Source organism: Pan paniscus, chromosome 12, assembly GCF_029289425.2.
Source record: "Pan paniscus chromosome 12, NHGRI_mPanPan1-v2.0_pri, whole genome shotgun sequence".
NCBI lineage: Eukaryota > Metazoa > Chordata > Mammalia > Primates > Hominidae > Pan > Pan paniscus.
This window is the reverse complement of record NC_073261.2, coordinates 75,053,900-75,125,988: the sequence shown is the minus strand read 5'-3', so window position 1 is coordinate 75,125,988 and position 72,089 is coordinate 75,053,900.

Below are 72,089 nucleotides of genomic sequence, written 5' to 3'. Positions count from 1 at the left end.
GCCCACCTAGAGGACTTCTCATTACCACTGTCTCTGAATGGAAATAGGGTAGCAGAAATACATGTTAGGATTACAGAGATGTGTCATGCTGACCTGGCAATGAATCAAGCATAGTATTTCCCCATCTCTTTTAGCTTACATCATCACTGTGTGATTTGATAGGGAAGCACCAGAGAAGCAGCAATGGGATTTGGGATATTTGCTTATGTAGCTTACTTCTAGCTTTGCTCATGCCTCCTTCTGGATGTTCCACTTCCATCTTAACAATGAATTGCTTCTGGACCTCCCTTTATGTATGATTTAACTCAAAATCGGTAGCTCTGGCTGCGTAGTTACTTGATACTTCATTACCAGGTACATTGTCTCTACCCAGGCCCAAATAGATGAAACATTTTTGCTAAATAACCCTAGAGTTCTACCTTGTGATTCTATTGTTTGCCCTTGCCATTAATTCTACATTGCACAGACTCTTCTAAAAAAATATGCTGGGACTACCACAGTGCATGCCCAAATGGCAGGGCTGCTTACATGAAACTACTGATAAGCCATTTCCTTCTTAGGATTCTAGTCAAAATTGGCAACTTTCCTTGCTTTCAATAAATGGGTTGGAGCAATATTCTCAAGTGTGAAATGTGCTACCTTCGTATATCTCGAAGAGTTCTAATATATAATTTCTTTTTACTGGTGGGAATTTTGAGTGCAATAATTTGTCTCTTACTATGAAGTAGATGTCTTAGAAGACCCTAGACTATAGGACTCCTAAAAACTTCACTGATATGACAGACCATCCTCAGGAGTTCATATGTCTTATCAAAATCTCCCATGTATTCACCACTTTTTGATCATCTGGTTTGGTTAACATGATGTGTTCAATATAGTATACCAATATGTCATTCTGTAAAATATCTAGATAATTCCAGTCCTTTTGAACGGCATTTGGAAGGAGTGCAGGAGCCTAAGAACAAGACTAGAAACATATATTCTTGCTTTTCTCATATAAATTTTAACTATTTATGGTACTTTTTTTGAGGGATATGGAAAAGAGTACCTTCACCAGATCAGCGGCAATATACCATGCACGTAAGGTTGTATTTCTATACTCTAGCAAAGATGTGTGGCATCAAGCCTGCAATTTGGCGTATTATGTGGGTGGGTTTGTATAGACTAATGTCATCCTCCATAATCCAACTTGTTCTTGTACAGGCCTGGTTGGTAAATTAAATAGGTATGTTATAGTAAATGCTACTTCCACATCCTTCCCACTGGGATGTTACATTGTTTCTTATTTAAAATCTTATTCTGAAATGGAGGACAGGTTTAAGGGGTTCCCTTTGATTTTGCCTATTAGAATAGTTCTTTCTCCATAGACCAAGGAACCAATGTAAATGTCTGGCCTATTCCCAAAGATGTTCATTTCAATTATACATTTATGTACCTTGAAAGTGACCACTGGACCTAGTAAACCCAGTGTGAGTTGGACCTCAGTTTAGACTCTTTTTTATTCCCTGTCTTCCATACTTTTCCATTCTAACAAGGTGTCTATGATAATGTCTTATATTCCCCGGTATTAATTGTCAACACAGACCCTCAGTCTGATGGTGTCAAAATATCTAGGTATCACCTTTCTCAAGTGCATGGGTATCTGAGTAAAAGTCTATATGACTCTTTGGAGAAGGGCAGAATTGTTTTATTACACATACATATTTGCCATATTTATGCAGGGCCCTTTCTCATGAATCATTGGCCTCCTCACCAGTTAATGGATCCTAAGTCTGAGAACTGGCTCAGATATGGAAACTGGGTAAGTGATCATGACTTTATTGGAGCAGCTGCCTTCAGCCTCCTGATGATCAATAATTGACTGATTCTGGTAATAGAGATGGATCGATAACCTTTTTAACTGCCCATCTAATATGCTCCTGGGAGTGCAGTGTTCCATTAAACATCTCTATAGTTCTCTACAAGTGGGGCACTTCTGACTTCCACTCTGACCTACTGCCTAATACAATAATTGCACCTATCTTGCTTCTGATTGTTAAGCACCATCAAGCAGCCTCTATTTTTTGAAATCCAATCATTGCCATTGTTACAAGGAACCTAAGTCTGTAGCCACATAATCTGCTTCAACTGTTACTTACAAAAGAGAGTCACCATTGAACTTAAAAATACCTATTCTTCATTTTATCAAACCATTCCTTACTGCTTTGGTAAATGCAGCACCTTCAGGGTCCTATGTCAACAAAGTTACTTAGTGAGATTTTTGACCATTATACGGTATATTTATTCTATTATTCACAATTCCTTGAGAATTTTGATTCCTTATCCATTTGTAACAACTTTCCTGGCGTTTGTATCTCAAGTCATTGATTTTCCTGAATGTGCAACAGGCAATATGGTAGTGTATTTGTGTCATCTCCTAGGGTCTTTTTTAGGATGTTAAATGCTCAGGTTAGTGCTACTATAGTAATATAATCTTTGAGATCAATTTCTACTCTTTCATCATTATTCAGCATCCTGAGGATCCAGTCCCATATGTACTCTACTGGCTCCTGCTGGTGCACGCAGGCTAGGTCCTGAAGATCCTTCAGCATATAGTGCCTTTCCTCCCATAGGAGGCTCTGTACTTATAAGTACTTCTTATCCTTCCTTAGAAGGCTCTGTTCGCACTGGCCTGGTGGTATGTGACTTGACCCTAGTTACTAGTCCATTAGTTGAAAGAGGAAGGAAGTGAGAGTAGATCTTAATGAAAGAAAGAGATGTATGTACTTCCAAGGCAGGCACTTCTGTATTAATTTTAAGCAAGTGAGAGATGTTCTAGCCTTTTACAAAGAGAAAGAACTACTTCTACAGCCCCCTAGTTTCTGGGGATTAATGACTTTCAAGGGTATTATCGCAGATATCCCCATTCTGAAGATCCCACTCTTCCCAATCTAGGCCCTAACCTTAGCATAGCAGACATGCCATGGTTGAGAATTAAATCTTTTTTGGAGCTCTGAAACTCTTATAATTATGTTCTAGGCTGGGCGCAGTGGCTCACGCCTGTAATCTCAGCACTTTGGTAGGCTGAGGCAGGTGGATCACCTGAGGTCAGGAGTTCGAGGCCAGTTTGGCCAACATGGCGAAACAGTGTCTCTACTAAAAAACCCAAAAAATTAGCCAGGCATGGTGGCGTGCACCTGTAATCCCACCTACTCAGGAGGCTGAGGCGGAAGAATTGCTTGAACCCTGGAGGCAGAGGTTGCAGTGAGCAGAAATCATATCATTGCACTCCAGCCTGGGCAACAAGAGCAAAACTCCATCTCAAAAATAAATAAATAAATAAATATGTTCTAGAACTAGTGTTCAGGTTTATTGACCTGCAGCTGCAGGAGAGAATGTTTTTTTAAAAGTTGAAATTAGCCCTCTGGCTTTCATGCTTAGCCTTGTATTAGAGATCAATTACCTGAAGCCTTTCAGTATTTTTTTCCAATCCATCAATGATTCCATACATCTATACCTATTATTTTCTTCCAAGCTCTCTAACAACTCTGATACTATACTTATGAGTACATTTCCATCACCTGATATCATCATAGTTCACTACTAATGAATTTTCTGACACTGCATCATAAATGCATGTGCAAGGCTATTAGTGTTTCACTTAACATCAGTGATAGCATCATCATCGCCAACCAGCCAGTGATCCAGACCCAAATGCCTATGCTTTCTAGAATAATTTCTGGTGCCAAGTACCATGGATTCAATTAACTGGAAAATATACTTAGAGACTCTGAAATTTGTGTGCAGAGGGCTTTTGGGGGAGTGAGCTCAGTAATAACATCACTGAGGCAGGCAGAGTGCAGGACTGGGTAGAAAAAGAAGTTGAACTGAGAAGTCATTGCAAAGGAGACCTCAACTAATTCCATGGAGAGTACTGGAGCTGGGATGGCCCTTTAGAGTCTTTCTGAATTCAAGCAAGAAGCAGGGCCTCAGAACCCATACCATAACCATCTGTTGCATGCAGAATACCTTTAGGGAGGAAAGCAACCTTCACTGAGTCAGCTTTATACAAATGTGCATTATTTCCATAGAGAAACACTGCTATGAGCTATCAGCAATTAACATTCTGAGTACTTGAAAGAATGAGTGTATGGGCCCTAAAGATCACTCTAGGTGGCCTCCAATAATGTCCACGGCTTTATTTGATAATAACATGAAATGATTTCCAATTTCATCCATGTCCCTACAAAGGACATGAACTCATCATTTTTTATGGCTGCATAGTATTCTATGGTGTATATGTGCCACATTTTCTTAATCCAGTCTATCATTTTTGGACATTTGGGTTGGTTCCAAGTCTTTGCTATTATGAATAGTGCCACAATAAACATACGTGTGCATGTGTCTTTATAGCAGCATGATTTATAGTCCTTTGGGTATATACCCAGTAATGGGATGGCTGGGTCAAATGGGATTTCTTGTTCTAGATCCCTGAGGAATCACCACACTGACTTCCACAATGGTCGAACTAGTTTACAGTCCCACCAACAGTGTAAAAATGTTCCTATTTCTCCACATCCTCTCCAGCATTAGGAGATATACCTAAAGCTAAATGACGAGTTAATGGGTGCAGCACACCAGCATGGCACATGTATACATATGCACATTGTGCACATGTACCCTAAAACTTAAAGTATAATAATAATAGTAATAATTTAAAAAATAAAACAAAAAAGAAAGAGAATGATACGAGGAAAGTTAACAGTTTCTGAAAAAGATGTTTAAGACTTGTCACTTCTGAAAAAATCTAGGAAAGAACAAGAGTGTGCTGAAATTTCTTGCTCATTCTGCTAATTGAAGGCATAGTACAGAATGGAACCTTGGCATAGGGGAAAGTGAAATCCTAGGGAATAGTTTGAGTATTACCATGAAATAGTATGCTTCAGTTCAAGGAGGAAGGTAACAGAAAAATCACTGAGAAGATAGTGGAGTTTCTTCTCATTAAGACAAGGATAAATTTGTCAGAGACATGTCATGAGAGAAAATAGCATAGGTGAATTTACGTAACAGCTAGAGTTGATCAATATTATCAATAATACAGTCTAGTTTGTTAAATGCATTTACAAACCAGGGACTGTATTCTTGGGATTGGAAAAATAAAACTCAGATCAAGATAAGTTATGTAATTGTAGTCACAGAGCAAGTAAGAGTTAATATGAAAATTATACTAATTTTGTTTGTACTATACTTCTTATTACAGACTGAAATATCCTGCAGTTTGAGTGTAAGATAGTAATTATGAAAAACAAGCATAAATGATGAAAGAGGCAAGAGATTGAGTCTGAGACCAGAGGCCCATGTCAAAATGAGTCATAAGAAGGAACAGGGTTGAACAGACTGAGGTTTTTAAACTTAATGGCCTCAGTGTTCCAAATGTGGCTGCAAATGGTGACAGGATGTCGGGATACACCATTGTTGACTTGAAGCTCTATGAAGAAACTTTGGAAAGATCTCTGAAATTGGAGTTTTTTTTAAGCTTAGTCTTTTATCACATGATCTTTGGATAATATTTCTGTTTATGAGCTGAAGTAAATTTAAACAGGAAACTTTACAATTTTCTTGGTGATTACACAGCAGTAATTTCAGGACTGTTTTCCTTAGGAATCCGGATGGTAATTACTAAAACTCCAAAGCTAATTATGTTGTTATGCTAGTGGGACTGTAGCTATGGATGAGAAGTCTTTTCCATTAGCAGGCTTGATTTGTAAGCATCGTAATTGTACTTTCACCCTAAACCATTCCACTCCTACTTCCCACCCCCTAGGAGTAAAGGGAAGCAATAATTCAATTGAGATGTCCCTTTGGAGAGGGAGATTTTGTTTAAAAAAATATTTAGTCAGAACAGAAAATAGTTTTTCTTTTTTAAAAAAACAGGCAATCAATCCATATATACATCATTTGATAAATGCTAAAAACACCCAGATGCTTTATTTAAAAATGGCAAACTGGGTTTCCAAAAGGATTGAGACCTCTTTAACAAGGCAGAGCTAAATAGACTATGAGTAAGTTCTATTAAGTAAATAATCAAAAATGGCATTGTTGTGAAGAGCTAATATCTGACACCTCATATGAGTAGGATGCTGTTTCTATAAGCTGTTAAGTGTGCAATGAGGTGAGCCTTCAAATATACAAGCATGTAAATATAGTTGGACAAGCAGCGTATCTAAGGCATCTCACATTGAAGCAAAGGCAGCTGTGTATTTCAACAATTGTAGTATTTTAACAATACTACATTTAGGTAAACAAAGCAAATTTGTTTAAAAAATAAATAGAATGTCACAAATGCAGATAAATAAGCATGTATTTAAATGGGCTATTAGGGTTTTTTCTTCTCCCCCAGTTGTTCTCTTCTAAAACAAGAAGGAGAAATTAAACACATCTAAGGCAGCCCTGTAACAAAGAATGTAAATGGCCAGATGTCAAGACATGCCAAATTAAAGCTGACACAGCAAAATCAGTTGTGCTACTTATCTTGTAACTTCACGGAAATAGGACACAGTCATATCTTTTGGAAAATGGGAAGCAGTTCTAATCTTGCCTCCAGGGCACACTTACTTTGTGACCTTGGGCAAGGTTACTGATATTGCACTGTTTCTTAGTTCTCACATTTAAAATAGGGAAAAATAGGTTTTAACACTGATAATAGGAAAAAAAGATAACACCATTTGTTATAGTTAGAAATATTTGCAGTCCAAAAATACTGAAAAAAAGAAAATAGGATTTGATTTGTAACATTTCTAAATCTGTGGTAATAGCACAGTCCCCAGTGGTAAAATTTTATAGGAAAATGGTACTGAGGTATACTTAAAATATGTCTATAACACATACATTTTGGTGAACAGTGCTAGGCTGGAGAAACCCTGAATTCTTTCTTTGCAGTGACTTTGAGCAGATGTTTGCTTTCAATCTTGCTTTTGTTGTTTACCAAACTTCTTGACTTTTCACAGAATATTTTACTTTTTAACATTTCATTTCCTAATCTCTCAGAATTTTAGTTGCTCTGCCTGTAAATTGCGAATAACAACACTAATCTCACAGACTTGTGAAGAATCAGACAAGATAACAAGAGTACTGAAGCTGTCCTCATAGGCTTAACAATGAATTCTGGACAGAACCATTTGCATTCCCATTGTTCCTATAGATAGGATTTCTGACTTTAGAATTATAAGGCTTCTGTTTAAGAACTAATTTGCATCCCCATTGTTCTTATAGATAGGATCTCTGATGTTAGAATCATAAGGCTTTTGTTTAAGCAGTGCTTAACACATTTTTAAGATACTGAATCCCAGCAGAATGGCTGACGCCAACCATTTCGAAGAACCCCCACAAAGGAACTGCATCAGAATGAGAACAGTTTCTTCATCTCCCTATCTGTATTAGTCCATTATCACACTGAAGATATACTCAAGACTGGGTAATTTATAAAGGAAAGAGGTTTAATTGACTCATAGGTCCACAGGACTAGGGAAATCTCCGGAAACTTACAATCATGGTGGAAGGGGAAGAGAACACATCCTACCTCACATGGTAGCAGGAGAAAAAGGTGCTGAGTAAAGTGGGAAAAGCCTCTTATAAAACCACCAAATCTTGTGAGAACTCACTCACTATTATGAGAACAGCAGCATGGGGGTAACTGCCCCATGATTCAATTACCTCCCACTGGGTCCCTCCCATGACAAAAAAGGATTATGGGAACTACAATTCAAGATGAGATTTGGGTGGGGACACAGCCAAACTATATCATTCCACCCCAGGCCCCTCCCAGATCTCATGTCCTCACATTTTAAAACACAATCATGCCCTTCCAACGGCATTAACCCAAAGGTCCAAGTTCAAAGTCTCATGTGAGACAAGGTAATTCCCTTCCACCTATAAGCCTATAAAATAAAAAACAAGTTAGTTACTTCCTAAATACAATGGAAGTACAGGCATTGGGTAAATACACCCATTCCAAATGGGAGAGATCGGCCAAAACGAAAGGGCTACAGGCTCCATGCATATCTGAAATCCGATGAGGCAGTAAGTAAATCTTAAAGCTCCAAAATAATCTCCTTTGACTCCACATCTCACCTCCAGGTTATGTTGAAGTAAGAGGTGGGCTCCTACAGCCGTGGGCAGCTCCACCCCTGTGGCTTTTCAGGGTGCAGCCCCGCTCCCAGCTGCTTTCACAGGTTGGCATTGAGTGTCTTTGGATTTTCCAGGCACACGGTGCAAGCTGTCAGTGAATCTACCATTCTGGGGTCTGGAGGACTGTGGCCCTCCTCACAGCTCCACCAGGCAGTGCCCCAGTGGGGACTCTGTGTGGGGGCTCCAATGCCATATTTCCCTTCTGCACTGTCCTAGCAGAGGTTTTCCATGAGAGCTCTGCCCGTGAAGCAAACTTCTGCCTGGACATTCCAGGCATTTTCATAAAACTCTGAAATCTAGGCAGAGGTTCTCAAACCTTAATTCTTGGCTTCTGTGCACCTGCAGGCTCAACATCACATGGAAGCTGCTAAGGTTTGGGGTTTGTATCCTTTAAGCCATGGCTAGGAGTGTACCTTGGCCCCTTTTAGCAATGGCTGGGGTGGGTGGACATAGGACAGTCCGTCCCTAGGCTGCACACAGCAGGGGGAGCCCTGGGCCCTGCCTACAAAACCATGTTTTCCTTCTAGGCCTCTGGGCCTGTGATGGAAGGGGCTGCCATGAAGGTCTCTGAAATGCCCTGGAGACATTTTCCCCATTATCTTTGTGATTAACATTCTGCTCCTTTTTACTTTTGCAAATTTCTGCATCAGGCTTGAATTTCTCCCAGGAAAATGGGCTTTCATTTTCTATTGCATCATCGGGCTGGAAATTTTCCAAACTTTTATGCTCTGCCTCCTCTTGAACACTTTCTTGTTTAGAAATTTCATCTGCCAGATACCCTAAATCATCTCTCTCAAGTTCAAAGTTCCACAGATCTCTAGGGCAAGGGCAAAATGCTGCCAGTCTCTTTGCATTGCAAGAGCAACCTTTCCTCCAGTTCCGAACAAGTTTCCTATCTCCATCTGAGACCACCTCAGCCTGGACTTTATTATCCATATCACTATCAGCATTTTGGTCAAAGCAATTCAACAAGTCTCTAGGAAGTTTTGAACTTTCCCACATCTTCCTGTCTTCTTCTGAGCCCTCCAAATTGTTCCAACCTCTGCCTGTTACCCAGTTCCAAATTTGCTTCCACATTTTTAGGTATCTTTACAGCAGCACTCCACTCTCCAGTACCAATTTATTGTGTTAGTCCATTCTCACACTGCTATGAAGAAATACCCAAGAATGGGTCACTTAAGAAGGAAAGAGGTTTAATTGACTCACAGTTCCACAGGGCTGGGGAGGCCTCAGGAAACCTACAATCTTGGCAGAAGGGAAAGCAAACACATCCTTCTTCACATGGCAACAGGAGAGAAAAGTGTCAAGCAAAGGGAGAAAATCCTCTTATAAAACCATTAGTTGTCATGAGAACTTACTCACTATCATGAGGACAACATGGAGTAGGGTAACCACCCCCATGATTCAGTTACCTCCCACTGCATCCCTCCTATGACATGTGGGGATTTGGTGGGGACACAGCCAAACCGTATCACTATCCCATGACTTCACCCTGCATTCTGATCAATCAATGATCTCCACACTTTGGCCCACTCCAAAACCCTTGTAATCTCTAGCCCCAAGCTCCTCTAGGAGACAGATTTGAGGTTTCCTCCCATCTCCTCATTCAGTGGCCCTACAATTAAACCTCTTTCTCTGCTGAAAACTGGTATCTAGGCATATTGACTTGCCATGCATGCTCACTGGGCAAGGCATCTATTGTGCTTACAGTACTTACCATATGCAGAACATTTTCTATAATTACCACATGCAATTCAATAGGAAAACTAAATATTATAGTAGTTCAAATCATTTCTTAAAATTCAAGGTAAACTGCAATCATCATTGTCCTAAATTTTTAATCTTTTATCCCCATCTATCAACCCTGAACAACAGACAGCAATATCCAGAACTAACCTGCATTAATATTGGTTGCTTCTGACTGTGTTTTTGCTTTTATGTTGCAAAATAAAATTGCTTCTGTAGTAGATAATCACCTCGAGTAGTCTTTATTAATATTATCAGTAAATTATTTTTATTTCAAAGTAACTTATTTTTGCACCTAGTAGGCTCCTAATAAAAATATGTCCATTACCTGATTAATTCATCCAAGCAAAATATGATCTGATCAGCTGTATTCCAAGTGCATTTATAGGGTATGAGAAAATCTGAATTTGAAGGATATTCACTAGGTGACATTTGACTTTGCAGCATTTATATGTCTTATTGATAAGGCACTGATGATTAGGGTTGCTTTATGACCTAGTTATATTTTAGAAAGAGATAACATTATTAAAAGAAAAGAAAAAAATGATCAAAGGTCAGGGTTTTGGGTGTGGGTGAACGTGGTAGATTAATTCTCAAGCAATTACCCTAATTCATTTCACACTTATTATACTGAAAATATATTGAATAAGTACTTTTAGAACATCCATGACATACTTCAGTATCCCTGAAGCTACAAATGGTGAAAAACTTTCAAATCACTCATGGTTTTGTTATTTAAGCTTTGTGAAACTCAAAGATTTATAAAAATGTCGTTAATGGATTTCTTTTCATCAGAATTACATGTCTAATATTGTATTCTAAATTACAGTTCTCCATTACAATGAGGTTTTAGCTCTAAGTGCTATTTCATAATTATGAGTTGTTTTTCATGAACTCCTATGTAAATTTTTTAAAATGACTAAGACAAATTTATTTTCCAGGAATTTGTATATATTTTTGTTAATTTCAATATACAGGAAACGTTTTAAAGAAAATTTTTATGTCAGTAGAAAAACGAAGAGAATTATGATTCAGGAACATTAGCAATCACTAAAAAAATTTTTTTTGGGCTTTACAGTAAGATATAACTCTCCTTTCTATTGATTTTTAAATTTTCATATAAAACAGAAAATGAAGAAATGCGTGGTTGAATTGTGAAGGGAGAAATCATAATTTTGGAATTCAGGATGGCTAATTAATGACTGGTTAGATATATGAAGGATTTCGAGGATATAAACACTAAACATGGGCTCTACTGATCTGTATTCAAGTTCACTAATTCTGCCATTTCACATCTGGTGAAATTTTCATTTGCTAATTGTCATTCTTAGCTCTAAGATGTCTATTTGGTTTTTAGTTTCCATTTATGTAGTGAGAGTCTATGCTTCTTTACTCACTATTTGGACATTTGTCTTTAATTCTTTGAACATATTTAAAATACCTGTTTTGATGCTTTTGCCTGCTTAATCTAACATCTGAGCCCACATGAAATCTGTTTCTATTGATTACATTTTGTTTCTTGGGTATGGATTGCATTTTTCTATTTCTTTGCCTTTCTAGTAGTTTTTGGTTAAAAATTAGAAATTGTAGATATTTTGCTGTAGCAACTCTATGTGGTAAAATTCTTACTGCTAACATTTGATTGTCTTGAAATAACTTACATTATGCAAGCTATGAAAAGGACATTGGGTATGAGGCTTGGAGCAGAACAAAAAACTTAAAATTAAGGAGGCAATAAATTAAGATCTAGGGAATTGGGTAAAATTGGACAACTGTGCTGCTTCTGAGAAATAATACAGCACAGTATTAAAGAGTGGAAACTATAGTAATGTAACTCTTCAAATTTCTGCTCCAGCATCTACAAGTCATGTCATCTAGGATTCCAAGCTTGATTTTTTTCATCCATAAAACCATGTAACACTTTTGAGCATATTTGAGTACTCAATACATCTTGGCTTTTTCTACCATTATTATTATTTTTGTTTCCATTAAAACACCACAGAAATACTAAGGGACAATTAAATGAGTAGATATTTTCAGTAAAATAAATATAAAATCATGGTTCTTGGATCAATTCATTATTGCAACTACCCAGATCAAAGGTTATTCATTAGAATCATGGACTGGAGGCTTTCTGGTTTGCTGGAAAGCCCCAAGTAGAGACTTTGTCCAGGGACTTACAGGCATGGACATTGATTTCTCTTTCCAGGTGAGAATGTGACCTTGTTGGTGCTGTGTTTGGCTCAGGAACTGGGCAAGCGTCAAATGAATAAATACTTATCTTTCTTTTAAAAATAATTATGGAAGCTTTGTGTTGCAAACCAATTTCTTCTTATATTTGTCAAGATCCTGACTTACTCTAGGTGTCATTGGCAGCCACTTCCCACCCATTAAGCACTGTGAGGATCAATGAACAATGCACCAAGAAGTGAAGCTTTTTATGGCCACTGGATTTTGTAATATTTGGTAGCTTACTCTGTGTGTGCTCTCTTCTCACTAACACAGAATCCATGTGGAAAAAAATGGACACTGTTGGTTTTTTTAGCTATCCAATGATAAAATTTATATCATTAAAAATATGTGAAATTCCTGCAGTCATGACCCACTTGGCAGTAATATAGTGTTCAGAGTAGGCTCTTTAGAGTCTGTAAATGTGTATCTCCAAATGTAAATGTTTATTTGTATAAATACATACCTGTGGGCTTATATGAATGTGGTCAAAACATTTCATTATTCTGCTTTCCAGAAAACACTAGGTGTTATTTCAGTTTTTAGATTTATCTCATAAAACTGTCAGTGCTTTTCATATCATTGGTAATTAACTCTACCTTCCTCTGATAAGCATTTAAGGCCACAATCATGATGATACATTTACTTATATAATTATACCTCAATATACAAATGGAAGAATGGTTCTAAATTTACTTAAGCAAATAATATAATTGGCTGCAAACACTATAAAGCAGAGTCAAACACCAAAATTAACAGATATGTGAGAATTGAAGGAAAGTTAATGGGCACACTTTTGTCAGAAATAAAACACAAACTCAAGATAGTATTTGTTAGTAAATGTGCTACTTCTGTGAGGGATGGTTGCCAGTTGGCAAATTTTACTCCTTTTGCATACAAAAGCAACTACTGTAAATTTTTCAAATTGTATAAAGTTATCAGGAAAGACAATTATTAAAAGATTAATGCTGATGTCATTGATGCTAAATGCAACATATATTTGAACAGTAGTAAGAATGAATGCTCATTGAAAGATTCAGACGTTACACATAATATTCACTATACATTTAAATATATCTGTGTATGTTTAGGTGTCTGTGTGTTTGTTTATGTAGACTCTAATGATAGCTTGGACACTAATTAATATAAAAATATAAAAACTGCTCTAATCCCTTCCTACTTCCCTCTCTACTTTAATCATTTAATGTCTTACCATATTCTGTTATCCATAATAAAATCCTTCCCTGAGTTCTGGAATCCATATAAAGTATGGTTACCAAAGATAAAGTGGACATCAAAGTTATTGATAAGAATAAAATTTGAATCACGTTCCCATCACTTATTATCTGAGTAACATCAAACTAGTTACTAAAACCCCCAAGCATCAGTTTTTTTTAATCAGTAAATTGGGATAAAAATACATGTTTATATATGTATAAAACATATATACATGTTTATATATGTATAAAACATATATACATGTTTATATATGTATAAAACATATATACATGTTTATATATGTATAAAACATATATACATGTTTATATATGTATAAACATATATACATGTTTATATATGTATAAAACATATATACATGTTTATATATGTATAAACATATATACATGTTTATATATGTATAAAACATATATACATGTTTATATATGTATAAGAATACATGTTTACATATGCATAAAATACATGTTTATATGTATTCTTAATACATATAAGATGGGAAATATATGGCAAGTCCATGGATCAATGCCTGGAACATATAAAGATTTCAATAACAGGTAGTTATTATGGTTGACGTTTATTAGTTCCAGAAAACATCACCTCAGTGCTAAATTATTCCTTACTTCAGGTTTTTGTTTTGTTTTCATCTGATTCATAAAACTTTTTAAATAAATTTTTTCATTATTTTTAAGAATAAACACACTAATAGGCTCACAAAACTCAATACGTCCTTTTTGGTTGAGTAAAGGCAAATAATTTTGACGATTGAAAGAATCATAGAAATGAGATCGACAGCATCCTGGCTAACATGGTGAAACGCCGTCTCTACTAAAAATACAAAAAATTAGCCGATCGTGGTGGCGGGCCCCTATAGTCCCAGCTAGTCGGAAGGCCGAGGCAGGAGAATGGTGTGAACCCGGGAGGCGGAGCTTGCAGTGAGCTGAGATTGTGCCACTGCACCCCAGCCTGCCTGGGCGACAGAGCGAGAGTCCGTCTCAAAAAAAAAAAAAAAAAAAAAAGAATCAGAGAAATGATCTATTTTTTTTCTCTCTTTTTCAGATGGTATGGGAGATTTTAGATTCAAGTGACTTGCTCAAAGGGACCTTTTTTGTGATAAACCATAACAGTAGATTCCAGGTTATCTGATCCTTGGACATTGCTATTTCTACTCTTATACATAACTTTATATTCTGTATAAACATATGAAATTATATATGTACATCTTTATTTTTATAGTTATAATTTAAGCGGCAAATGATGTTTTCTACAAATAAATCTGCCTCAAAGAAATTAAAACACACTTTCTATTTACTGTAAAAATTCAAAAGTATCTGTTTACTTCATATTAGACCTTTGAAAACTGTATCCAAGACAGGGAAGGAGCCGATTCCACCTGTAAGACAAATTCCTTTGCCATCATTACCCATCTACTGACTTCTCGCTCTATGGTTATGGAAGGTTGATCTTATTATGGGGAAGTGAGAAAATTGCCATCTGCTCAGTTTTTTTTTTTTTTTCAAGAAAAGGCACAACCCTTTCTTTTCTGTTTATGATGGTTTTAGCTATCATTAATTTTTACTGACTGTTTCTAAGTTTAAACACCTAATTCTGTACATATCAAGAAAGTAAGGCAACCACTATTTTAAAATATTATCTTAGAAGTTTTAAATGAGTAACACTAAAATTTTACACATTTAATATTAATTAATGGAAGATTTTTTTCTCCTGTGAAAAGAGTATACACTCAATACACAGACTGTTGAGTGTGTGTGATGTGTATATTTTCTCTACTCCAATAAGAGATTGCTATATTATCTTATTTATTTTTATCACAACTGGTCACTGGATCTACTTTTACAAACATACATTCATGCATAAATTTTGCTCATCACAGGAAATAAATGCAAAAGACAAATGGATTAAAAACAATTGAAAGCAATAATATAAAAATCTATTAGACCAATGGGACAATTGTTCTTTCTTAAGACTTTCCTTTCACATGCCCCCTTTTATCCCTAATTCCATGGTAAAAAGTGAGGACTGACCAAGAAATCATTAGAGTGGATTATGGTGTCAAGACCTAGAGTTGAACAGTCCTAGGTTCAAAGCACATCTTCATGCAAATATGAGTGCACCTAAGTAAGTCTCTTAAAAGTACTGAGCCTCAGTTTCTTGATCTGTAAAAGGAGTTAAATAATATATATTTCATAGAATTGTTGTGTGGGTCAATTAATTGATATATACTACTGAATACAATTTATAGGACACAGTATATTCTCAATAAATATTACTCTTATTTTCTTCTAAAATATATCATCACACCTTCCTTTATAATGTTATATTGCAGACTGAATAAGTTTTCAATTCCTTTAGCCTTCACCTATAAAATCAATTTATCATTTGATAATATTTTTTATGGTGAATATGTTCAAATGTGGGTTAGTGGGTTAAAAAGTCACATTGTAGATAGTCAATTGTAATTTTAATTAACTTATGTTAATATTGAATCCTATGTTAATGAATACTCTACACAGCTTGGAGCTTCCAAAATATTTTAGAATTCTAGTAAGAAAGTAACATGTATGGGCCAGGTGCGGTGGCTCACACCTGTAATCCCAGCACTTTGGGAGATCGAGGTGGGCGGATCACAAGGTCAAGAGATAGAGACCATCCTGGCCAACATGGTGAAACCCCATCTCTACTAAAAATACAAAAAAATACAAAAAAACAAAACAAAACAAATAGCTGAGCATTGTGGCATGCGCCTGTAGTCCCAGCTATTTGGGAGGCTGAGGCAGGAGAATCGCTTGAACCCAGGAGGCAGAGGTTGCATTGAGCCAAGATTGTGCCACTGCATCCCAGCCTGGGTGACAGAGTGAGACTCTGTCTCAAAAAAAAAAAAAAAAAAGTAGCATGTATGTGCACAAAAAGTAACAAGGGAAGCTATAAATCTAGAAGGACAGGTTTTGTATCTTGGTTTTAATAGATTCCTGGTGCCTGGTTCAGGGTTTGCCTTAAACTAAGTACTCAAAGATACCTGTTGAATATGTTATTTTAATCACAGAAGTGTGAATCATGATGCAGGATCTAGGAGTATAAATAAGGCAAAGGGGCAACTATTTCCAGGAGAAAAGCTAGAGAAATTTTCATAATAAAACTCATTCTAAAATCATAAATTTTAAGGAAGCAAAGTTTGAAGATTATCAACTCCAACCCACTAATTTTTGATGAGCTTTCCTTTTAGTATTAATATAATTTCAAATTAGAGAAAAGATTACAAGAATTTATGCTAACTCCCATATATTCCTTACCGAAATTACGTTTTGTCTCATTTGCTTTATCATTGTTGATAAGAATAATGTGAGAATAAGTTAGAGATATTGCACTTCTTTACATCATAGTTCATTTGTATCTCCTAAGAAGAGGAGTATTATCTATGTAACCATAATATTATTATCAAAAGTGGGAAATTTAACATTGAAGCAACTACTACCTGGTATATAGTCTGTGCCTAATTACATCAACAGTCTCAATAGTGGCTTTATAGCTGTTTCATTCCTACTCCTGGATCCAATCCAGAATCATACATTATATTTAAGTTATAATGTTTCTTCAGTTTTTTTTTAATTTAGAAAAGATCCATCTTTGTTTCTAAACCATATTTTTTTTTGCTTTTTAGAACTACAAGTTGGTTATATAAGTCGATAACCTTGATTTGGTTTTTCTCTGATGTTTCCTTGATAAAATTTAGGTTATCTATTTGGCTGGAACACCACAAAATGATATCTCCTCTCTGTGTTGTATCAGGAAGTACATGATGTCAGTTTATTCCAGTACTATCTATGTTAATTTTGATAATATCTTTGCCCTCAAGTTTTGGTATCCATTGATAATTTTTAAACCTCATTTCCATATTATTTTACTCTAAAGAATATAAGAACTTAAGCATGTTTACTTATTTATTTATTTCAGTATGGACTCCTGGGTTCTTATTTTATTGAATAAGCTATAGTTCTTTACTATTCTTATTTAATTTGATGCTCAAACTATTTTTATGTCTTTTTTATATGTTCCTATTATTCTTTGAGCATTTTTTTTTTCTGATTCAGCAAGACGTTCCAAGATAAATTACTTTATGTACCTCACCCCTGAAATCATCCTTTTATCTATTAGTGAAGAATGCCAAACCACTTATTTTTAAATGAATGATGAGAAGAGAAATATATGTGAAGGACCCTTTTTAACAAAAAATTATTAAAAATAATATCTTTCCAATTGTAAGTTTTATATATATATATACACACACACATACACACGTATATATGTATATCTTATATTCTTTCTTCTTTCAAGCACATTCCTTTGTCTGCTTTTTCTCTCCTTTCTGACCCCTATTCCAACTCCTGGATTATGGGAATAATAAGATTAAACCTTTACCAAAGATAAACAAACAAAGCTTTTGTTTTCCTCCTTGTACAAATCTCCAAGGGAAGAAATCTTTACATGCCTAGCTACCTGCTTAGCATTTTTATGTGTTTTAGAGGTGAGGGAGTAGAAAAATAATACACATAAATTAATGCACCAATAAACTATCTTGCCCCAGCTCTTTTTCTTCTATCAAGATATCATTTTTGCTCGCTGTTTTGATAAATATCCAACATATTGCTGCATATTTGTATGCGATTAGAAACATCAGATTCAGCAGGGGTCGACTCTGTGTAAAATTGCTTTCCTGCTGCTCTGAGTTCTTGTTGTGAAAAAAAGCCAGTGAGTAAATCAATTCATTCTAAGTATCTATGAATTTAAAATGTTCACCCTTTTCAGGAAATGGACTTGCACAATGAAAGAGGGTAATGCTTAACTTTAAGAAATGAAACTCTAATTGTGGATATCTGGGGAAACATTGTTTGGAGAAAGCTCAGGACTATTAGAGAAATAAAACCTTTTTTAAAAGATCAGAAGTCTCAACACATCCACCTATTTTTTAAGTAGGCCTGAGTCTCAAGGACTAAGTAGCATTTCCGAAATGGGAATTGTTTAATTAACACAATTTAGGACAGATAATTATGCTCTGCTGAGTTATAAAGACAGAAGATAGAGGTTTGTGGACAGGAATTCAACCCATCTGGAGGGTATTCCCAGAGCCAGTGCTGAATGATGAATGGGGATTCCCATTTGGACAATTTTTGCTTTCAGGTGGCAAAGTGAGTCTTCTCTTTGCACTAGGGGTTTAGAACCTGGAATTGTGGCAAAGCATGAAACTCCTTCTGTTCATGTGGAAACAGAGCTGGGAATTAACATTCATTATGTAATTTCCTCAGAGATGAAGTAGGCTCAATTATCTGCATGAAAGGTAGCTGTCTCTGGAAAAGCTAAAGATGTGATTTCTGCATTTCCTCACTTAATATGCACCAAGAAGTGGACATTGACCTTCGGAGAGTGGAGCTTTCATTTATTGGGTAATGAACCAATTTGCTGTCAAATTGTTTCATCAGATGCTATTAGTCACCTGGGATACAGTGGATAAGGATTTTAATTTTATTATTTTGAAGGGACAAGACTTTTGGGACTGAGCTTAATTTAGGAAGACACAGTAGAGTATGCATTTTCTGTAGATTTCTAAGAACGAATATTTTAATTATTTTGAGATGATGAGTTATAAAAGGTCTTGTGAGTTGATTTACTTTTTGTAAACCCTTTGGCTTGATAACAGGAGGTCAAATTCCAAATGATAATTTTACCTCTATGGCAGCTGGACTGTCAGAGAAACCTTGCAGTAGAAGCCTCTTCACAAAAAAAGAACAACTCACATCCATTGAACAACGCTTCAACTTAACCATTCAATTTTCTTTCCATTCAGGGTGCAGCTCAACTTAACTCATGGACAGCACCTTAGAGTCAGATACACTTACCTGAGTGGACTCAAAATTGGAGAAAATGTTGTTTCTACCTAAAAGAATTCCCTTGAGTCTGTATTCATCTAGACACAAGTTGATATTTCGTTCAAATGACAGTAAAAAAGTCATTATCTATTTCAATCTGAACGCCAGCTATTGCATCTAAATATATGGTATCCAAGGCATTTAAATTTCTCCACAGTAAGCAACATGCATTAGCTATGTGTTAGGATCTTACCTGAGAGTAAAACCTGTATTTTCTAATTCCATCAAAAATTAACTTGAAACTAATTAAGATAGAGTCATAGCCTGATTCTGTCTGCTGGATATTTTAATGTTTTCTTTATATCAAATTACAGCATCAGAGTGTTACAAACTCAAATCTTATTGGTTTAGATACCTTCCGAAGTATTCTCTTTGGCCTAATATCTATATAAATTTTAGTAGGACTGATACCAGAAAAGGTCTTATAAACATTTCTTCCACAATCCTACTATTCAAAATGTTGCCATTGTTGTTGGTAAAGATCTTCAAAATAAACTTTCATTATATTTAACATAAGAAAAAAGTTTTCAAAACTGTATTCTAATTAACTAAGATTAATTAGAAATCAGTAATATTGAAGTTTTCCATTTGTCTTCATTTTCAGAAGGCATGAGTAAAATAAATATTTAATCACTCATATTTTAATGTATCTTTTTTTCATTCATTTATATTTATTCAATTTTGGTATTGTATGTTGTTCTTGACTTTATCTTTTTAAAAAATTATATAATAAATTTTGGAGATATGTAGGAGGTGTGTATTTTATAAAAATATGTTAATCAAAATAATATTAAGGTAAAACTACCATAATCTTTATTAAAAGTGAATAGCAAACATACAACTTAAGTGTTTTTTAAGCAAGGGAAGATAGAGGGAATGGGTGGGAAGATTAATAAAATTTCTTAGTCTATTTTTAGCTTTCCTTCTTCCCTCCTGTATAAAATTTAGCTATTTACAAACCTAAAATATTGATCAAGGAATAACTTCCAAGATGTGCTTAGGATTTACTCTTCACAGTTGATTACCGTGTTTGTCTGATAGCTAATATGGAAGACTAACGTTGGTTATAATGTAATAGTCATGAGTTCAGTTCTGGAATGGATCATTTATATTTGCTTTATTCCACCACCTCAAGCAGGCCCTATACGTTTAGCTAATATTTTGCAAATGTGCAAGTCAGATATTAGGTAATAAAACAATTAAGTATTTAAATGTGCAGATCTAAAAAGTACTGGATATAAAACAATTATTTTAATGTGCAAATCTAAAAAAATACAAATAATATATTCTTATTTTAATGTAGTCAAAAATTTATGTCAGTGGTTAATTTTATCCAGAACTAGGATATCAATGTGTGGTAAAAATTAAAAATATAAGAGTAATGGAAAATATTTATCTGTCGTTGCTGATAATTGTTGGCTGACTGTAGAATCATATTCTTTCTGATAAGTAGTTAACAGGCTTAAAGCTACCATGTTAACATTGTAACACTACCTCTAAGTAGCATTCTTTCAGATAATCACCACTTATCCTTCCTCCACCGGAATTTATTGATTTTTACATATCTACCTTCCTAGATCATAGGATTAACAATATAGAATATTCAAAGTGTTAACCATTTAAATCTCTTGAAGGAGACTATCACTTTAATCTCAGCAACATAATTGTTATTAAATTTTTTCTTTAAGACACATTTGTCAAAGACTGCCTCAAGAGCTTAGGATCCATCCTTTGTTACAACTGTTATGTGGATCAAGTCAGACAATCGGATAAGAATGTAGTTAGACCAGATTTCTCTGAACACTGATAAGCATATCAATGTATAAAACTGTTTATACCAATTAAACCATTGGGCCAGGTTGAGAAAAATTATACACAAAAGTGTGAGAATAAAAGTTTTCCTGTATGAAAATTTATGACAAAGCAAATTATTCAGCTCCAAAAATATTTGGTTTAAATTTAAAAATTGATATTTAAATATTCAAGAATAAAATATTATAAAGAGTCTTCACAAGTGTTAGGTATTTTGTCAGCTTTGGTTTCATTTTCCAATTTTTAAAAATATTTAGGAAATTGTTTCTACCATCCCCAAATTCTAATTCTTATAGATTCATTAGTGTTGAACCAGATCTTTTTCATGCTTCAGTTCTTTGTATGTGCATTTTTTTCAGATACATTAAACAAAGAAAAAACTTAAATAAAATGTTTTCAACAGTTAGCATAAGGATAGTAATGAAACTGTAGCAGTCAGACAAAAGCAGACCTAGGTTTAAATCCTGTCAATACTAACTTTGAGACATGGATAATTCATTAGACATTAGGTCTTAGTTTTTTGTTTATCTCTAACATGGAGAGAATGGAATAAAATGTTATATGCTTAATATAAAAATTCAGTGAGATAGGGAAGGAATATTTGTTAGTTTTGTTCATTGCTCCATCACTACTGCTTATAATAGTTCATGACATTCACTAGGAATCTCAGTCTCTCTTTTGACTCCTATGACAGAATAATAGAATACCTGGGACTAAATAATGTGTAATACACAGAAATTTATTACTTATACTTCTGAAGGCTGGAAAGTCCGAGATTGAGGGACCAGCATCTGGTGAGTACCTTCAGGCTGCATCATCCCATAGCAGAAGGCAGAAATACAAGGGAGGGCAGGAGAGCAAGAGGCGGACAAACTCACCTTTTTATAAGGCCACCAATCTCATCCATAAATGGGAAGTCCTCATACCCTAAACACCTCTTAAATGCCACATGTCTTAATACTATTACATAGCAATTATATTTCAACATTAGTTTTGGATGGGATATTTAAACCACAGCTGTAGTAGGTATTCTTGATAGATAGGTAAACAGATAGACATAGAGAGATAGATAGAGATAGAGATACATAGATAGAGACATCCATCTTGCAGTCATGGCATACATTAAGCAGTTAATAGATATTAGTTTCTGCTTTCATTTAAGACATTATTCTCTTTACAGTGGAGTTGTTTAGTCTTATTTAGAAATAGTTGTTAATCACTGGAGAGAATAACTGCTAAACCTATAATGCTCTCAATCAGAAATAAAAGAAATCATGCATATACCTGATGCACAAAACACTTTGAAGTTTGACATAAAAACTCAAAGGAACACATATCTTACTGGGCATCTTTATAACCTATAGTCTTAGTTTCAGGAAGGATGGCATGTGCAGCTGCAGCAGGTAGGCTGGAGAGCAGGTAACTGACGTTGCTCTGCCACTAGGAGATGAGGTCACTCCTTTGGTGCTAAAAAAAAGAAAGATCTATGAACAAGCAATCAGATCATATTATTATTTTGTCTGTTTAGTCTTTCATTTATTCATTAAACAACCAAATAGTGATCATTTAGGATGTACTAGGTATGGGTTTACATATATAAATAAGATAAAAAAGATTCCTGCCCTTCAGAAGCTCACAGTTAGATGGTTGGACTTGTCTTTATTTACAAATCCCTTCAGAATTCATCTTAATTAATGCCTTTTCTCCTTCAAAACAATCTCTGATATTTATTTTAACTTGATTTAATCTTCATAAAAGTGTTGGGGTGGGGGAATAGAGCAAGTTCCGTTTGCTTAGTAACTCTTTTCTGTTGAGCATGTGTAAATTGTTGATGGAAATTAAATAGCCAAAACCTTTGAGTGAATCTAGCTTCTCAGAGTTGCTGAGTTTCTCTTGTAGTGGAAAATATCTCTACCATCAACTCATAAAGTGACACATTTTTATGAAACCTTCACCTTACCCACTGTATGGAAGAATTGACATTTCATTTAACATTAAATAATAAGTAATATTTAAAATGACGTGACTGAATGTACCTGCTAGAGATGGCAGCCAGCCAGAATATACATATTTTTTTTAATCATTCACTCTGAGAACTTAGTAAAAGGGAAAAAATAACTTCCTAAAAACAACATTTTTTATAGCCCATGGATAAAAAGTAATAGCTGGTTGTAATAATAATTAATACTCACAGAATTGGTATAATGAGGATCTTGCACATATGTAAAATATTACGGAAAGGGGAAATCCTGTATCTTTCCCCTGGTCCCTGAAATTGGCCAAATTATTTACACCACTTGGAAACCAAGGACATTTAAACGCTTGCTTGCTCTTTTAACGTGACACAAGAATGTTTGAAATGCTACCCCTAAACTGAAAGATACACAGTGTTCCACGTCCTTAACTTTTACTGTGGAAGCTTCTCAGTCCTGGCAAGGCTTTGCTTCATGTTTTAATCATTTCAATCAATTCAGTATTAAAGTGGTGGGCTTTTTGTTTTTGTTGTTTTAATCAATTTGTTCTGTACAGTTTACAACTAAAATTAATTCAGTATTCAGTTGGGATTCATTTTCAATTCAATTTCTTGACCAAATTGCATTTTTACATTAAATTACATTCTACGGATCTAAGTTGAGGGTGATTATAATGATTAATAAGGCCATGTAACTTCATAAATTACCATAATTGGCCACAGTGATTGGTAAGGTAAATCCCATTATAAAGGTTCTAATTTGAGAAATTGGAAATAGGTGGGTGGGTGAGGGCTTTTACACTCCCTTATCAGTGGTTTCTGGAAATAGCCATTAACCTAGAGGGACTACTATTTGTTCACTTGTAAACTTGTTTCACTTAGCGCAACTCAGCTGTTTTTTTAATGAATGAGTGACTATACCAATTTTCAAGTGCTGATTAAGATAGCAAGATAATAATAATAACCATATAAAACATATTTCCTAATAGAAAATATATTTTTTCTGCTCAAATCTGAGTATTTTAGAGAAGAACAAAAAGTAAAATGATGTTCTGTGTTCTAGTCTAAATACTTTATGAATCTGATTCATTTACACTTAAAACACTGAAGAACATGAAAGAATATAAAAAAACTTTACATGAAAGAAATTTCATTAAAGTACATTGGAATTAGCTACTATTTTAAAGTGAGATTGATTGTAAGAATGGATTACAAAATTTATATTGTATCTGCAGAAAATTTATGTAAACTGTTTTTCTTTCACCACTAAACAATGCACAGGTAGTTTCCTTTTAGTATATTTTTGGTAATGTAAATATCTGGGAAAAGGAAAAGAATAATCCTTTATTCTCCAGCTTGCCTTTGTATAGCCCTTTCCTTCATATGTTTGCAGCCAAATTGTAGACACACAAAGTGGGGATGTGATACCCAGGCATTTAGGCTAAGTCTTTACTTTCAAAGCATTCACCAGGTGAACCTGACAGCTATACTTTCTGGAGTTCTTGGAACTCATGCCGACAAGAAGGTAGATGACATCAGAAAAAGAAATGTGGGAATTAGGATACTTTTGGTTGCAAGTAACAAAACAAACAAATGAAGTAAAATGATAACAACTGCAAAACCTTACACTTGCTTACTATGGAAGAAGAATTGGTCGACAAAATTAGAATAGCTTCAGCCACAGAAAGTATTTTATCTTAATTCCTTTGAAGTTCTCTTAGCTTTGCCCAATGTTGCATTAGGTTTCTAGTGCTTTCCTAACACAGAACCACAAACTGGGTGGCATAAAACAAAAGAAATTTGGTTTTTCTCTGCTCTGGAGGCTAGAAGTCTGAACTCAAGGTGTTATCAGGGCCATGCTCTCTCTGAAGGCTCTAGGGGAGAATCTGCTCCATGCCTTTCTCTTAGCTTCTGGTGTTGCCAGCAATCCTTGACATTCTCATCTCTGCCTCCAACATCATGTGGTATTTGTACTGTGTGTCAGTCTCTACGTCCCTTCTCTTCTTCTTATGAGGACGCTAGTCATATTGGATTAGGACACCCCTTGATGCCATATGACCTCATCTTAACTTGATTACATCTACACAGTCCTATTTTCGCATAAAGTCTCATTCACTGGTACTGAGAGTTAACACTGCAACATAACTCTTGGAAGTGCATAATTCAACCCCCAACATAATTACATTCATTCAGACTGACCTCTCCAAAGGCTGTAGTACTTCTAGGTATCACATACACGCATTCTAAAAACAACTCTGCCCCCTGCCCTTTCATCGCCATCTAGAGGAAGACAAAACCTCGTCTCCCTGGTTACGAGAAGAAAGTCCTCGGCTTCATTGTGGTTGGACAAACTTAGGACTCTTGCTCTATTCTAAGGCTGTCATTTTGGCCAAGGGAATTTGGTTTAGGTCTGCATTACCTGCTTATCTTTGTATGAATCACTTTACTAAGGGGATTGAGGTTTCCCTGTTTCCTTTAGATGATGTATGTGTTTGTCAGAGAGAGGCAGGACAGCAGGCAGCTGCTACTTGTTCCAACCAAACCTCATGACTGCTACACAAAGATGGAAGATGTTATAGCATGTACATACACATATGCTGGTGTAATAACTATCATGTCTACTATAAGATATAAGCAGTGGAACTTTCTGTAAATAACTATACCAAGGATCATGAAAACAGTCCTGTGTGTGTATGCATATGTACACATTGTGTATGTGTATGAGTCTGTGTTTAAGCGCACTTCTTGATTTATCCTAAGGCAGATGACTTTAATGTGTACAGACCCTATAACTGGTAAGTTCTCTTTTAAGGAGGTAGGTCTGTCCACTGATCTTTCATTTGTTATTATATTAGTTTAGTATATCTTGAGATTATGCAAATTCTATATTAGCCTAAAAGAATGTTTAGATGAGACATGAGAATAAAACATTATTAGATTTTAAATATATAGATACCAGGTTTTTGAAATTTCCCTAAGTTTTCCCCTCAAAAAAGTCATCATTTGTGTAAATAATTTTTTATAAAAACTAGAAAAATAATTATAGTAAAATCATACAATGATAAAATAATGAAATATATAAATAAATTTAGTAAGCATGTATAACTGCAGGATACGTTAAAATTTTTTCTATTTCTTCCACATGTATTAAAAAATCTAAAGTAGCTAAACATTTCTAAATCTGTGAATGTCCTTAGATAATTTGTTTTCATGACAATTTAGTGACCTAAACCCATATACTCTTTGATTATCATATTGTTTAAAAATTGGTGCTGCTATATCAAACTCAAACCAGCTGAAAAATAAATTGATGCTGCTAAAATTAATAGTGACAATTTGAATGCCCTAAATACACTCTTACCTGGATGATAAACACGCCTTCTTATTCCAGCTGCATTGCATACTACCTGCTGCTTGGGGTGCCCTGAACCATTCCATTTTTTAGCTCCTCCTTAGTAGGTTCACACAATTCTGTTCCCATTAACTGAGTGGGTTGCTAACCTACAGTTTGTTTTGATACCAAACTGTATATGCCAGTTTAATTTATTATTGTAATCTCATAATTTAAGTAATTATTATGCAAACGAATTAAATATGAGTGTGAAAAATATTTGTTCCAACTATGTGGTCTACTACTAACTTCTGTGCATTTAAATTGATTACTTTGAAAGGTTCAATAACCGTAAGTTTCTAAAATCAGCCACTCTCAAAATAGATGTGGGAGACAACTGTAAAGACTGAGAATTGTGTCCTTATGCCAATAGAGTCTATGTACTGATAGCTTAGAAGTGCCTTTAAATTCCAGTTCCACTTCAAAGCAATTGAAATTGAAAGTCTTATGTGAAGTAATGTAACTGTGATTATGTAAGAAATACAAAGCCAAACAGTAATCAGTAGATGAACGTTCAGTGAAATGTCTCAGGCTCTATATGCTCTATATGAAATGGTGGTAAATAAATATCATTAAATGTACATTATGTTTGTTTCACTTCTAAAAATCATTCTCTGGCATATGAACCTTTCTAATCAAGTAATAAGAAATTATTATTACATCAAACAAGAGTTATCCACTTTCATTAAAACATATTCTCAAAGTTTACTTATTAAGTTTTTGGATAAATTTATTTTCTATTAAGGAGGGAGTTTTATGTACAATACTGAGGTATGCAGAAAATCTAACTTCTTTATGATACTTGACCTTAATTTTCATGACAGAGCATTGTTTCTCAAGTAGAATAGTTGTATTTTCAGAGTTTTTTTTCACCTTTTCCTAATTTTTTATCTAAGGTCTGAAGACTCCCAGTAAATGGAGGGAGTCTCTTCTTCCAACTGAACATCTGTAAGCCAGCGGTTGCTTCACATAGGCTCCTGCTGCGGTTTCTTATTTTCTTATTAGATCTTGAAGGTTGTTTAATGAATTTGATTTCATTTGGCAGTTATAAAAATTAAAGAAGATACCTTATTGAAAACACCTCACATAATGCTTGGCATGAATTAGGCCCTCAATATATGTTGTTATTTTTGATGCTTTTATTATTGTTATTAAAATGTAGAGAAACTGGAATCAATAGAAAGAGCTGAAAATGAGGAATGTGAGAAAAGTCTTTAAAGTATAGAAACATATAGTCATGAAGAAAGTAATATAGGTATGGAAGCTAGGTGTTTGGTTCAGTGATTATACTCTACTACTAACTTCTGTTTCTGTCCATTTAAATAAGCTCCTAATTTAAATTTATAGCATGTATAAAACCTTACCTTTTTAGTGTCAGCAAAATGATAACTCATGAGTGCTAACTCCTCTCCTTCTATTTGCCCTTTCAAAGTAAGGCCATAAAGTTTTGGAATGTATTAATTATATTATTATTATTGTTGTTGTTGTTATTTTGATGGAGTCTTGCTCTGTCATCCAGGCTGGAGTGCAATGACACGATCTCCACTCACTGCAACCTCTGCCACCTGGGTTCAAGCAATTCTCCTGTCTCAGCCTCCTAAGTAGCTGGGACTACAGGCGCACCTCACCATGCCCGGCTAATTTTTGTATTTTTAGTAGAGACAGGGTTTCACTGTATTGGTCAGGCTGGTGTCGAACTACTGACCTCAGGTGATCCACCCACCTCCGCCTCCCAAAGTACTACGATTACAGGTGTGAGCCACCAGCCCGGCCAATTGTATTATTTTTGTTGGATTGCTGGTAGTGTTATTGGTGACATTTAGACTTCAGAGAGTAAAAGGTGAATTGCAAAACAAAAATAAAATTGTATGATTGAGACAGCAATATATCCACTGATATATCCACATTCCACATAAACCTGTTGAGCATCTTTATCTCTGTTAATTTTTTCAAATGATGGAATAGCTTCAAAAGATGTCCAGAAAGGCTTATCAGGACATCAAAAACTAGCTTCAGCAAAGTCTAACAACCTAACCAAAGGTAGAATTCAGAACCTTGTAGTGTTACGGTCAAAAGGCCCCAATCTTCGTTTCTACTACAATCATAATTTAAATACCAAGTAATATTTATATATTAATTTTAGAGCTCTGTGTACATTTTACTATTGACATCGTGGTATTTTAGATTTTTTGCATTATATTATTTTGGCTATAATGTCAATATAATTTAAAATGATATTACCACTTAGCTTCAAGGGCAACAATTCTTTAGTTCTGATCAAAGTACAGTTTTTCCATAGTTTTATAAATTTGGCTTGTAGGAAAACATGAATCTCAGGAGGGATTTTTATTTAGACTTGGGTCTATGGTCTAGCCATGCCTGGTTCACAAAATGTGGTCGGTCATTTCATTTGCCCCAGAAACTACACTTTGGAAAGAAAGAAAAGGGGCTTCATGATGGCCAATTAGAGGCATCTCTTACTTGCCCTCTTCCACTAAAAAGAACTAAAATAGTGAGCAGATAATTACACTTCAAATAGATCATCCACAACAGAACACTGGAATTCAACAGAGAAATGACAGGAAACATCCAAAGCAAAGAAAGTAAGGAAGCAAAGAAGCCTGCTTGTCTGGGATTCACTGGGAGCTGGGAGAGACTCCCCAGTGTGGGGAAAGGGTAGATGAGAGAACCCCCACAGTGGTATATATTTCTGCCATGGACTTCTATAATCCTGGCCATGGGAGATCCCTTTACCCTCACGGGCCATGAGACTAACACAGGGAGCTCCCTCAAAAACTGCACTAAGGCATTGCTCCAGAGAGAGAGCTCATGTGGGTTTCCACAGTCCCCTTATTCCTGGGCACTGGTAGCATGGTGCCATTTTGAGAGCCCAGCCTACTCCTGCCCTGCAACTGGAGCCAAAGAAGCAGCCATAAGAAGCAATCCCGCCCCCTGAGCAGAGGGGCAGCTGCTCATTCTCATACACCCTGAAGACAAATACCACTGCCCACAACAACTGTGGCTACAGACTGTTGTGGGTTGAGGTGCAGGCAAAACCCACACCCTCGCAGCTGCCTGCCTATGGCTCCTCCAGGGAAATAAACTTTGCCCTCCCCAGGAGCAGGGCCACAATGTAGCTACTGCCACTTTCACCTGAGCAATTTGCCAGTGGCCTGGGGCTCATCTTGCTCCTGCATAACACAGCCAGTGTCTTACACACCATCCAAGGGACTGAAAGCACAATGTGACTTGGCCCCGTAACCCCCGTACCTTAGCACACCATTGAAGGGTCTGGAGATTGCCCAGCCCAGTCCACCACTGGTGGCACCTAAGCACTTTTTTGAGTGTCTGAGGTTGGGCCCACTTAACTTGCCCATACCACCACAACTGTTACCCACCTGTGTGTACCACATGCAGGTCTGGGAATCAGCTCGCCTAAGTATAGTCAAAAACAGTATGGGCCAGTTGGGTCCCAAGGGTTTTGTCCCACCACTGCTACTGCCATTGTCAACGTCATACCAACCACCCAGCCACTTGAGAACCTGCCCGTACACCAGGCCCACTGCTGCCATTCCCAGCATCTGAGCAACCCACCTGGAAGCTCAAGAATCAGCCTGCCTGGACCCATGAACGCCAGTGCCAATGTGCAGCACCCTGCACCCTGGAGCCATTACAAAGGCATCCTTAGCTCACCACTGCTACCATGGGTACCTGAAGTTTGGCCTACTTGGAGTCCCAGACCCCAGCAAAACTACAGGCACCATGAGACACCCTAAGCCACTAAGAAAATCATGGACACCACTGGTGCTATTTTACAGCCAAAAGAATCATACAGAGACTACACACCTGCATACACCCAGATTCAAAGCCACAGTGCTTTACCCAACCAGCACTATAGATATATCTTCAAGAAAAAGTCCTCCTCTATGAAAGCAAATTCAAAAAATTGGAAGAAGCAACTGTTATACCGGATGCACAGACATCAACATAAGGAAAAAAAAAACATGAAAAAAAAAGAAAATATGTAACTTTCAAAGGAACAAAATAAATATCCAGCAATAGATCCCAATTAAAAATAAATTCATGAGATCTCAGAAAAAATTTTAAAAATTGACATTAAAGAAGCTCAGCGAGATACAAAATTCCCCCCAATAATAATAATAAGAAGAAACTAGAAAAACAATTCAGGATAGGCATAAGAAATTTACCATAGAGATAGATTACTTAAAAAAAGAATCAAACAGTAAATCTGGAACTGAGGAATTCATTGACTTAAATACTAAACCTGTTAGAAGCCTTAAACAATAAATTAGATGAAGCAGAAGAAACAATCTCAGAACTTGAGACAGGTGTTTTGAAATAACCCAGTCAAACAAAAATAAAGAAAAAAAAAGAATAAAAATGGATGAACAAACCCTTCATAACATATGGGACACCAAAAAGTCAATATTCAAATATTCAAATTACCATAAATATTCAAATCATTGGGGTCCCAGAAGGAGAAAGAGAATAGGTTTTCTATTTTGTTAAATAGAAAGCCTATTAAACAAAATAATAGATGAAATCCTCCCAAGTCTAGCAAGATGTTTAGACATCTAGATACCAGAAGCCCAGAGACCCCCCTAAACAGATACAATGCAAAAAGCTCTTCTCTATGGCATGTTATAATCAACTGTCTAAAGGCAAAGAAGACAGCAAAAGTTTCTAGTCACGCATGAAGGAGACCATGTCAGACTAATAGTAGATTTCTCAAAAGAAATTTTACAGGCCAGGAGAGAGTGGGATATATTCAGATGCTGAAAGAAAATAAAAGACTGTTAGCCAAAGATACATTATCCAGCAACATTATCCTGTATAAATTATGGAAAAATAAAGACTTTTTCAGACAAGCAAAGTCTGAGGAAATTCATCCTCACTAGACCAGCCCTTTAAGGAATGCTCAAAAGACCCCTAAACCTGGAAGCAAAAGATGACATCTATCATCATGTAAACACATGAATATATAAAACTCACTGGTAAAGTAAGCATGCAAATGAAGAAGAGAAAGAATGCAAATGGTACCACTAGAGAAAACCACCAGACTAAAATGACAAGCAGTAAGAAAAAAAGAAAAACAACAACAACAACAACAAATAATATACAAAACAACCAGAAAATAATTAGCAAAATGAGAAGAAAATCCCTCATATCAATAACATCCTTGAATTAAATTTTCCATTTAAAAGATAACTCATGGTTGAATAAAGATAATATAATCCAAGTATATGCTGCCTGCAGGAAACAAACATAACTTATCTTCAAAGAAACATATAGACTAAAGTAAAATATATAGACTAAAAGTAAAGGGATGAAAAAATATATTTCATGCAGATGGAAACTAAAAATGACCAGGAGGAATTATATATATATATCACATAAGAAATAATTTAAGTCAAAAACAGTGAAAAAAAGACAAAGACGATTATTATATAGCGATGAAAGGATGAATCCAGCATGAGGATATAACAGTTCTAAATATATATGCCCCAACATTGGAACATCCAAATTCACAAAACAAATATTACTAGATCGAAAGAGCGAGAGACTCTAATACAATAATAGTGCAGGACTATAACACTCCACTCTCAGTATTTGGATAGATCATCTAGACAGAAAATCAACAAAGAAATCCCATTGGATTTTTTGTTCTAAACTTTAGACCAATGGACCTAAGAGACATCTACAGAACACTTTATCTACCAAACACAGAATACTCATTTTTGTCATCAGCACATAGAACATTCTTTAAGATAAAGTATATGTTAGTCTACAAAACAATTCTCAATAAATTTTATAAAAGGAAAATCATATCGAGCATCTTCTCAGACCAAAATGGAATAAAATTGTAAATCCATACCAAAAGGAATATTGGAAACTCTACAAATACATAGAAATTAAACAACATGCTTCTGAATGACTGTTGGGTCAATATTAAAATTAAGATGAAAACCGAAATATTTATTGAAACAAATTAAAATGGAAACACAACATACTGAAATTTATGGGCTATAGCAAGTAGTGCTAAGACAAAAAGTTATAGCAATAAACATCCATATCAAAAGGAGAAGCATGTTAAGTAAGCAATCTAACTCTGTACCTCAAAAAACAAGAAAAGCAAAAACAAACCAAACCCCAAATTAGCAGAAGGAAAGAATAAAGATCAAATCATAATTAAATGAAATAAGAAGGTCTGAACAAACAATAAAAAGGGTCAATGAAACGAAAAATTGGTTCTTCCAAAAGATAAACAAAACTGATACATTGCTAGCTAGATTATTTAAGAAAAGACAGAAGGAAACCCAAATAAAATCAGAAATGAAAAAGGAGGCATTACATTTGCTATGACAAGAATTAAAAAGGTCATCAGAATCTATTACAAACAACTAAGAAAACAAACTGGAAAATATAGAGGAAATAGATACATTTCTAGGAACATACAACCTACCAAGATTGAATTAGGAAGAAACAGTAAACAAAACAGACAGGTACTAAGGAATGAGATCGAATCATTAATAAAATGTCTCCCCAAAGTGAAAAGCTGAGGGTTGGATGGATTCACTGTCAATTTCTACCAAACATATAAAGAAGAACTAATACCAATTCCCTCAAACTTTCAAAAAAATTGAAGAAGAGGGAATTCTCCATAACTCACTCTCTGAGGCCAGCATTACCTTGGCACCAAAAGTGGACAAGGACACATTAACAACAACAAAAATTTGCATGCCAATATCCTTGATGAACATAGATGCAAAAACTCTCAAAAAATAGTGGCTGAACAAATACAACAGCACATCAAAAATATAATACACCATGATCAATTATTATTTATACCAAAAATGAAAGAAGGTTCAACATTTACAAATCATTGTGCTACATCACATCAACAGAATGGAGGATAAAAATCATATGGCTATCTCAATAGATGCAGAAAAAACATTTAATAAAACTCAACACTACTTTGTGATAAAAACTCTCAACAAACTAGGCATACAAAGAAAATAACTCAAAATAATGAAGACCATATAATGCAAACCCACAGTTAACATGCTACTGAATGGGGAAATGTTGAAAGTCTTTCCTCTAAGAACTGGAATGTAGCACTGAAATTCCTACCAAGAGCAATCAGGAAAGAGAAAGAGATAAAAGGCATGCAAGTTGGAATGGAGTAGTCAAATTGTTGCTCTTTGTAGATAAGATGATCTCATATTTAGAAAAACCAAAATACTCTGCTAAAAAGCTCTTAGAACAGATAAACAATTTCAGTAAAGTTGCAGGATGCTAAATTAACATACAAAAATCAGTAGTGTTTATATACGCCAATAATGAAATAGCCGAAAAAGCAATCAAGAAGGCAATCTCATTTATAATAGTTATAAAAAATACCTGGAAGTAAATTTTACAAAGGAGATGAAAGATTTGTACAAAGAAAACTACAAAACCGTAATAAAGGAAATTGAAGAGGATACAAACAAATGGAAAGATATCTCATGCCCATGGATTGAAAGAATTAATATTAACATGACCATACTACTGAAAGCAATCTATAGATTCAATACAATCCCTTTCAAAATATCAGTCATTTTTCACAAAAGTAGAAAAAAATCCTGAAATTCATATGGAATAAAAAAAGAGCCAGAATAGCCAAAGCAATCCTGGGCAAAAAGAACAAAGCTGAAAGTCATCACATTACCTGACTTCAAAATATATTATGGGTTACAGTAACCAAAACAGCATGCCACTAGTATAAAAATAGACATGTAGACCAATGGAACAGAATAGAAAACCCAGAAAAGGATTCATATATTTACAGCTGACTGATCTTCATAAAAGCTGTCAAGGACATACATTGGAGAAAGGACACCCTCTTCAATAAATGGGGCTGGGAAAACTGGTTAACCATATGTAGAAGAATGAAACTAGACCGCTATCTCTCACCATATACAAAATCAACTCAAGATGGATTAAATACTTAAACATAGACCTGAAACAATTAAACAACTAGAAGAAAACACAGGGAAAGCTCTTCAGGACATTGATCAAGGCAAAGATTTTATGGCTAAGACCTCAAAGGCACAGGCAACAGAGCAAAAAATAGACAAATGGAATTATATTAAACTAAACAGCAGCGGTGCAGAGAAAGAAACAATCAACAGAGTGAAGAAACAGCCTCTTGAATGGGAGAAAATATTTGTCAACTACTCATCCAACAGGGGATTCATATCCGTGATTTCCAAGGAACTCAGTAGTAAAACAAAAACAAACAATAACAACAATGAAAAACAAACAAAAACCCATTAAAAGTAGGCAAAGGACATGAATGGACATGTCTCAAAAGGAGACATACAAATGACTAACAGGTATATGAAGAAATGCTGAACATCACTAATCATCAGGGAAACACAAATCAAAACCACAATGAGTTATCAGTTTGAATGGCTATTTAAAAACACAGAAAATAACAGATGTTGGTGAGGCTATGGAGGAAAGCGAACTCTGATACCCTGTTTTTGAGAATGCAAATTAGTATAGCCGTTATGTAAAACATTATGAAAATTCTGATAAAACTAAAAATAGAGCTACTATATGATCCAGCAATACTTTTCCTTTGGTATTTATCCAAAGGAAAATAAATTAATGTATCAAAGGGATACATGCACTCCCATGATTATTTCAATGCTATTCACAATAGCAAAAATATGGAATCAACCTAAGTATATATCAATGGATAAATGGATAAAGAAAATGTGATACATATACACAGTGGAATACTATTTAGATATAAAAATGGATGAAATTATGTCATTTGTAGTAACAGGGATGGAAACTAGGGTACCATTATGTTAACTGAAATAAGCCAGGCACAGAAAGACAAATATTGCATGTTGTTACTCATATGCGGGAGCTAAAAAAGCAGATCACATGGAGGCAGAGAGCGGAATGATAGGTACAGAGACTGGGAAGTATGTAAGTGTGTGTGTGGTGGGGTGGTTAGATAAAGAGAGAGCTGTTAATGGGTACAAACATACAGTTAGATAGAAGGAATAAGTTCTAATGCTTAATAGCAGAGTAGGATGACTATAGTTAAAAATAATGTATTCATTTTTCAAAATAGATAGAAGACCTGAAATGTACCCAACCCCTAGAAACGATAAATACTTGGGTGATGGATTAATATCCCAATTACCCTGGATTGATCATTATACATAGTACACAAGTAACAAAATTTCTCATGTACCCTATGAATAAGTACAAATGTGAGGTATCAAACTTTTTTTAAAAAGTAAAAAATTTAAAATAAATACTCTTGGGGTTTAATATATAAGCAACTTTTTTCTCCACTTTCCTTTAGTTTTCTAGAAGTATCAAAGGAAAATTTTAAGCTATGAATAATTAATTTTCTGGGTGTTTCCACCTTGAATGAAGAGATGAGGAGGTAGAACTTACATGAGAAACTCTAAGATTTCTCCTGGGTGTGGTGTTTTCAGATGCTCCCTTGACTAATAAACACACGCAAGTTTTTTGTTTTTTTTTTTTAACTTACTTTCAGGATTTTGTAGAATTGTGGAGACCTGTGTGTAAATGAGATAAACTATTATTGTATCTGAGAGAGTGCAATGTTGTAAATGTAATAGAAAAAAAAAGAAAAAGATGTATATATAGGCTGGAATCCATATTTTCTTGGGCATAAAAAGGAAATGAAATTAGAAAAAGAGCATGAAAATGAAAATGGTGTGTAGAGAGATTAGAGAAGAGCTAGGAAAGTGGACAAACATAAGACTAAGTCAAAGTTTTTGAGGAAGGAAGAATTGTCAGTAAGTTTAAAGAAGAGAGGCTATGATAGAGAAGAGCTCAAAAAAGATCGTTGCCTTGATTAATCACAAAGTCTACATAACTTGCTAGAGTGCAGCTCTTGCTTAATACGGTGTTTCCTTGATAAAGATAAGTATTATATGAACTATAAGAAAGTTTGGTTTAGGAGCCTTTTTCATGGTAGCCTACTGATGTTAAGTAACAAATTCTAAATGTTTTGGCTTCCCCATAATAAGAAACTTTGCCATGGGCAAAGTGGTTAAAAATATTAAAACTGTGGAATAGAGTAAACTCCTTAGCTTGGTTATTATATTTCATTTCTAGGTAGTTGAAAAGGCAAGCAGGGTAATGGCAAACTGGTTTTGATAGCAAGAAATCTACCAGAGGAGAAAAACAGGGAAGCAGTAAAGAGCAAGTGGTTAATGATGTAAGCAATGAAAGGAACACCTCCAAATCTCTAGTGTAATGTGGGATCTCAAATATTTATTAAAATAAAAGTTACATGACCCTAGTAAGAGAAGAGTGACTCACATCAGAATAAAGGGTTGGAAAATGTATGGAGCTATTGTAAGGAAAAAGGACAGTTCATGATGTGCTTATTTCATATTGCATGCCTGTATCAAAACATCTAATCTACCTCACAAATATATACATCTACTATGTATCCACAAAACTAAAAAGATTTTTAATAAAAATAGTTTTTTACAAATTAAAAAAATTAAAAAAGAAGAGCAACTACTGAGTAAGGTTTATAAAATACTGGTAAGAAAGAAACAGGAAAGCAAAATGTTACTTATTATTCCTCATGGACTCATGCATTGCCACTTTTTATTTATTTCTGCTTTATTAGTTTTTTCATTGATTTTATAAGTCATTAAGCCACTACCATAAATAATTCTGCTTTATTTGTAATGTGATTAATTATGCTGATAAAAATTTTTTGAAGGCTGCTAAGAAAGCTGTGCATATATTCAGAGTCCCCCCTACCTACTAATATTAGAGAACATCTTATATTCTTACACAGATTAAACAAACAGATCTGATTTCTTACCTTTCTGTTACAAGAATTGAATTATGAGAAGCCGAAATGACCTGACACATGAAATGTTAGAACCACATTTCATACAATGCCAGAGATAATTTTACTTGCCAAATTAATTCAGTTGGCTCCGTTATGAGTTCTACTACATGGATGATAAACAGGTGAAAGTGCTATAAACAAAAGATAATGGTAAATGGCAGTGTATCAAGAGGGAGGTGTAGCGATGTCAAATGAAATGTCACTGAAGTCAGTGCTAACCAGACTGACTTCACAACTTCACGGTCTGGTACACAAAGAGAACAATACAATGAGTGGAATTAACAAGCATGCAAGAGTCTCTGTCCTGTGACACAAGGATGGCTAAGGAAGAATAACCAGAGAGGAGGAGGACGGGTTCGTAACTGCGGAAAATCTTAGTTTTTATATTCTTCACTGAAAAGGAAAAATGAATCATTCCAAAAGGTAACAAGAAATTATACTGCAGCAAAAATTTTAATGCAGGCTGCAAGTTTTGAGACATATGTAAATGAATGTGAACTACTTTACAGTGTTCTAGCACATAGTAAACACGCAAAACACATTACATATTTATGTTATCATAGTCAAAAGGTTGTTGTCATGTTGGGAACAAAATGATTTCCTAAGAAAAGGAACATATGATTTTTTCTGCCAACTTGCAGCTGCATTTCCCTAAGTCTCATCAAACTACATGTAATTAAGGGATCTAAGTAGTGGATAAATTATAATATTTGAGCTATTTTGAAATAATACTTATTGGAGAGGGGCAGGCTATTTATCTTTTTATACAAGCATTGTGATACGGTGAATGTGTATATATATATGAAATATATATTTATTTATTTTATATATTATATATATTTATTTATACATTACATTTATGTGTGAAATATATAAATGTAATATTTATACATTACATATATGTGTGAAATATATATATGTATATATATAAATATATATATATAGTCATTTAACAAATTTTTACTGTGATTTTAGTTGGGAATAGAACAGGACATAGACAGACATGGCCCCTGCGTGCATAGAGCTTCGTGTCTCAGAGGGCAGAGGGTCCTGAGTTTGAATTCTAGCCATGCTGCTATGTTACAGAGTAAATTCTGGCCAGATACTAAAACTTAAGGAGATACAGGTTTTTTGTTTGTTTATTTTTTATTTTTTATATGTGAATTAGGGCTAAAAGTACTTACTCCTTATGGTTATTGTGAGGATTTAATGAAATAAAATGTATTATGCTTCATATTTTTCATATAGTAGACATTCTCTTTGTTTTTTTTTTTCCAATTCAGTACCAGTAAATGATGTGACAGACACAGAATTCCATGAGCACAAGGAAAACTAAATAAAGTCTTCACTGTTCTGAACAACAACTGAGGGGATAAGACACATTGGTGTGATTTTTGTTGTTTATCATGGTATTGATATTTTGGATATTTGGACTTTTTAATGAAATTCTTAGATAAATAAACTTATAAGGTAAAGAAATTATTCTTAAGTAATACTGATTTTGACTATTGAAATCATCACATGCATGTAGGAGAAATGTCCATCCACTCTACTGTGAAATGAATATTGAATTTTTCTTTAAATCATGGAGTTTAAGTATAGCGAGTTTTATATACAACTTCCTCCATTCTTAGATTTTTATCAAAATAGGTCTCATTTGCAAAAGTGTGGGCAAGATCATGTATAAACTGTGTTCTCAGGAAGTAAGCGATATTAAGAATTTCATATGGGAGTAGAATCTGTGTTCTTGGCCTTGTATAATGTCACAATGTCAATGCTCAAGTTATATACATCACTCACTCATGTAGGTGCCTTCCAGGAACAAAGAGCTAAACAAAGGGCTGTAGAAATTATTCAAGATCTAAGTCACATAGTTTTCATAATCTTTTATTTTACCTTCATTCCTATTTAAAGTATTATAATGCCAATATTTTTAATTGGCTATACCCAAGGCGGAATTACAAAGTGCAATGTGAAAACCAGGAGATTTAGAGTTTATTAGGGAAGGTCACAAGCTTAAAATGAGAGAAAAAGGATACATCACCTATATTTATTTTCCATCTGCTCAGAAATTGTTCAGATTGCCAACACACTGATGTATCATTTACTTATAATAATGCATTAATCACAATAACGAGCAGTCAATTTTTGGATGTTAAATGAACACTCAAAATTAGAAACCCTGTCATTTAGAAGGCCAGTTAATGAGAGCAAGGTGAAAAAATCGCTTGATTAGGCAGTTGACTTCTTTAATACAAATGTTTGTGTCTCTCTGAATTTAGAGTTTGCTGAACAATTGAGTTTTTATGCAAATTTTCTTCAAATTAGATAGAATAAACTACTTTTAAGAGAAAATTTTAAGTACAACAGCTTCATCGAGCACTTACTTTATACATATTTGATACTCATGTTGGATGTAATTGAATTGCTATGGTTTGTGTGAACTAGAGAATAGGAAATTGCTAACTTCAATTGACTGGGTATGCTAAAAAAAGGCAGTACAAAATTCAGTATGTTGATTTATATAAAATATATATATACATATGTATATAGACATATACATATCTATAGATATGTTCCTATATAGAGATAGTTCTTATAGCTATAGATAGCACATTTACATACATACATACATATACACACACACATATATATATGTATATATATTTCTGTATCTGAAAATTATGTCTTCTTTGGGAGCAAATTTGCCACCCATTACGGATGAGAAGCCTTTGCTTTCATAGTTTCTCCAACATCAGAGGCTTTGCTTGCTTCCATATTGAAACTAACTTTCTTGTCATATAAGTAGTCAATGGTCCAGAGCAGGGATTGGCAAGCTGTAACCCAAAAGTCAAATCCAGCCTGTTAACAGTTTTTGCACAGCCTATGAACTAGGAATAGTTTTTATCATTTTAAATGGTTGAAATAAATAAAAAATAATATTTGTGACACATAAAAATTATATGAAATTCAAATTTTAGGGTCCATAAATAAGATTTTATTGTACCACAGACACATTTATTCATTTTCACTTGTCTATAGTTGCTTTTTTTGTTACACTGGCAGAGTTGAATAGTTAAAACAGAGACGGTCTGGTCAGCAAAGATGAAAATATTTACCATCTAATCCTTTAATGAAGAAGTTTTTTAACCCCTGGTCTAGAAGGCATAGTGTAGAAAATAAGTACCTTGGGAGTGGGGCTGAAGTGTAACATAGAAGTCAGCTTCTATTCTTTTTTCTGTAAGTAGGTAAAATGGGATAAAACCATTTTTTCTCATCTTTGCTCATTTATCTTAAAACTTTAAGGTACTATTCAATTTCATGTTTTATGATTAATCTCATTTTACTCTAAATGTGATAGGCACAATTTTTTTTATTGGTTAGTGTTCTAAATTTAATTCTATGGGACTCAGATTTCTTAATTCAACAGAAAAAAATATGCTGAATTGTGTTGGTTATTTTGAAGTCTGTTATGTAAGTGTCACGTGCGTCCATGTGAAGAGACCACCAAACAGGCTTTGTGTGAGCAATAAAGGTTTTTAATCACCTGGGTGCAGGAGGGATGAGTCCAAAAAGAGTAAGTGAAGGGAGATGGGGTGGGGCTGTTTTATAGGATTTGGGTAGGTAGTGGAAAATTACAGTCAAAGGGGGTTGTTCTTTTGCGAGCAGGGGCGAGGGTCATAAGGTGCTCAGTGGGGGAGCTTCTGAGCCAGGAGAAGGAATTTCACAAGGTAATGTCATCAGTTAAGGCAGGAACCAGCCATTTTCACTTCTTTCCTGATTCTTCAGTTACTTCAGGACATCTGGATGTATAAGTGCGGGCGTGGGCTCAGAGGCCTGACAGTAAGTTCTTCTATGTAAGAACAAATTAAGGCCCCATTGTAGCACATTATACTACTTTACTAGATAGGACACACTTCTGAGGTCTTTCATGTCAAAGTATCTAACGTGAGACCCTGTGTGCCTTGTCACCTAGCATGCTCAATATATAAAATAAAATTGTGCTATGTTCAACATAGTTTGTTATAATGATAAGGACACTAATATTAAAAAATGTCATGATTTATTGGGCACTGTTTTGTCCCAGGACTGTTCTAAATGCTTTTTATGTATTAATACATTTAATCCTCACAATAATCCTGTGATTTCTAATTTTATTGCCATTTCGCTGATGAGAAAACAGAAGGAGATAGGACTCCATAAGATGTTGTAACTCTGTTCAAACTGCTCTATTTCCGAACTTCATGAAATTCAAGATCTCTGAAGTCAAGCTTGAAATCATTTTGGAGGAGTAACATGAACACAGCATTATTTGTGGCTGGTTAACCTCCTTTCCTTCCTTTACTTTAATGTTACACTGAAGTGCTGCAATTAAATCAGAAGGTCTTTGTGATCATACGTTCTCCATTCAAAACGTATTTGTATTGTTACTCTTTGGGTGAAACCCTCCAAACTGCATAGCAACCACATGCCTTAGTTCCTCATAACATTGAAAAGAGAGGTGCTATCAGATACTCTTCTGTACACAGTTTTGAATGACTTAGTAATGAACTCTTGTTAGTGATTCAATAGTATCATACTACTCATGTGAATAATTTGACACACTTTCTATATCTGAACAAAGTGGGACAATCTTGTGGAATGTAGTTCATTTGCATAACATTCCTTCCAGATAAGATCTACATAGTTAGGCAAACACTACATATATTTAGGAGTCAGATGCATTATGCATGCCTATTTAGAAGAGTCAAATATTTGAATATTAATCATCTTTTTTTTTCTCCTACCTGTAGTATTCTTTTTGTGTTCCCTCCCTTCCCTCAACACCACACAGGTGACCAAACATTTGGATTTTCCTCTCTCAGGAAAATCGTGACACAGGGGTCAAAACCAGAAGATACTCAGGGACATCTGTCTTTCTGTAAGCTATGAAGGAAAGGTGAGCCCTTCAATTTTAGAGAGTGTGTTGGAAACTCCCTGGGGCTGAGAAAGAGACCAAGGCCCTGGGAGCTTTCCTAGTGGAGATTCCCATTTTCCTTTAGCAGCTCCAGGAAGGGAGCAGGAATTCAGAAAAAAAATGGCTTAACTCTACATGGCCCCAGCTTTTCAACCTCAGCAAAAGTGTTTGTTCATCAAGCATGGACTAGGAGCAGCCCAACTGTTGGATATCTGGACCCATCTTGGCTCACACAATGAGATTATTAGTGGTGCCTATTATGACTGAAAATTAGAGACACTTATTCCTTTTGTGAAGCATTATCAGGGTTCCTTTCATTCTGGAGCAGCCTTAAGGAAGGGTTCAGTTCTCCAGTGAATTCATGTGAATAAATTTTTCTCCATCTTAGCAGGAAAGTGGCTTTTATTTGGATTTCATTTAATTAAAAATAAATAAAGGCCAGGTGTGGTGGCTCATGCCTATAATCCCAGCACTTTGGGAGGCTGAGGTGAGTGGATCACCTGAAGTCAAGAAGTTAGAGAGCAGCCTGGTCAATATGGTGAAACCTGTCTCTACTAAAAATAAAAAATTAGCTGGGTGTGGTGGTGCATGCCTGTAATCCCAGCTACTTGGGAGGCTGAGGCAGGAGAATCGCTTGAACCCGGGAGGTAGGGGTTGCAGTGAGCTGAGATTGCGCCATTGCACTCCAGGCTGGTCAACAAAAGCACAACTCCATGTCAAAAAATAAATAAATAAAAATAAAAATAAATAAATAAGTGTAATAACATCTCTGTGCAGTTGAGATTGTGAGCTAAAATTATGGCCACTGCGTGTGTACATATGTACAAAACAAATACTTTTTTCCAAATATCCCTAAGCATGTACCATTATGTCATTCTCTTCTGAGTCATATTGATGGAAAAAACAAACTGTAAAATATTTAAAGAGGTTTATTCTGAGCCAATATGAATGACCATGGCCCAGGGAACTGTCTCTGGAGATCCTGAGAAAGTGTGCCTGAGGTGGTTGGGTTACAGTTTGCTTTTATATGTATTAGGAGACATGAATTGTAGGTAAAACCATAAATCAATACATGGAAGGTATACACTGATTCAGTCTAAAGAGGCAGGATGTCTTAAAGTGGGGGCTGGGCTGGGGGGGTGGCACTTACAGGCCATAGATGGATTCAAAGATTTTCTGATTGGTAATTGGTTGAAAGAACTAAGCTTTGTCCAAAAAACTTCAAGTCAGCAGAAAGTTGAGTTAAGTTAAGGGGGGTTGTAGAGGCCAAGGCGCTTGTTACACAGATGCAGCCTGCAGGTAGCAGGCTTCAGAGAGAATAGATGGTAAATATCCCATTTCAGACCTAAAGGTATCAAGCTCTCATTTAATCTCCCCTGGATCTGGGAAAGACGTAAAAAGTGAAGACCTGTCTGAATTAATGGAGATTCTCTACACTTGCAAATTTCCTCTGCAAGAGGTGGCTTTGCACATCCATTTCAAAATAAGTCAAAGAAATATGTTTTGGAGTAAAATATTTTTATGTCTTTCAGGGTCTGTTATCTGTCATATGATGCTGTCCCAGAATCAGGTTTGAGTTTGGTAACTTATTGCCAAAATGAGTCTGTTTTGGCAGTCTTGTGATCTCTGCTTATATTAATAGTTAATGCTGGTGAGTTGTGCCTTAACTCCAAAAGGGAGGGGGCATAACACGATGTGTTTGACCTTCCTTCTCATCATGACCACCAAGAATTCAATTTTTCAGGATTCTCTGGGGTCTCTTTTGCCAAGATGGGATCCATTCAGTGTGTTGGCAGGCTTAGGATTTTATTTTTGGTTTATAGTCACATAAAAATATACCTAAGTGTCAATAAAAAGGATTATTCAATTAACAAACACATAAACTCTTACTTTAATTTCTCAGCATGTTACATGAAAAATAGCACATTGGCTCTCTATATAAAGAGCAACAGCATGCTCATCAATTGCTATCTTTCATATGTATTCTGTTAGTTTTGGACACGTTCTCTGAGACTCTTCTTCTGGCCCATTGTTTTTGTTTTTGTTTCCTTTTTTCTCAATGTGGGTGAAGACTCTTGGGTACATAATCTGTCTTCACAAGGAATCATAGTGTATCCCCTGGCAGTCATTTAATTTCCTGCCACCAAAGAGCAGCAGTCAGGAAATACCCAACAGAAATACCCAATAAGATCTGTCAGAGTGGATTTGACATTTCTACTTAATTATTCTTGGTAAAGGATTTGAGATTTTCTAATAGAAACTTCTATGTCAGGACAATAGATTGTAATTTAATTTGAAACTATTATCTTGCCTTGTTCTGCTTTCAGAAGGACTTGTAGAAAACAGGCTTTAATAGGTAAATAACAGCAGTTGCAAATAAAAGTGGAATATTACAGATTCCATTTAGCAAAGGCCAAATGGCCAATTCTATGAGAAGAAAAGAAATTTAACTCACCATAAGCCTATTTATTGCAGAGACAGAAATGTTACCCTCTTGTCCACTGTTTATGACATTTGTTTAATAACATACTATATTAAGGACTAAACTTATATATAGAAGTTTAGTTTCCCATCTCCATATATTATTGAGATTTTGTTTAGTCTATAAATTAATTTCACTTGGGGCATCTGAATGCTGTGCAAAAACAGATACGCAAAGATTAGAAATTGCTGTCATTTTTTTCTTTTCTAGGAATCCACTGATAACACAATAAAAAATTTCAACTTTTACTTAAGCAGTCACTATCTATGGTAGTATCTGGAAAGCGTATTGATTGGCCATTCTAAAAAAGCCTAATCTCATTTGAGAGAAGATATATTTTAGTCACAGTTCAGATAGAACATGGTATTTGGAGACCATTAGTAAGTCCTTGGTTCTGCCTGTAGGCAGAAAGTCAGAATAAGATAGACTGAGCTGTATATAATATGCCATTCTTACCAAAATAATTTTTTTAAGTGACTGATCATTGATTTCTCGTGAACCACAGAGGAAGACCTTTGAAAATATGGAGAATAGATAAGAGCCAACAAGGTGTGATGTGAGGGTTAAGTGAAAGGCCATATTCTCTAAAATATGCCCAAACTACAGTACCACACTGCCAGAAATACTTCCAGAAATAACAGCTTCCTTAGCTTTCTGGTGCTTGTTCTTTTTTTATTTATTTTATAAATTAAAATATTCAATGGCATATTAGAAATAATTATTTAATCTAACTTATAAGATCTTAAAGGTGGGTGTTGTGGTTGTGCTGGAAGCTGAATAGGTAGGTAAAAAGGATGTCGAGGTCTGCTCTCAGCGAAAAAGCTTTGGAAGGGGAGGTAACTCAGTGAAAAGCTTTGGAAGGGGAGGTAACTGGGTGAAGGGAAGGGAAAAAGTAAATGTCATCTGCTCAACAGTTCTCTTTAGGAGTTATGCTAGCTATGGGATTATAGTATTATCTCCTTTGAAGTATTTCTTTCCTTGTTAAATTCTTTGAAATATAGAACTCCGTATATATTAAAAGCCTGGTAGTCTTGTGGCCAGTATTTTTCCCCACCGTGGAGCCTAATATGTATTTATGTTATATTTAGTATTCCTCTTTCTTTATCAAACAAATAACAATCAATTTCTTAACAAGATACAGTTTTATGACATGAAGGTTTCGGTTCATTCTTAGAGATTGTACTAGTCAGGGTTCTCTAAAGAAACAGAGCCAGGAGAGCAGGAGGTATGATTCAGTCTAAGTCAAAGAGCTATGACCAAGAGCTCTGATGTCTGAGGGCAGGGCAGAAGAAGGATGTCTCAGCTCAAGAGGAGAGAGTGAATTTGCCTTTCCTTTTCCTTTTGGTTCTACTGGATCTGTCAATGGATTGGATGATGCCCGCCCACATTGGTGAAGGCGAGCTTTACTCAGCCTCCCAGTTCAAATGCTAATGTCTTCTAGAAACACCCTCACAGACACACCCAGAAATAATGTTTTCCCAGCAGTCTGGGCATGCCTGACCCCAGTCAAGTAAACATACACAATTAACTATTACAAAGACTTAAGATAGTATACTGTTATAACATTCTAGGACAGACTGCCTTGTATAAAAATGTAGCTCTTTTTTTCTAGCTGTGTGACTTTGGCAACCTAATTTCTCCTCTCGTTATCCAAAACAAACAAACAAACAAAAAATACAATACAATACAATAAAATGAGGATAATAATACCAAATATATAGCCCAGTTTTTGGTAAGGTTAGATTGTGTGTGTGTGTGTGATTGAGAGAGAGAGAAAGAGGACCTCATCTGGCACACACTAAGGGCTAAATAATTATAGTTATTGTTTATTATTGTTCATTCAAGAAATATTCAATAAGTACATATTTTCTGCCAAGTACTGTCTTTGGCACTAAGGATAAAGCAGCAGAAACCAAACCAAACTAGAGACTATAGTCACATAAAGCTTACACCATGAATTATAAGACTTAGCTATTATAATTGCCTGTTATGAAAAACATTACATCTAACACAGAAAAAAGCCTTCTCCCACAATCACACAAAAGAAATCCTCTACCAAGACTACAAATTGTAGAGGAGGCCACAAAACTGCACTGTGCTTTAGAAGATTTGCTTTATTCACTTACAGGTGTGACCAATAGCTAAATCAATGCAGCTAAAATAATAAAAAAAATGAGTGTGCCATAGACAAAGCTAAATAAAAGTTGTTGCTTATTTCTTTTTAGGCAATTTTTTTAGTAGTTCTCCCAGGCCATTGACATCTCTTACTTTTTCATCATGACAACAAATATCCTTAAATCCTGACGCAATACCTATCATCGTTTGACACTGCATTCTGGAGTCAATCTAAGACTGTGAGAGTTTATATACTCTAGTAACCCAGGAAGAAGTATTTGATAATTATCTAATCCAGTGGCCAAGTAAGATCAAATAAGTTCAATGAAATCTTACTAATATTTTATAGAAATAATATTTTGAAAAATATTATGATAAAGTCTTCATTGCTTGGAAATCAGTCAAAAATTCATAATTTTGTGACTTTTTCGTTTGTCCTCAATAGAATGAGAGAATAACTTTAGATAACCCATTTATTCACCCAACTAATCCTCTCCAGGTAACATTGATCCGACTTCTTTAACCTTCCTTAATAGATTAGGAGGAGAAGGCATCATTTCTTAAAAAATCATTGGATTAGATGGTTTATCTTACTTGGCAAAACAAAGGAATTACCGAATTTTATAGTTGAAAGCAACAATGTGGATCATCAAAGACAGTAGCTTTCAAGCTTTACTTTCTTAAGCTTTGTAATTCTTTCTTCAAATAAAAATGTATGCAGAAGTCCGAAATGTAAAACAGATAAAAGGAAAGATACTCTGATTGAAATGAGGTACAGGTTCTGGAGCTCAACTCCCGTGGTGGCTGCAGTGTAATTCATTGCAAGCCAAGAGGCTCTAGTTTGAACTTCTCTTACCAAATTCAAGTCTTTCATTTCTCATTTGAAGAAATTTAGGGTTGGCGAGGTCAAAATAAATACCATAGGTGAAAATAAATATCTTTGCTTAAGGTCAGAGAGCTGGCACAAACAGGGCCAGGAGTAGAACCAAAATCTCCTGATAGCTACTCCAGATTTTTTCCCCTTTACGTTAAGGTATAATATTTGGCACTAAGATTAAATTGAAGGTTAAACCAAGTAATGCACTACTGTTCCGCTGCCAAGGTAACATAATAAGTAGCACTGTGGGCTGGGAGCTATTTCTACAACCTCTTTGGAAAATAGAATTTGCCACCATCCTTCCTCTGACCACAAGATTTCACATTCCTCAACCATGAAAAATACATTTATCCCCTCCTACACGTATCCAAGTTTCATCGCATTGCTGTATCAGCTCAAAGTCCATGCTTCCATTATCAAATGCAGGTCCAGGTTCGGAGGATCCTCAGATACATTTCCTCAAAGACAGTTCTTTGTGTACCATTCCTCTTCATCTGAACACTAATGAATTAGGGACACATTATCTTAAACACCACACCCAGCAAATGAGGGTGGGGTAGGCATGGGATAAATTCTACAGATACTCATGTTTAGAAACTGGAAGAATTGGGAGGCCCATAACAGCTACTGATCCATAGCAATTCAGAAATACAATCAGGAAACACGCTGCTAGTTCATTGATTTGGGCTCAGTCCTACTGTCTGAAAATGATTCTGCATTGCTCTTGGTTTCATCTTTTCGCTTCTTGTTTTTGCCCTGTTAGCCATCCTTGCTTTTCTATAAGAAATGGCTGATGCTTGAAGCTAAGGAGTTTTCTCAAATGGCTTCTGTCTTATAGTAGCTCAAGAATCTAAAGACCTTTTTTCATTTTAAACTACCTGTAATTTTAGGTCATGATGACAATGTTTTCTTTACCTCTCCTAAAAATGTTTGGGATCTCTATAAGTCTTATTGGAGTTCACTCCACAAAGCTACATCCCCATCTCTCTTTGATATAAGCCCTTGTCTACTTGGGACATTTTTTGAAACTGCTATGGAACAATACTGTTAGTCTTAGAAGCCTGATTTAAGATGTAGGTTTTGAGATTCTTAAGTCTTTTTTCTATTTGAAGAAGTATACTGCCTTAGACGATATTGAGGTCTTAACAAAGAACTTTGCAATCTTACCTTTGGCTTCATCTTTGAACAATATTTTTCTTCTTCCAGCGCCCTAAATTTAATATCCACCTAGAGGTTTCTTATTAATCTTAGCATATCTTGCAACCTGAGCGATTAAAAATGAGGATCGGTTTTATTTTCAAACTCATCAAGTCCTTGTTTCCTTGTATGTAGCAATTCTTTCCTTAACTTATGTATTTTGTTTCTTTAGTTGGCAGCTAGAAGAAGCTAGAGATGTAATACAATATTTTACCTGAATATCTTCTTAACTAAGTCACAGAATTCATTAGGTTTTTTTTTTCTTTTTTTATTGTCACAGGTAATAGCATTGCTCAACTTTCTACCACTACATAACAAGAGATTTTTATCCTCCATCATTCAGTTTTATTTTCTTCATTTTCCTTTGAGTCTTCACAGACATTCTTCTCAGGGATCTTCAGGCTTTTGCTCACATTCTCAAGGATTTCTAGCTTCTGTTGACCATCCTTTCTCAAAGGCAATGCCACATAATTTAGTGTTTATTATGGCAGCATCCACTGGTCTGATTGCAATGACTGGATAACAAACCATCCCCACGTTAGTGAGAAATAACAACAATCGTTTATTATTATTATTAAATTTCTTATGGTTTGAGGAATTTACTGGGCTTAGGCAGTTCTCTTTAGGCATCTCTTGTGGTTGTTTTCAGATAATGGCTGGGGCTGGGGTCATCTCTAAGGCTTTCTTATATTTCTGGCAGTTGATGATGGCTGTTAGCTAGAATCTCAACAGCATCTCTTTCTGACTGGATCCCAGTGGCAAGTTCCACAGAGAGAAGCAAGTACAGGCTCTTGCCTTTGATGAACTAGCCTCAGACATCACATAGCATTAATTTCAATGTACTCTATCAGTCAAGGCAATAAGGAGAACCCACCTAGATGCAAGGAGAAAAGACTAAGCACCTCCGTTAGACAGAGAAGTACATGGTAAGAAGTGTAAGAGTGATGGGAATCAATGCCTTTGGAAATTAGTATTCCACACACGCTTACTACAAAATGTCAGCTGTAATGCATTGAATAGCAGTAAGAAAACATAATGAAAACAATATAATAGTGATATTAAACTATTTCAACTCCAATGGATGAAAACTGCTTAGTGTGTTTTTATTAATAATAGCTACTAAATACAATCACATTAGAGATATTTGAAAAACTGTCTATCTCCATGTTCTAATGTTTGAAAATAGATCCAACAAAATGTATGATAGTTAATTCTGGTAGAAAGTAAATATTTCATAATATATGAGAAAATTCATATTCAGTAGAACAAATAAATATTTCAGACTGTCTTGAAGAGAGAAAATGGCCTGAATATGAAAAGAATAACTTCCCTATTAAATTCTAAGATACAGTTGTGTGATAAAAAAAACATAATTTCTGAAAAACTGAATTTGATGATATTTAACCCTGTTTGCTTAAGTGCTTTTTTTTTTTTTTTTTTTGAGTCTGTCTCCCTCTGTCACCCAGGCTGGAGTGCAGTGGCGCAATCTCGGCTCACTGCAAGCTCCACCTCCTGGGTTCTCGCCATTCTCCTGCCATTCTCCGGAGTAGCTGGGACTGTAGGTACCTGCCACCAGGCTCGGCTAATTTTTTGTATTTTTAGTAGAGACGGGGTTTGACCGTGTTAGCCAGGATGGTCTCCATCTCCTGACCTCGTGATCCACCCGTCTCGGCCTCCTAAAGTGCTCAGATTACAGGCGTGAGCCACCGTGCCCGGCCGTTTCTCTCTTTCAAAAGAGATTTTATTGTAAGATAAAGTGTATAAAAACAAAATAAAACTTAATTACTTTAAATGATGCAGCTACTTTTGGGCAGCAATTCAACATGCTTTTGACTACATATTGGAAAAGATCTCTCATCCTTTCTTGTGGGAAAGGAAGATGGGACTAGATTAATGGGTTTCAATCTATTAGAGTTTTAAGATTGTTGGCATCTCAAATCAGGAAGTACTTAAGTCATATCCCAAATCAGGAAGTACTTATGTCATACTTATATCAAGTTCAAGTAGATGATCATCTTAGTAAATGTCATTTTTTAAAAATGCCCTCCTATTATTAAGTTAAACTTACCTCCCATAGTAACTATATCTGTATTTTATTCCCTTGCCTATAGGCCTTTAAAGAATTCCAGAGAGGGAAAATATTTATTGAATGTCTAATATGTGCTAGGCATTATGCATGTCCTTTTAACATGGTATCTTTTATTTCCCTCATGGCCGATTCTGATATAGCTATTCTTATCACCATTCATCTTATGGCTTGTTTGCTTGTTGCTTTATTTTATTTAAAAAATACTTCATGAAATATGACAGGCATGTAAAAGCATAATGAATACTTGTGTATGTATCACCCAAATTAAGAAATAAAATATTCCAAATAAAATAGAAGTCCTCTGTGTGCCTTTTCATGACCCCTTTCCCCTCCTTCCTATCCGTGGAGTAATTATTATGGATTTGTTGCTTTCATACATAAAACAATATTATATTGTTTTGCATGGTTTAAAATATAAATGATGTCGCTGTATCTACTGCAGTGTTGCTTTCCTGAAAATTATATTTTTATTTTTCCCATGTTGATGCAGGAATAATTCAGATTTTTTTAACAGTGTTTAAGTTGTATAATATTCATTATGTTTATCCATATTTTTAACATAGATGATTACATTAAGATTTTTTACCAGTACCAATCGTTTTAAAATGAGTATTTTATATTTATTGACTTCTGCCTAAGAAATTAGGATCAGGATTAAGACCTTCATGCCCATCCTAGTCTCTCAAAATATAATTCATAATCTTTTGTTAAATTAGCATTTACTCTACATATCATTATGAATATGAAATACCACTCATAAGGAAATCGTATAGAGTTTTGCAGTTAGTTTTCACTTCTTTTTCTACTTCCCCCAAACCTCCCACTGTTACTATGGGATGGGAAGGTGTAAGGCAGGGAAAGATTGCTATTTGGTTTTGTAATTGTGTTTTAAAAGTAGGTAAGTGGCACTTTAATGAAAATTTAACTTATTAAAATGAAAGGGAAATCAGTGTCAGAAAGGAAGAAATAAAGAAAAAGAGGGGGAGGTATGAGTGAATTTTCTATTTATATTTATTACTTTGTAATTCTATCTCATTTTTAAAAATATATTTTTCATTCCGTTTCATGGAAAATGACTTAGAGAGCTGAATTTCAGTTTAGTCTTCTCAAGCTGGCTGATTCTCTATCCAGAATGTTACTCTTGATGCAGGAGTAATTCAGATTTTTTTAACAGTGTATAAGCTGTATAATGTTCATTATGTTTATCCATTTTTTAAAATATAGATGATTACATTGTTTAAGATTTTTCACCAGTACCAGCCATTTAAAAATTAATATTTTAGACATTATTTATTGACTTTTGTCTAAGAAATTAGGATCAGGATTAAGCCCTTCATGCCTACCCTAGTCTGTCAAAATTGCACCCCAACAGGGTTGCTCATGAAAGTTTCTACTGTCAATGAAAATTTGCACTGGACATATTAAACCGGCAAGAAGATTTTTCTCGAGACTATTGCAATACAGGCAATACATTGAACTTGACTCCTCCAAAACAAAAGTCAGGGGAGTTTTTAAGCACCCCGGTGAGCTGGTAGAAAAATACCAGAGGAAGTTAGGAGGGAGGTGAGCAAATCTGGTCAGGCTATCTGTGTTTGCTAATTGTGTTTATCAAATTCAATTTTACCTGCAAATTTTTATTTGTCAAAGTTAGGCTTCTACCTTGTCACAAAGACTGGGAGGTGGGGACCCTGTCTTTCTTCTTCATGACTACATTTCAAAGGGATGGCTCCCAAGTCCTTGAGGAACACATTACTGGGTTGTAAGACAGGCAAGAGGCTGGAAGAAGATTTACATTTCAAAAAGCACAGCGAGAATTTAGGACTGAAATTTTTCTAAAGTAAGCGCTTTGATGCTCCCAGAAAAAAGAAATCAGGGGCCAATAGTCAGGAAGAAACCTGTCTAGATTTCCTCAAGCTGAGAGGAATGATGAGGCTGTCTTGTTCACTACAGAATCTATTACTGGATAGTTGTTCACAATAAGGACAGTGCAAAGGCAATTAAACTTTCATGATGCCTGAGAAAAACGTTCATCGTTTAGTGGATGGGGTGGAGGGAAACAGGGCTGCCAAATGTCCTGCAATGTATGGAATATGCTCACATAATGACAATTTTCATACTCCAAAGGTCAATAGTGCAACCATTGAGAAATGCTGACATCCAGCTCTTTCAAAGGACATGTCCGAAGTTTCTATGACTGGAGATCTTAGTAGTTAGGAAGTTATTGCAACCTGTGTTCTGAAATGACAGAATTATACTTCCACTCATTTTCTGCCATAGGACAGATGATACTTCCACTTATAATTTTTTATCTCAGGGTACATTTTCTCACATCTACTAGGCGGACATTTCCAAGTACTGAATTACAGAATTCCTCATCTTCCTCTGCAAAGGTCACAAAAATATATATGCAAATTATGTCCAAGAAATAGTCCTTGATTTTTCACAATTCATGGGGATGACTATGCATAAAATGATTAAAAATTTCATAATTACATGAGTAATGGACTTCCAACTTTATTATAAATTATTAACAAAATTTTGGTGCTATGATTTTCTCATAGTTAAAAAAGTTTAAATAAAAACTTCACCTCTGTAAGAGGGATGTTACATGGAATAAATCATGCCTGAAGAATTTGTTTTCAATTTCGTCAACCCTTCAGTAATTCCAAACAATGGAACTGGCATAGGGTGATCTGATTTGGTTATAATCTTTTTCTGCATTACCACATCTTTTAAACTACATTATTGAATTACATTTCCTGCTGTAGATAATCTCAAAAATCTCTATTTTGTTTGAGTAGAATGCAAAACCAAACATAACAGATTGTACTATTTTGATAGGTAATTTTAAAATAACTGAGATCATAATATTTGTTATTCTATGCAATTAGGGATTTCTGGAACCTTTTCTTATTACAACATATGTGGCAAATATATGGCTATTATATACTATTTAATAGTATATACACTATTATTATTACTGTTACACTATTATACTAATAATTATACCATTATTTTATTATACCATTATTATTGCTATATATACTATTATACTAGTATTATATATACCATTATACTATTATATATGTGTATATATATAAAAGAGTATATGATAGCCACAAATATACTACTTATTTAAACCTATTCGAATATATTTTTATTATATTACTGAATACTGCATATCCTCCACTTGAGTGTAATAATATCCATATAAAATCAAATAAACTTCCTTGCCCCATATCTTACTTTAAATACCTTACCCACTCTCTTTGCTTCCTTTCTGTGGTAGGCAGAGTAATGGCTTCTGAATATATATGCTCCCTAATCCACAAAATCTGTAAAAATGCTATCTTACAATGCAAAGGAGTCTTTGTAGATGGGGTTAAAGTTAAGCGCTTTGAGAAAGGGAGATTTTCTTGTGTTATTCAAAGAGGCCAGTCTTACCACATGAATCCTTAGAAATGGAGGATTTCATGGCTGAGTTAGAGACAGTGATGTTATAACCAAAAAAAAAAAAAAAGGATCAGAGAGAAATGCAGTGTTGCTGGTTTTGAAGATGTAGGGGGCCAGGAACCGCAGAATATGTTAGCCTTTAGAAGTTGGAGAAGCCGAGGAAACAAAATTCTCTTCCAGAGCCTCTGAAAAGGAACACAGCACAACTTATATCTTGATTTCATCCCAGTGAGACACATGTTAGATCTATAACCTACAAAACTGTAAAATAATACATTTGTATTATTTATGCTTCTAAATTTGTGATAATTTGCTAACAGCATAGAAAATGAATACAGTTTAACAGCTAATTTTTTTAAAAGAGGCATCTCTTGTTGCTGCTAACATTAATTCACTTTGAATTTTTTCTCTGAACAATTCCCATAGGGCTTGCATTCTCACCACTCTACTGATTTGTTATCAAAGACATCTTTGAACTTTATGTCTCCTAAATCCAATGGTTACTTCTCTATTTTTATCTCAACTGCCCCCTTAGCAACATTTGAATCAGTTGACCAATTTTCCCTTATTAAAATACTGCATTATTTTCAATTTAGGGAAAACCCACCTACCTGGGTTTCTTCCTATTTCCAACCTCTCCTTACCTGATTTTGCTAATCTGTTTCCATGTCCATAAATACAACTATGTAACTTATTACTATAAATTTCCTCTGCCCAATTCCAATATCCAATTGTCTATTTGTCTTTTTCACTTGGTTATCTAATCATATGTCAAACATTGTGGCCAAACCAAAATTCTTAATTTTCATTTCGAATCTTCTCCTCACACTCATTCTGTTTCTCAAGCCGAACTCCTAAAAATTACCCTAGATTTTTTTTTATAGCTAACCTTCATGTTCGGTCCTTTGAAAATACTACTTTCCTCCCTGTCTCCAATCTGTGCGCTTCTCTTTATTGCCTTTAACATGTTCTAATTCAAATAATCACCATCTCTTGCCTTGACATTGCAAAGGCCTCCAATAAGTCCACTTGCTTCTTCTCTTTTCACCTCATTCCCTTCTTGAAAATACTGTTCTTTAAATAACTGCCAAAGTGATTTTTTTAAACAATGTAAAACATATAGAATCACTTCCCTTATAGCCCTCAAATGAATTCACAATCCTCCAGTGGAATTTCATTTTATTTACAATGAAAATCAAACTAGCCTCCAGCTCTGCATTATATCATCTCTGCTATCTCTATGATTTTACATCAGAGGATACCCTTCCATATACTCCAGTCTTCAACCATTGTATGCCAGTGGGGCTTGAAATAATTATTTCTTCTACCTGGAATTCTCTTTCTCAGATCTTTATGGCACCTTCTTATCACCCTGAGTTCAAAGACAAGGTTGCACAGGGGCCTTCTCTTGTCATCAAATACAAGGTAGTCATCTAGTCACTATCATATTTTCTGTTTTAATTCTCTATATAGTATTTATCTATTTTTTTCTCATTTACATGTGCATTGATTTGTTTTTGTTTTTGTTTTGAGATGGAATCTTGCTCTGCTGCACAGGCTGGAGTGCAATGGCATGACCTCAGCCCACTGCAGCCTCTGCCTCCCGGTTTCAAGCGATTCTCCTGCCTCAGCCTCCTGAGTAGCTGGCATTACAGGCGCTGGCCACTACGCCCAGCTAATTTTTGTATTTTTAGTAGAGACAGGGTCTCACCATGTTGGACAAACTGGTCTTGAACACCACCTCGGCCTCCCAAAGTGCTGGGATTACAGGCGTGAGCCACCGTGCCCGGCCACCTACCATGCCCAGCGAAAATGTGCATTGATTTCTTATCTGGTCTTCAGTGGAATATAAGCTTCTTGATGGCAGAAAACTTGTCTGTTTGCTGTTGTATCTTTAGAGCCTGGAAGACTTTTGTTTGTCTATTATACCTTCATTTTGTGTCACAGAGGGAATTAAATGTCTTCCAATTCTGGCCAGGGCAATCAGGCAAGATAAAGAAACAAAGCGTATTCAAATAGGAAGAGAGGAAGTCAAATTGTCGACATGATTGTATATTTAGAAGAAGTCAAATTGTATATTTAGAGGAAGTCAAATTGTTGACATATTGTATATTTAGCACACCCTGTCATCTCAGCCCCAAATCTCCTTACGCTGATAAGCAACTTCAGCAAAGTCTCAGGATCCAAAATCAATGTGCAAAAATCACAAGCATTCCTATACACCAACAATAGACAAGCAGAGAGCCAAATCATGAAATCATGGGTGAACTCACATTAGCAGTTGCTATAAAGAGAATAAAATACCTAGCAGTATGACTTACAAGGGACATGAAGGACCTCTTCAAGGAGAACTACAAACCACTGCTGAAGGAAATAAGAGAGGACACAAACAAATGGAAAAACATCCCATGCTTATGGGATAGGAAGAATTAATATCATGAAAATGGCCATAATGCCCAAAGTAATTTATAGATTCAATGCTATTCCCATCAAGCTACCGTGACTTTCTTTGCAGAATTAGAAAAAAAACTACTTTAAATTTCATATGGAACCAAAAAAGAGCCCATATATCCAAGTCAATCCTAAGCAAAAAAGAATAAAGCTGGAGGCATCACGCTACCTGACTTCAAACTATACTTCAAGGCTACAGTAACCAAAACAGCATAATGGTAGTACCAAAACAGGTATATAGACCACTGGAACAAAACAGAGACCTCAGAAATAACACCACACATCTACAACTGTCTGATCTTCGACAAACCTGACAAAAATAAGCAATAGGAAAAAGATTCCCTATTTAATAAATGGTGCTGGGAAAACTGGCTAGCCATATGTGGAAAACTGAAACTGGACCCCTTCCTTACACCTTATAAAACATTAACTCAAGATGGATTTAAATGTAAAACTCAAAACCATAAAAACCGTAGAAGAAAATCTAGGCAATTCCATTCAGGACATAGGCATGGGCCAATATCAAATGTCTTTCTGTGTAATAGTTATGAACCATAAACTAACATAGTATTTTGACAATGTCTACACACTTTCTTAATCTGAACTATAGTCATTAGTATTAATGTAAGAAATACCAATTTACTTCAGCCAGATGTCATGGAAAGAGTATCATATGGAATATGTTGACCTTTGAATTCTAGGTTTTGCTCTAACTCTATCTCATATCAGAATTTCATCTTTCTGAATTTGTTTAGTGATGTGAAAGGTGGTGGGATGGGTATTACATTCTGACAATGTTAATAATCCAATGCTTCTATAACTAATGCCATATATATGATGCTGGTAAAGGAACATTATCTAAATGATACAGGATTCACTTTCTTTTTCCTCTCCAAGTGTTTTTGCTATGATTCCAGCTAAATCAATTAAGACAAGTGGCTGTCTAACACAGTCTCCTTACTATCAAGGTAAACAAAACTTTACCTGTAGGGAAGTTTTCCCCCTAATGTTAAATTAGTTTGATATTTACAAGTATTTCCTAAGGTTCCATTTTGATAGAGATAATCACACTTTTTATAAAAGTTAAATCTATTCATTTTCTTTGTATGTGCTCACATGATAGTTAATTTAGCATCGTGGTCGGAGTGAGTTTAAATAGAGAATATCTGCCAGTTTGTAAACACAACCAGGATGGTGTGTGCCACAAAATAAAAAGTAACAAGTTACTTTGAAAAGGATTTTCTTAACATAAGATAAAATATTTCACCTTTCAAGTCACTTCACCTATATGTTAATTATTCTCTAAAAAATACAACAAATATTTATAAGACTTCACATAATCATACAAAAATTTTCTAATGTGAAAAGAAATCTAAATTACTTTTCAGACTTTGTGATACTTTTGTGGATGCTGATAAAAATGACTCATATCTATGAATATAAGTTTCTCTCCTTAATACTGTTTCCATTGTAAGATATTTAATAAAATGGGATCGCTTATTGTCAAAGAAATTTAATTATTTTTTAGCATATCATGCAATTTACTAGCTTGTGAACATCAGACAAGGCCAAATAGTATATGAAAGTGCTGAGGAATTTGATTATAAGTTGTTGAATATTGAAAAAGTATGTCCTGGAAAACAAAAAAATACAGTTATCACATTGTCCCTTCTCAGCCTAAAAACTACAAATTGCAAAGTACAAGATTGAAACATAATAGGACTGTGCAACTGTCAATTTTTACAAACATATGTTGAAGGCCCTGCATATCAATGCTTTAGATTCTAGACTTAAACCTCACGGAGATGTACCAGCTTCTCATCCTGTTCCAATTTATATTTTCTATAACCATAGAGATTTCAAAAATTTTTTTCTTTGTTACCCATACTTTTCTTCCCTTCCCCCAATCTAAGGTTTCAAACCTGGCACTTGCTTGGTTAGCTATGATGAGTGGGGTGAGGTAAATCAAATGCAGAAAATTTCAAGAAGATTTATAAAGATGAGAATACTGCCTGCTGGTGAGGGTGTGCCTTCTGAAATGAGTTCAGCTGATGGTGGTGTAAACTAGTAGAACTCTTTTGAAAAGCGATCTGATATTCAGGATGTTATCAGGCTCTATAAATATTAATTCATTACCAATCATATTTCTTTTATACCTCATCCACTTCTTTCTGCCACTGGATTATCTTCAAGAATAATCCAAACATCATATCAGTTCATCTGTAAAATTCAGTATTTCCTTTTTTAGACATAGATCCTACTTTTAAACTATAACCAAAATACCATTAATTCCACTCAGGAATCAAAATAAAGTCTTTAGTAGCCTCACAGAAACAGTAAGTGTTCACATTTCCCTTACTAGTGTGTACCTCTCATCTACTGCCTCCTCTCTTTCCTCTTATTTTTCTTTTTAAAATATTAATTGAATTTGGTTTCTGTATCTTTTAAATCATTTTAATCTATATTAACAGTTGTTATAACTCTTGGCAATGGAATATGGATAATTTCTTCTGTTTTCATCTGCTTTTGTATTTACCTAATCTACAAATCAAATGAATTGATTTTAATCTTCCAAAAGGATTACAATATATTACATAAAAACAAATTACAATTTAACTAAAACTTCCAATTCAGCTAACAATGGAACAGTCAGCTTAGAAAAGCAAAATGTTTGGCTTTAGAGAATGAAAGAAATATGGTGATTACTGATTTTAAAAATATTTAATTGATTTATTTGTTGCAGGTAATATAAAGTGATAGCTGGGCTACTCTGCCCTCTCCTCTTTTGTTCATCTCCCGTGGTATGTATTGACAACCTGTGAATTTCAATGAGCTTTCTTTTTCTCTCTTTCTGTTTCCTACCACAACATTAACTTTCTAAATCTCTAGTGTGTTTAAGGAATTTACTTCAATTAACTTCGGTCAGGAGGCGATGTTGCACACTCTTCTGACATAGCCAGATATTGGGTTGCCCACAACAATTCTATTTTTTAATAAGTAACCTGGGATAAAGAAAGACCTGAAAGAATGAAATATACTGATTAATAACCCATTTCCACTGTGTTTTCCCAATGTGTATTTTCAGAGGAAAAGAGAGATTTAGGACTAAATTATGAGAGGCGTTTGCATATTTAAGTACCTTCCAACAACATAAGAAAAAGCAAGTAGACAATCTCTGGTAATAGTTTTTAGTTTCTGTGGGGCTTCCCTGTTATTATTCCCTACCTGCAGTGAGGGCTAGATTTTGAGCCTATCAAATTCTCTATTCTAGATACCATAGCCATCTTTATCAACTTCTCATAACATAAAACCACTCTGCAGCCCTTATTTTTCATTGAAAACATTCTGCAGAAGATTATTTTACTATGAACTAATAAAAAAACGAGTCCCTGTTTTATACTTTTTGCTTATAGATATTGTTGCTCTTACAAGAGGCAAAATAAAAACATGTATAGTCTCCCTTTCATATCTTTCAATTATCCTTCACCTTTTGTCAGAGCCTCTCTGCAAATATCCCATACCTTCAAGCTGTCTACCAAGTCCTATCAAGGGGCCTAGTAATCTTCTTTCTCCACTGCTATCAAAATGATCTGTTCTATATCCATTTGTCTAACAGTATATCTTTTCAACTTAACAAATATTTTCATATTAGTGTGACTATTAGGTATTATACACAAACTCATTATTTATTGGGCGTCTATTATTACCAGTTGGGATTTTGTGGTGTGTATTGCATGTTGTAATATTCACACAATTATTTCTAGTAATCCTCATCACTTTTGAGGAGAACATTTTTACCCTTCTACAGGTGAGATAACCAACGTTTAGAGGACTAAATAACTTGGCAAGGTTTACAAAAAACAATAGAGCGAGGTTTTGAAACCAGAACTGCCTGATCACAAACGCCATGATTTTTATCCCTGTCTTCCATTTCAAGCTTTTCATACTCTCAGAGGACATCACAGGCTTTGGAAAAAAAAATCTGCCTTCTTTTATCTATGCATTCTTACAAGGTATAAAATGTCTTACATGTTCACGAATTTGGCAAGCAGAAAAACGCTGTTACAAATGCCAACTACAGTTTCGCAGGATATTTGCAGATTTGGTAAATGGCAAAATTTAGCTTTTAGCACATTGAAAAGGGAACTCGGTATCATAGTCTATCTTCTGACATTCCAACAAAAAAATAGGGAAGTGTATTTTTAGAATATAAACGTGTCCTTGCAATATGTTGCCAACAAACCTTTTTGAGTTAGATTTCAAAAATGCCCTATTGAAATTTTAAAATTGCCCTACAATCTAACACTACGAAGACAAAGGTTGAATTTAGTGGCTATTTGCTCAGCAGCAGTCACGTATTATCAATGGGAAGTGGAGTATTGAATTCTTTTTTAGTAGACACCTCTAAAGGTTGAATTTATTTTTTCACAGCTATAAGGATTAAGTTGTATCCTTTACTAAGCATGGAAATGTGATTAATTTTAGTCAATACTCTGTTCACAAACTAAGTTTCTCTTCTGCATTATTTAACTGTCTGCCTAGTATAACAATGATGAACAACTATGATGAGAAAACATATTAAGAACAAAGACAACACAAGACAAATATTATCCCCTCTTCCTCATTGGTAGTGTGGTGATAAGAACAGGTAAAAGGTTACGGGGTAACCATTAATGGCAGTGCTTTGTCTTAATGCCCGAATATGAATTATGCAGCTTAATCTAGAAAAGTATACATCTGAATGTCCTGGAAAAATAATGATGAGTTTAATAGAGAAAGTGGAAAAATTAATTATTGAATCTGTCTGCACCCATAAAGACCTCCCATCTAAACAATAAATATTTGAAGTTGCATTTTGACCTTTCTTACACCTTTCACGTAGGTTTCCTTTCTTTTACAAAATGCTACAGAGAATGGAAGTGTTGTCAATTAAGTAAAAAGGGTGTTTGCATCAACCTTTTCATGTGTGGAATTTAATGACATTTTAAGGTTAAAGTAAAAGTCAAACATCGATTTTTTTAGTGTCTTCTCCTAATGCAGCTAATGAATAGAGATTCCAATAAAAACCTTTTAATCCTTTTTAAACCTGCTACTATCAAAAGACTTATTTTATTGTATTTTATTTTTATTACCAAAGTTTTTTCTCCTACTGACAAAGATTTAGGACAGAAAAAAACACCAAGTCAAGATGACCTAGGGAATTCAAATTCAGAAAATCTCGAAAATACCGTGTTCTAAAATAAAGTTAATTGGATGAGTCGTATGTATGCATAAATCTTTTAGAAGCCACGATACTGGAAATTCAAAGTTCAGGCAATTAGATTGGATGCTGATAATTTTCTAGATGACTGAAAAGATACTTAGATGTCTTTTACTTGAGCTACAAAGTCTAGTAAGGAAGATAATTATTTTTTCTACTTTATATTTTCTGTATTCTATAAAATTCAGAAAGATTAATATAATAAAGAATAATAGAAAGCCATTTGCAAAAAGAAGCTGATGTTTGGTAAACAAGGATCTGGCACCTCATACCAGAAAAAAAATTAATAAAGGGTGAAAGCTGGTATGATATTACAGCTTCATAGTTCACAGCCAGTTTGTATGCAGAGGGGAGCCTGCAAAATCCTTTGAACAAATTCAGAATATAGCAATCCTAATGCTTGAACAATCCATTAGAAATCTAAAAATATCTCATCTTCTTCAGGTGAGTCACATGGACTCATACTTCTCACATGTAATGTCATCACATTTTTCTTTAGAAAATTGTGTTTACATTGATTTTTCAATCTGTACACAAGGTTTGGTAATGTTCATAGTGGGCAGGTAGAATCATGTAAGGGCTCTCTTAATAAATGACGTGCTTACTTCCATGACATTTAAGTAGGAGAGCTATTGGTCTTTTATAGACAGAGTTAAATGCAATAAAAGCAAATGTCTCTTTCACAGTAATACCTTACGTGATTATTTGTTCTCTGTCTAGACTCAGAGGCAGGATTGTTTTCTAAATGTGAACTCACATTTGATTTTGTCATAAGCTTTCAGTAAAACACCATTTTAAGCCTTCAGTTAGTTCTCGTTTAGAATATGTTCATCTAAAACAGTTTACCTTTGTTTCTAGTTCTAAAATTACATATCCTTTTTTGTTAAATTAAGTGTCAGAAAGCCAGAAGTACTAGTCAATACAAGCAAACAAAAAAGGATATTTTGTTGGACAACTTTTAGACATAAGTAAACTAGTTACTAGTACAACTAGTACTTTTAAACCTTAACAGGTACTCAGCTCCTCAGTAGAAAAAAGCAACTTTCTCAGGGGACTAATCAACAGATGAAGAAATTAAAGTACTCAAGATTTGGAAGACCATTGAAACGTGCTTCTGAAGACTGCATAAACTTGTGTCATTTTTATTTTTTCCTCACATCTTCAGCAGTTTGTTCTTTTTGCTCAGTCCATCTTATAACAGGGAGAGATCTCATTTCACTGACACCATAACATTATATCACCCACCCAATTCTTTCAAAATCTCCTCTACCCTAGGCCTTATTAGAATTCCTGAAGCCTTGCACGGACTGGAAGAACTGAAGATAGCATGCCAGCCTCATAGAGGAAAACAAGTGTATAAAAGACTTACTTTGGTAAAATGGGATTCTGAGATGTTGAAGAAAATCTCAAGAATCTTGGAATAATTCAGAGCAGAGAGATAGTTTTCAAAATGTTAATTTACTCACTAAACAAAGATTTATTTAACATCTACTATGTGCCTGACCCTCACTGGGTACTGGTAAGAAAAAGACAAACCAACTCAATCATGGACTCAGGAGCTTTCTGTTTGTTGAGATAGATGGACAATTGCAATATGCAATTTATGTTCTGATGGAACATAGTGGAGGCACATTCTAATACATGGGAGAAATGATCACCGAAGGCTTTCCAGAATTAATAGCTAAGCTGTGTTGTGAATAGCAAATAGATATCAGTCCATTTCTAATATGGGGGTGGGGCTTGAGTTGGGGAGTTGAGTAGAGTTAGGAGAGGGAATAGCATGTATGAAAACCTAGGAAATAGACAGTGTGACATGCCTGACGACTAGAGGTAATTCAGTTTGGTTGAATACCACAGGCCAAAAGAAAAAGTTATAATAAACAAGATTAGAGTGTTAAGTAGTGTTTTGGTAGGAAGCTTAAAAATTACCCTTTAGGAAATGGAGGGAATTATCAAAAGGTGTAAATAGGAAATGGTTTTGCTGGACTGAATTTTAGAAAAGGTAGTCTAAGGCAGTGGAGAGAATGGAGTAGAAGAAGAAACACTGGAGGGAAGTAGAGTATTTCCAAGGCTAGTGCAAGAATCAGAAGATGGATAGCTGAAGGCCTAAATCAATGTTTTTCAGTGTGGTCCCTGAATGTACAGCATTAACATCATCTAAAAACTTGCTGGAAATAGAAATTTTCAGACCCCACCCAGACATACTAAATTGAAACTACAGATCTGTGTATTAACAAGCCCTCCAGGAGATTTTAATGCAAGGCAAAGTTTGATGCTTAACTAAAATAGCTGCAATTAGAATAGAGAAAATGAATAGAGTTGAGATGCATCCAAAGGATTTCATCTCTCAAAGCCTCCAGTGACAATGTTTTAAGTCAATGGCTTCTTTGTCTCTAACACAAAGTAAAATGAAATTATTAAATCAAGGTAATACTATGCCAATCTATGAGGTAGTTTTGTGGTATTAGCTTGCACCCAATTTAGCATTTATAATTACCTGTAACAATTTGTTGTCATAATGAAACCACTGTGTATGCCTTTTCTTTGGTACAAACAATGTGAACATTATTTTTTTGGACCTCTTTATACTTGTGTAAACTCTGTGGTTATCAGCATTATGGGGCTACAAGAGCCTTTAAAACAAAGAGGTTTCATTTATCTGATTTAGTTATGAGGGGACTTCATATTCCTTCTCCACTATTCCACAAGGAAGTATGCACTAAACCACAAGGACGACCTATCCAGACTAGAGAGCACTTTTATTGGCTAATACCAAGCATGCAATTATACATATTCCCACATTACATGGTGCAATTATTGGAAACTGTCACTGTACTTGATCCTTATTTTGAACTTGAAGTTGCTAGTTCTGTAAATACTACAAACTTATAAATAAATCCCTGTTCATACAGTGATAAGAACTTGTTATGTACATCACATGCTTATTATGTCCACATATTTTGCCCAGGTAGGTTGGCCTGGATGAAATAGGTAGTTGTAGTGTAGGAGTCAAAAGATATCAGTAAGTTCTGCCCCACAGTAATATGAACCACAATATAGATTCTAATAAACATGATTATTTAAGTATAGCTTTGCAATTTATGTTTAACTTTACATATATACTATCAAACTTACAAGGTGATGGAGGTTGAAATAAAATAACCTCCACTTCATGGATAGTTCTCAATGGGTTAGTAAAATCACAGTATTAGAGATTCATTCTTTTCAGCTGAAATAATTTCTATTTCAAGCTCTGAAGAGCGTTAAAAGGATTAGTGCATTAAACATATAAATAAGTGATTAAGCTTTTTCATGAGCTCTAGATATGAATAAAGATAATGATGATAATGATAGCTGACATATATCTAGTATTAATTACATGCAAGTCAGTTATTTACCTTATATGTATTAAATCATTTAATACTGCTAATAACTTTAGCCAGTAGATATTATTACCATTCTATTATTTAGAGGAAGAAAATGAAGGAGAGAGAATTTAAATAACTTGACAAAGTTTTTTGAGATTTTAAGCTTCAGAGCTGGATCAAACCTTGGTGGGCTATGTCCAATGCCCTCTGCTTAACCCTGCTTCAAGATCGTACTGTAAAGCACTTGAGATGTGCTGAGGGAGTGCGGCTCCTTCCACTTTTGGAAAACACATGAGGGTAAATTCTGAGGCAGTAAAGCCTGAGAAAATCAGGGTAGTCTACTGTGTCTGTGTATCTACATTTTGTCGTAGGGGGTTGGTTGTAGTAAACCAGAGAACAGAATGAGGTGAGAAGACATGAAAGAATGAACTCTTTTAATTTGCTTTGTTAGCAAGCTTCTGCACTAAGTCCAAGATTATCAATGAATACAAACTAAATTCAGAATTTCTTCATTACATGAATTTCCAATGCACACGAAAAAAGCCTCATGTATTACTCCTCAATCATCTTTTCTCAAACAGGTCAATAAGAAATCTCTGCTACTCCAGCTCTGAAAGAGCTAGGGTGTGCCCAGCTGTGAAAAAGTACAAAGAGACTTGAATTTGGAGTTAAGAGATATATATTGAACACAAATTCTTTCATTAACTTGTTGTGAGATTGTGAACTCAATTCACTTATCCTCTCAGTATTTCAGTATGATGGGGTTTTTTTTTCACTAGGATGTTGTAAATGTTAAGTAAAACCTTACGTATAAATAGATAAGTAATTAATAAATACCAATAAGTAATCTAATGATAAGCCATTGTGGTTAATTAACTATTAACTCCAAAAGAGATTTAATATAGTCACTCTGGATAGTTAAAAATGTCAAAAATGTAGAGGGTGGTAAAAGACAATTATCACTAACCTTCTACTGAAATATCAAACTTGTAACTTGAAAGTTTGTCACGAATTTGCAGCCCTTGAGGGATAACAAGATGGAACACTGAATGACAGGTGCATTCACTTTTGTATTTCTTCTGTAAAACTTTACCCCACAGTTTGCAGTTTAAAACAACACAAGTTTGATAGTTCAAAGTTCTGTAGGTCAGAAGTCTGGGCCCAGTGTGACTGGGTTTTTATCTGTAGGCTTGACTGAAGGAAAGTCTTCTTTTAACCTCATTCAGTTCCTTACAGCTATAAAGCTAAGGTACCCATTTTTTTCATGGGCAGTCAAGTGGTGCTCTCAGTTGCTCAAGCCCGCTTGCATTTTCTGGCCATGTAGCCACCTCATCTTCAGTGTTGAATTCCTCCACACTTCTGTTTTAAGGGCTCACTTGATTAGAGCAGACTTACCCATGATAATCTTCCCATGTTAATCTCAGTTGGTTTGGAATCTTAATGTCATCTTCAAATATCTTCACTGCAGTACTTAGGTTAATGTTTGGTTATGTAACTAACTAAAGATATATGTGCATCAAGGAGAGGTAATCTTGGGGGGCCAATTCAAAGTTTTCCTACCACAGAGGTCATACAGTGCTTCCTATTTCTACAGTACTCAATAAAAAACTTTTGGAATGTTCTGCTTGATCCAGTGACTTGAACTGTTCACCATCTCTGTCACTGTTCTATATGAAAACCTTATCTTACAGCTATTACTGATGGGTGACACTGTCCAAGTCCAAGAGAACTCGACAATCCTGAATCCAGAAAAAGGTCACAACACATGTTCTATTTGCATATTTTTATACCACTTAGCCTGCAGCTAGGATTCACTCTCAAATCCTGATTCTTTTTCTCACACAGCACAGAAAAAATTAGAATTTGATCTAGTACACAGATGGGGTCAGAAACTAGGTGTATTTGTCCGTTTTCACACTGCTATAAAGAACTACCTGAGATGGGGTAATTTATGAAGAAAAAAAGCTTTAATTAACTTACAGTTCCACATCGGTGAGGAGGCCTCAGGAAACTTACAAGCATGGTGGAAGGCAAAGGGGAAGCAAGAACCTTCTTTACATGGCGGCAGGAGAGATAGATAGCAAGTGGGGGGAACTGTCAAACATCTTCCAACCATTAGATCTTGTGAGAACTCACTATCATGAGAAGAGTAATGGGAAAACCACCCCCATGATCTTATCACCTCGCGCCAGGTCCCTTCCTCAATACGTGGAGATTATAATTTGCAATGATATTTGGGTGAGGACACAGAGCCACACCATATCACTGTGTGATACTCAGAAAAATGTTTTTGGGGATTTAGATTTTAGGTAAGGACAGAAGGACAAGTTCAGAAATGATAGCTATCATTTTCTTTCCCTGACTCATCACAAGGCATTAGCGTGTTCAGATTCAGGTGAAGATCAATACTCAGATAGAGATTACAACAAAATTTAATGTAAATGATGATTCTATGATGATTCAATATCCTTCCCTTATAAATTTATACAGATGCTGACCTAGCAATAGATTAGCAGAATGTTTATTAAGGTCTTGTCCATGTACTATGTGGATTCAAATTCCTGAAGAGAATTGTTAAAATGCAAATACTTTGTCTTCTCCAAACACTTGCCAAATCAGAATTTCTAAAGCAGAGATTCAACAATCAATCGGCATTTCTAATAAGCTTCCCAGATAATTCTAATCTCCACTGGCTTGGAGAGTTGGGATTATTGAAAATATTTCTAATGCATTTTAATGTACTAATTACAAATTCTGACTACTTAAGCCCTACAGAAAAATCCAGAAATATGTATTAAACCTCATATTTAGGCTCTGAATCATGTTTCCCGGTTTGGAAGGTATTTCAATGACTTAGTGTCTAGATCTTCTATAAAATAGCATGTCCTTCTGAGTCATCTTAAAGTGATGTTGTTATCAATAACATTTTGAGCTAGGAGAGACTTTATAAATTATCTAGAGCAATTATTTTTTGTTTAACAGATGAGAAAAATGAGGCATGAAAAGTTTAAGTGACTTTAAAGTTTGAACTTTAGTCACCATTTAAATGGTGACTTGAAAACAATGTACAAGATTTGATGTTCTGTGGTCTTTCCAGTGCATCATATTCCTACATTTTTATGTAAATCTAGCCAATATTAAAACACTCTCTCACAAAACAATTGCAATTTAAGAAAATAATCTACAATATTTTTAAAAAACTTAAAGGCATATGGCATGACTTTTCAAAATTTTGACTTACCCATGGTATACTGTCGGGACTCTGGGCTTTTAAAATAGATTAGGTGATAATACTGTGTTTTGGTTTGTATCTGGTAAAATAGCACCAATATCAGGTGTATTATTTTTCTTTAGTACTTTAAATGTTCCATATGCCATCCTTGGCATATTTAAACCTCATTTTATTTTATATGCAATTTAATAATTTAGGTTGCAGATGCCTATTGCTTTAGTTTTATTTGTGCTGTCATATTTTGAAGTAGATGTTGCTTACACTTCAAATAATTTTTGTAATTCATTATTATTTGGTTTATTTCACTGAATGGTAATGCTTCTATTTTTACATTATCAATATTTAATCTTGATAGATAGCTCTATTGTAAAAAATGAAATAAGAAATTTACTGCACTGGAGCATGATAAAACATTTTAAAATGTCTCTACTTGATAATATTTGTGTTTTATAGGGATTCTTCTTCTATACACAGAAGCTTTTCACATTTACTTTTTAAAAATGACTGATGAAAACAAGTACTTAAAAACATTCTCCCCATCCAGGTGATGGTGTTCTAACATTGTATCACTTTGAATTTGAAGAGCATAATGAAACTTTGGACCCTTAGGTTATGTGAATTAACATTTAAAAGAAAGAAGGAGTTGGAAGTGAGGTTGGTAAATAATCCCTATGAAAGAATCACAATAGTGAAACTATCTCCAAACATGCACACTCAAACTACCCTCCAAGTTTTGTATATTCGAATGCATTTGTCAATTTATCTTGTGATGTAGCAGAATCATCACCAATCACACGTTCCCTGAGGTTAACAAGCTTTCTTTCTAAAATTAAAAATGTTTAGGAGGTTAAAGAATCATTATTCATTCCATACCATTGATTAATTGAGTGCCATTCTTCCCTCTCTTTCTTGTGCAAATTTATTTGGTAATATTTACAGAGAGAAGAGAATGGAGCAAGGAATTCTAGAAAAAAAATAAATGAGCGATTGGCAAGTCTGACCAGGGTGGCATAATCAGGGTCTTTGAACAGTATGTAGTGATACAGTGATAAGACACCATAGAGAACTTTTTGAGGGGTGTGTGAGTATGCGTGTATGAGAGAGAAAGAGAGATTGAGACTGAAAGGAAATGGGAAGATGCTTGCTCTTTGGCTTTTAGCCCAGACTCCATTGAATGTAATGGATTTCCAATAAGATTTTCTTCCCTAGAAAATGACATTCAATTCAATTCCAAAAATATAGCCATTGTGTTTCCACTATATGTAAAACATTATGACAACTCAGAAAAACAAATAAACAGTGCTAACCTTTTTCACATATTTATAGATAGTCCAAATAAGAAGACATATAATGATTTAATTTTTCAACTTATATAATAACAAAACCACCGAACTTTTATAACTAGAAGAAAACTTAGACATGCTGTATCTTAATTTCCTCAGCCCAAGAAAAAAGGAACTGAGTCCAAGTGAGGAAAATGATTTGCCAAGAGTTCCAGAGAAATATCCTAACATTATCCACCTGTTCAAAATAAATGTATATGAATGAGAAGAAAAACAGGTTAAAAGGCAGGCCAGAAGTATACTATGATTACTATTGTTCCAAATTTGTTTATGAACAACTAGTATAATTATATATGCTAACTGATACAGAATCTCTTTGACCCTAGCTTGGCTATGAGACACAATTGTGAACTCTTGATTCATTTTTCATCAAGGTGAGGCTTTATCAGGCTTCTCATTTTTCTTAGAAATTCCACAATTTTCTTAACTCATTGTGAAAATGAATGAGAAGATAGTCATTATCAATAGAATTTCCAAAAGTGTCTTCAGAGTGGACACTAAGACTACAAAGTTAGCCAACTGGCAGATTCTAACGCACAATTAAGGCCAATTGGAAATTCTCAATGTTCTCCATGAGCCTTGTACATATAGTCCAGTCAGAGCAAGGGCCAACACTCTCCATAGCAATTGTTGAGTATCAGCTGCCTGTTGAAAATGGTGTTTTGAGTTGCTTCTTAAAATCTCTCTTACAATGATCAGGAGATAACTCAGATACATATGATATACTTTAAACTAGTGTAAAACACCTAAAGACTGAATGCTCATCAATTTCACTGCAGAAGCTTGTCTTATAACTTTTTCCCAAGCCACAGAAATCTTCACTTAGTTCTTTTCTTGGTCAGCTCATTTAAAGATTCTTTCTCACATCAAAGTGATGTAATCCAAAAACATTCTTGTCACCCAGTGGCATCAATTTACTGCAATCTCACAATTTCCCCAGGAATCTCTCCCTGGTTAAATGATCTGCCTCTCAAGCCGGTTCTTGTTAAATTTTACCCCTTTATTCATTGTATTTTGGGAATGAGTCCAAAGGTACAATGAGTCTCAGATGAAGGACTAATAAGCCTATGAACTTCCCTGCAGAAGTACCGCATCTACTGCACTCTGATTGAGGTGCACCTCTGAGAATTAGCTACATTTTGCAATCATGAAATCTTACGGGCCAAGGCATACATGCATCTGGATTTACTGATCTTCTCAGTTGTATAACCTAATGAATAAGTATCCTGTTATGGAGCAGGCCAGAATTTAGGAGCTTAAGTGTGGACCTTATAATTTTCCTATCTGACTTTAACAACAAATAATTACAGTGCATGACCCTTTCTGGGTCCAAGGTTTGAAGGTTATGTTTCATTTATGTATCCAGAAAAAACAACAGACATGTTAACTGGCTAATCATTCTTCCTCACATCTATTGCAAAATATAGAAAATGATGGAAAGAAGGTAATCACAAAATACACAGAACTTGGCTCAAATTCTGGTTCTTAAACAAACCAATTAGCTTTGTGACATCTGGGAAATTAGCCATCTCTTTTAATGTGCCTCATTTGTGAAATCAGAATCAGACAGCATGTACCACATAAGTTGATCCTCTAGATTAAAATATTTAAGATATGTGAAGTACAGTACCTGTGACATATGGAAGTGCACAATAATAAATGTTAATTAGTCCCCTTATTTCCATGTTCTTCTTCACAAATTGAAAAATGTGTTGAATGAAGTAATGCTTAATATGAACACTAAGCAATCTATATGTGTAACAACTCTAGAAATACAGATGTGTTTGGATAAAAGCAACATAACAGGATTATCATTGTTCATTAATTTGTCATCAGTTATAAAT